This window comes from Oreochromis aureus, linkage group 3 (genome assembly GCF_013358895.1).
Source record: "Oreochromis aureus strain Israel breed Guangdong linkage group 3, ZZ_aureus, whole genome shotgun sequence".
Lineage (NCBI taxonomy): Eukaryota > Metazoa > Chordata > Actinopteri > Cichliformes > Cichlidae > Oreochromis > Oreochromis aureus.
The window spans coordinates 5823693-5881121 of NC_052944.1; the positions used below are offsets into that span (position 1 = coordinate 5823693).

At 40.7% G+C, this 57429-nt stretch overlaps 1 protein-coding gene across 4 annotated transcripts; it reads right to left on the minus strand.

The window, feature by feature from the left end:
* Positions 1-10752: 10752 nt before the first annotated feature.
* nat16 (N-acetyltransferase 16) lies at positions 10753-45406 on the minus strand. 4 transcript variants are annotated; one of them, XM_039603906.1, is made up of 7 exons: positions 26694-27725; positions 26520-26570; positions 19808-19983; positions 14264-14489; positions 13695-13919; positions 13242-13585; positions 10753-12624 (listed from the first exon to the last, which is right to left on the minus strand). In XM_039603906.1, the coding sequence occupies exons 4-7, from the start codon at positions 14477-14479 to the stop codon at positions 12396-12398; spliced, it is 1014 nt and encodes a 337-aa protein (XP_039459840.1). In that variant the 5' UTR covers positions 14480-14489; positions 19808-19983; positions 26520-26570; positions 26694-27725; the 3' UTR covers positions 10753-12395. The 4 variants fall into 4 exon arrangements, with proteins under 4 accessions (XP_039459840.1, XP_039459829.1, XP_039459836.1 ...); XM_039603895.1 differs by lacking the exons at positions 26520-26570; positions 26694-27725 and adding an exon at positions 45186-45406; XM_039603902.1 differs by lacking the exon at positions 26520-26570.
* Between the last annotated feature and the right edge of the window lie 12023 nt (positions 45407-57429).

A 57429-nucleotide genomic window follows, 5' to 3' on the forward strand; every position in this document is an offset into this window, starting at 1 on the left:
CTAATCTAACTTCTTAAAAATGTATCTTATTTCTATTTTGCATGTAACATTGTTAGTTTTCAAGGTTTCTAATGACAACACAGCTGTTAATGTACGGGAGTAAAAAGAATAATATTTTCCTCTGAAATGAAAACTTATTGGGTTTCACAAAATGGAATCACACACACATAAAGTACCTACAAGACTAAATGTACGGGTATATTTTGTTATCTCCTGGTTTTATAATAAACCCAAACCTGCATCATAGTTTCAGCACACGTTAAACAATGTTTGTTCTGTTAATCTGTTAGTCTGTTTAGAGAATAAAATATATGATTTCATTTTTAATGTGTAACTGCTCTAAATGTCTTCTGTGACATGGTTCACGTTCCAAGGAACAGACTGACAGAGTTTTGACGTTTTACATTATGACGCTGTATCATTGTTTTTGCACATTGAGATGTGTGACAAGAACGTGAGGTTGAGACTGCTTTACATATGATGGGAGCTTAGCTATTATTGCCAAAGACAATTAAAGTGCATGTTGCTTACCCACTAACTTAATGGCATATACAGTAATTCATAAAACATACATTAATATAATACTTTGCCCTATAATGCCTTTGTCTTTGTTTATTTACTCGTATACTAGTAAATAATCCTCACATCTTTAAGACAAAGTGATATAACTAACCTCAAATTAAATAGGTTATTATAGGTTATTTAACAAAACAGGCAAAGTTTAAATGAATTTTCAAACAAGTCTTGCATTGAAAACAACAACAACAACAACAACAACAAAAATTGCCGCTCTTTCATAAATTCATTCAGATAACCAGTTCAGCATGAAATTTGGCACTTCTTCCAGCTTTCCTTTTGCACACACGGTTCAGTCATGAGCACGAAATCGCCTGAACATATTCTATGTTTTTGTGTGTTATTTACTGTGTAAATGAGTCTAAGCAAAGGAAAGGCATGAAAACTATGAAAACCTGCCTGATCTATGACTTAGTAGTTTAATATACTGTCGCTAATTAATATCCTCAGGCTTGAAAGCAGCACAGGTGCTGAAGCCAATCTTAAGCTGATTGAATTGATATTAAAATATTTTGTTCCTATTGTCCGAACAATTAAATATGTCATTTGATTTGTGCTTCCTGGTGATTTGTGCCAGTGTCAGCTGTAAAGTTTAATTCTTAAACTGACAAACGGCTTTTTAAATATCTAATTGTCCAAAAGTAGTAATGAACCACTGGAACATGGTATTTTTCTAACCTCCAAGCACAGGATCCTTGTGCAAATGACTAAATACAAAATCGTATGTACTGACTGTGCAACCACTGTCTTTTACAGGCCAAAGAAGCTCGCATACGGAACAATCATGGTTGTTTTCTTAACAGCAAACCAAATTGTTGTGATTATGTCAATTTAGTTTGTTAATAAGGAAATAAGTTTTAGGTGGAGATCTACAATCTTTGCCCAACACTACGCAGCTTTTTGTGTAAGTTTAAATGAAATACAAAGCACTGATAAAACTGCTTCATTTGCATTTCCTATATGTGCAGTTTGAAGTTATGTGTGAGGACCACAAAATGGAAAACATGTTAATGTTATGCCCAAATCTGTACATGTATCAATAAATTAACACCCAAAAACCTTTGCATTTAAACAAATTGTGAGTTTGAGTGTATAACAAATTTATTAGACCACCACTCAATGTCACGTTCATACCACAGCTGCTCTTAAATCTTGGTAATTACCAGATTTGTTTTCTGTGTTTCTGTACTGGTTAGTCCACCAGTATGCACAAGCTGTGTAATCAAAATTCTATTTTAAGTGTTAAAATATAATTAATGTTGTTACCCATGGGTTATCAAATTTACTGGTTAACACAAAAACAAAATAATAATAATGATGGTAATAATTGTTATGCACTTTTTTTATTTAGTTGCCAAATTACATTTTTTTTCTTGCATTTCTGAACAGAAGTTTTAGTGGTTGAATATTATGATTCATTCATTTTAGACTTTTTAGAAAAGTCCAATGTGCCGGCTGAATTTTGGGTATAAAAATGTTAATTTAGTTTATTATTATAAATAACATTATGATTTTATTTGTAAACAGGTTTTGACAGATTTCTAAAATATTTGTTCCTATTCTGACAGCAGGTCTAATAAACTTGTTAACCAACATAGAGAGGAACATGTTGCAAAGCTGAGCAGTTTGCTAATGAATGTGGTCACATTCTCTCCAGTCGCTTTCCCATAAATACATGATCAGGTTTTTTTCAGAGCCAAATACCTTGTTTTTATATATATATATTATATTTTTATGACAAAAAAGTAACTAAGCATGATCCATTTATTTGCCTAAGCTAGCCCTAGTTGCTATTAAAAGATAAATTTAAGCTTATCAAAATGTTTATTTGATTGTGATGAAAATACATAGCAATCTATTTAATACATGATTCAAAGATTTGAATGTCTCAGTGTGTATTTAGGATTATAAAATGAACTTATTGTTGTTTTTTTCAGTTGTTCCCTGCAATTACTTTTTTTTCTTGTGATTACAAAAATCAACCTAACAAACTTCTCATTACACAACAGCAGTAGAAAGTTATGGTACATTATGAAAACTAGTGGTTGGTTGAGTCAGTTTCAGTTATCTTGACTTAAAAGTGGAGGAAATATGGAATGCGGGATTAACCGGCAGTCAGCAGTCACATTGTAACAAAGTATTTTGTTCGCCAGTAAAAAACAAAGTGTCTTGTTCATGAGTAAGAATGAGAAGCAGCGGAAGAGGCAGAAGTTTATAGGGTTGGCCAGGCTGAAAGCATCGCTTACAGCAGTGTGGGACAGAGGGATACTGTCAGTGTTTTGTTCGAGGACAAAAATAGTCAACGTTACTTTCTTCTGGCACACTGGCTTAGCTGAGGATATACTTTCTTTGAGAGTGAAAAGCTGACTGCCTATTTTGTTAGAAATGTGCTGAGGATGTGACGACTCAAAAAGCAGGATGAATTTTACTGTGTAAAACTAAAGATTTATCTTTCTTAAAAAACAGACACAGTCATCCTTTCACGTATATTTGCATACCAGAAGAAGAAGGTAGTCAGAGTCAAGATTAAAGCTTGCCAAAGCAAGTAAACTAGTTTTTTACAAATGAAAGTGTATTTCTAAAAAGATACACACTATTTACCTTGTCTCACTCTCTCTGTGTATTTGGTCATTTAAATAGAGAAATAGAGATATATTATGTGGAGATGCAGATGTAATTTCAATTCTATTCAGTGAAGAATTATAAAGAACAGTTAGGCCATAAAGCTTCCTAGTAAAAATTAAATATGCTGTGGATAAAGCACTAATGCACTACAGACAGGTGAGACTGTAGTCACGTACCGAATGTAACACATTTGTGCTGGAATTTGGTGGTAAAGTAACGTTTTAGACAAAATAGAAGATGATGATGATGGCGCTGATTTAAAAAGCCAAAGATTTTTCCTTAGAACACTTTTCAGGACAATCATGCAAACACTTCCAGCAGAGCACACTTAAATAGCCTATAAAAACGTAGCACTAAAGCTGTTTCTCATTGTGGATCGAAACATTTTGCATTAAAAAGCAGTCGAGTTTGTGTTTGAAGTGTTGTGATTTTATTGGGCGAGGTCTAGTTGTACACAAACTAATATTATCTTTGAAAACAATCCTTGACATTAAAAATGTAACAATATACTAAATAATTTGTTAATGCAAACTTTTCCTTTCATAACGTTCCTCTCTGTTTGATGCAAAGCCAGTAAGCTGCACAGTCATCAGCAAAGTATTTCTGAAACATTAGCATTTTTGTTTGGCATTGTTGTAAGAAAGTACTCAAGTAAGCCTAAATTTCTCTTACGTTTTAAGAAGTTAATAAAGGTATTGCAGCAATTACATATGAACTCAGTAACATGTGTTTAAAAGAAAAAGCATAAACCTGTCCATATTTGATGATAAACTGTCAGGGTTTTACCTGCTGTTGACATTCCTAAGGTAATGCTGGTTAAAGATGATCTTACCCAAAATTAGTAAATTATTTAAGCGCCCTTCATAATGTTTGGGACGAAGTTTTGCCTTTGTACAGCTTCACTGTGGATTGTAAATTTTAAAAAACTATCTGTGATTAATGAGCTGACTGTCAGCTCTAATTTAAAGGGTTTAACAAAAAAATTCAATGAGTTGTTTTGCAAAGCCCCATTTTCAGAGGTTCAAAATTTCTGGGATAACATAAATTTATGTCTTTACATAAATTTTAAGACACTTTAAAAAATGAAGGACAGCATTTTTCAACCAATGTCTGCTTGAAGTCTAGAAACAATGGACATCACCAAATGTTGTTTCCTGTGAGTTGCTCGGCTCGATCTTTACTCAAGACAAAAATAGATTTCCCTCTATGTGCTGATATACCACTTTGGATTTAATCCTTAGTTATTATTAAACTGTGGCCCTCTTCCACAGTGTGTCCTTAGCTCTGGCTCTCTCTCCTCACCCCCTGCTGGTTGCGACAGATGGCTGTCAGTCCCTGAGCCTTGTTATGTGTGCCTATGACAAGAGGCACACATATTACTATTCGTCGGATTTATTATTATTATTATTATTCTTCAGTTTCCGCCTGAAATTTTGCAGCGAAACTCGCCCCGCAGTTTTGAGACAAGCTTCATATATGTTACCTCATTTTGTGCGGCTGGATCAGGAATGGTGTGCTATGACTTTTGGTGTTTATAACTATTATAGTTTTTTAAATATTAATATTTTAGTGAAAATTTTCCCGCGCTTCTCTGCCAAACAGTTTTGAAAATAGGGTTACATATGTTAGATCATTTTGTGCGGCTGGAGCTGGACTAGTATGGTATACACTTTTGGTGTTTATGACTTTTATAGTTTTTGAAATATTTAGATTTTAGTGCAAATTTAGGCCAATTTCCATAGAAACAGACTTTATTTGTGGTGGGTTGGCTCTCTCTAGTGGTATACCGGGAGTAGTACGGCTGAAAATCTGTATGCTTGTTACAAAACTCCATATCCCATAATTCATAGCACCCTCTGCCGAGTTAAACAATGGCGGACACCACTTCGTTTTATATGTCTTTTATTCGTGTTTCTAGGTCACAAAATACACTTTTAAGATATTTTCAGGCGAGAATGTAGGTGTGTAAACTTCAAATATCTGCTCGTTTATCAAGACATCCCATATTAGCGACAATTCTCTTAAGTGTTGCTGATAGCCGGCTAGTTAGCTAGCACCGCTAGCTTAGCTAGCTAGCGCCTTCGTGAAAAACCACCCAGGCTTGGCTGATAGTGAGGTGGCTAAAATTTGTTTAATCGCCTGATCGCCGGCAAGGGGTCTGTCTTAGCTGGACTTATTTTTCGTTTATATGGGCCGATGATGCTGGTCGATGTGGAAAAATAACTGAGTTGTTTGGTGGTGGAGCTACAACAGAGGGCAGCTATCCACCGGTGTGTGACAGAAAGGACATGCCGCGAACGAGACATACAAGGCGGTGAGGCTACCGCCGATCGTCCGGTGTTTGCTAACGCGGAGGTCAATCGTGGATCAGGGAAAGCGAAGGCAGGAGCGTGAGGTGAACTGAATTTCAGGTAAGAAGTTATGACCTGCACTCTATTTGGGTCAGATATAAACCGAGTTTAGGTGTAGTTTATTTAGCAACAGTTCTCTTACGTGTTGCTGATAGCCGGCTGGCTAGCTAGCTAGCGCCGCTAGCTTAGCTAGCTAGCGCGACTAGCGACCCTTTTCGTGAAAAACCACCCAGGCTTGGCTGATAGTGAGGTGGCTAAAATTTGTTTAATCGCCCGATCGCTCGGCAAGGGTCTGTGTCTTAGCTGGACTTATTTTTCGTTTATATGGGCCGATGATGCTGGTCGATGTGGAAAAATAACTGAGTTGTTTGGTGGTGGAGCTACAACAGAGGGCAGCTATCCACCGGTGTGTGACAGAAAGGACATGCCGCCAACGAGACATATGAGGCCGGGCAGGCGATTGCTAACGTGGTGGTCAATCATGGATCAGGAAAGCGAAGGCAGGAGCGTGAGGTGAACTGAATTTCAGGTAAGAAGTTATGAACTGCACTCTATTTGGGTCAGATATAAACAGAGTTTAGGTGTAGTTTATTTTCGTTGTGCTGACTTTTTACAATCGTACTGCGTGCTAGCTAGCGCGACGGGAGTTTATATACAGCTGTGTGCGCTAAGTTACTGACGTTGGACTTTATTTTATTCATAATGGTTAGTTCGTAGAGTTGCCGTACAAACGGAATCGTGCCACATTCAGAGAAAATATTACGATTTATTCTGTCGTTACTGAAGCCTCCCCTGTCATTCTCTCGCCTGTTGAAACTTCAGTCATGAAACTGATCAATGATCGGCTTTTCTCTCTTGTTTGTTTATCGCGCTAAACAACAGCAGCACGTTTAAGCTTGATCAGCTGTTGTTAGAATTCATTTGCTTTTAATTTCTAGTATCAGCTGATGTTTGCTGCAGCCACAGCTGTAAAACGGCTGTTCCAAACCAGATATCCTTACTGAATCATCAGAGCTGAACAGGTGATGGAGAAACAGGTTTACCCTTAGGTGACATGAATGAGTTGAAGGAAGTTATGAACTGTTTCTGAGACAAACACCAAGCTCATTTTTTTGTGTAGCTGACAGCTGGTAACTGTGCAGGGGCGGATCTAGCAAAGCTTTTGCCAGGGGCCAGGTAGGGCATTAACAGAGAAAGGTGGACACAAAGATATACTTTTCTTTCTTACTCTCATACAGGGAGTGCAGAATTATTAGGCAAGTTGTATTTTTGAGGAATAATTTTATTATTGAACAACAACCATGTTCTCAATGAACCCAAAAACTCATTAATATCAAAGCTGAAAGTTTTTGGAAGTAGTTTATAGTTTTAGCTATTTTAGGGGATATCTGTGTGTGCAGGTGACTATTACTGTGCATAATTATTAGGCAACTTAACAAAAACAAATATATACCCATTTCAATTATTTATTTTACCAGTGAAACCAATATAACATCTCCACATTCACAAATATACATTTCTGACATTCAAAAACAAAAACAAAACAAATCAGCGACCAATATAGCCACCTTTCTTTGCAAGGACACTCAAAAGCCTGCCATCCATGGATCCTGTCAGTGTTTTGATCTGTTCACCATCAACATTGCGTGCAGCAGCAACCACAGCCTCCCAGACACTGTTCAGAGAGGTGTACTGTTTTCCCTCCTTGTAAATCTCACATTTGATGATGGACCACAGGTTCTCAATGGGGTTCAGATCAGGTGAACAAGGAGGCCATGTCATTAGTTTTTCTTCTTTTATACCCTTTCTTGCCAGCCACGCTGTGGAGTACTTGGACGTGTGTGATGGAGCATTGTCCTGCATGAAAATCATGTTTTTCTTGAAGGATGCAGACTTCTTCCTGTACCACTGCTTGAAGAAGGTGTCTTCCAGAAACTGGCAGTAGGACTGGGAGTTGAGCTTGACTCCATCCTCAACCCGAAAAGGCCCCACAAGCTCATCTTTGATGATACCAGCCCAAACCAGTACTCCACCTCCACCTTGCTGGCGTCTGAGTGGGACTGGAGCTCTCTGCCCTTTTACCAATCCAGCCACGGGCCCATCCATCTGGCCCATCAAGACTCACTCTCATTTCATCAGTCCATAAAACCTTAGAAAAATCAGTCTTGAGATATTTCTTGGCCCAGTCTTGACGTTTCAGCTTGTGTGTCTTGTTCAGTGGTGGTCGTCTTTCAGCCTTTCTTACCTTGGCCATGTCTCTGAGTATTGCACACCTTGTGCTTTTGGGCACTCCAGTGATGTTGCAGCTCTGAAATATGGCCAAACTGGTGGCAAGTGGCATCTTGGCAGCTGCACGCTTGACTTTTCTCAGTTCATGGGCAGTTATTTTGCGCCTTGGTTTTTCCACACGCTTCTTGCGACCCTGTTGACTATTTTGAATGAAACGCTTGATTGTTCGATGATCACGCTTCAGAAGCTTTGCAATTTTAAGACTGCTGCATCCCTCTGCAAGATATCTCACTATTTTTGACTTTTCTGAGCCTGTCAAGTCCTTCTTTTGACCCATTTTGCCAAAGGAAAGGAAGTTGCCTAATAATTATGCACACCTGATATAGGGTGTTGATGTCATTAGACCACACCCTTCTCATTACAGAGATGCACATCACCTAATATGCTTAATTGGTAGTAGGCTTTCGAGCCTATACAGCTTGGAGTAAGACAACATGCATGGAGAGGATGATGTGGACAAAATACTCATTTGCCTAATAATTCTGCACTCCTCTGTAAACAGCAAGCTCCTTTTTTTGTGTAGCTGACAGCTGGTAACTGTGCAGGGCCGGATCTAGCAAAGCTTTTGCCAGGGGGCCAGGTAGGCCATTAACAGAGAAAGGTGGACACAAAGATATACTTTTCTTTCTTACTCTCATATAAAATATTTAGCTTTTATTAAATAGTTATCTGAATCTTACAACCAAAGTTTGTATAATAATACACAAGATTGGCTGTAGACCATTGCTCATCATTCAGAACACTGTGTAAAAATAACAAAAGACAAAAAGTGAATGCGAAAGTGCATAAATATTTATTTTACGTGTTTGATGTGTGTGGCGGGGCTTGGTCTGCAGTGCCGCTGCAGGGGAGGTGGACCCACCTGAGCGGCATCTGCAGTCACGCCTCTCGGGCGTTGTCTGTGCTCTCTCGGCTGTTTTTTGGGTGTGTGTAAGTTGAAAAGCTACAGCCGGTTGTGTGGGTACACCAACCATGTGTGAAAAGTGGTCCATAACGTAATGCTTCAAAGCGTGTTCATGCAAACATTGTCGGGTCTGCCGTGCTACAATGGGGACTTCTGCTCATGAACCTGTGTGCACAGCGTCTGCAAATCGGGGCTGTACAAAGCAACTTCATCTTTACACAAAACTGTAAGCTGTCATCTGTGAAGTGTGAGCGGTGTTTGTTTTTACCATAGTTCATGGTGGAGAATGGCTGCTCTTCTGAGTTTTGCCCTAAGCAGCCGTAAGAATGGCAAACTACACAGATTAGCAGCGGCATAGGCACACATAAAATTTCTTCAGAAATTTTCGCTTTCTAGTTCTCCTCGTCGGCTGACTGTGGGGCTTTCTCTCTATATTATTTGGCTGTTGTGATTTGGTGCTTGCTGGGTTAAGATCATGTGACAGACTTGGGCATGGACAAATGTCCCGTTTCTTTTACCTTGAGAAACTCTTGGGTTGCTTTTTCAGTATGATTTGGGTCATAATCTGTTTGCACTGTTAGTGCTGTCGGATCATTTTCTGTCTGAGCATCATTTGGTTAAATCTGAGCAGAGAATAAAGCGCTGCACACTTCACAATGAATTCTGCTGCTTCTATCAGCAGTCACATTGTCAGTGACCCAGTTTCACTGGCATGATGCTGCCTCCACCATGTTAGGCAGATGCTGTGTGTAACAGCCACAATTGTGTGGTGTCTCTTTAAGACAACTTAAGTTAATGTTAATGATGTCACAAGTGTGCGCCACTGCTCTCTGTAGAGTGTGGGAGAAGTGTGCTTCCACATGGACGTATGGACTGAGATGGACCTCAGTTCTTTACCTCCTAACTCAACAACTCGCCTTGTAAGTGTGTTTATTAAAGGATGAGCACTGTGGAAATCCCAGTACCAGTGTGGTCGTGAGTTTTTGAGTGTCCTGCTGAGTGTTTCTGCCTTCTCCTCTCAACCACCGAATACAACCCACGTTACATGTGGCATGCTTTGGATCAGCTGTTTCTCTCCTTATCTACACTTTTCTTTCTCCGTCTTTATGGTTCAAGTTAATCTTGGTTTTTCTTCATTTGTTTTTACATCGTGTCTTTTGTCCTGTCTTCCTCCCCTCACCCCAACCAAGGCAGATGGCTTCCTGAGCCTGGTTCTGCTGGAGGTTTCTTCCTGTTAAAAGGGAGTTTTTCCTTCCCACTGTTGCCAAAACGCTTTCTCATAGGGGGTAGCATGATTGTTTCTCTATATGTATTATTATAGGGTCTATATTACAATATAAAGCACCTTGAGGTGACTGTTGTTGTGACTGTACGCTGTGTAAATAAAACTGAATTGAATTGAACTGTTTTTTGTTTTTAAACGTGTTTTCTGGCCTAATTTAACTTTCCTTATCTTTAGTGTAATCATTGGTTTGCAGCTTGTTATAAACCATTTGTGGATGTTGACAGTGTGACCTGCCTCTTCAAGTGTGTTTTTGACTTGGTTAGATGCACTTTGCTGGATGATCAGGGGATTCATTCTTTTTAACAATGCATGAGCCACTTCTGGAATTAGGTTTACTTGGATTTTTCAGCCTAATGTCGACCTTCGTCTTGACGAATTCTCAATCATCCAGGTAAGTAAATCTCCAAAAGTTGATTCTGTTCATCTGGACGTTTTCAGTGGGAGAAACGTTTCATCACTCATCCAGGTGACTTCTTCAGACTCAGCTGACTGCAGGTTTCCTCAATCTTATAAACAGCACATTTGCACAATGACTACAAACCAGCGTTCCTCCCTGTCCAGGATGTTACATCCTCATCATTGAAAGAGTGTCCACTGGCCTGTAGGTGTAAATAGACTGCAGAGTCCTGGCCTGACGAGGTAGCTCTTCTGTGTTGTGCCATCCTCTCAGCCTGAGGTTGTTTGGTTTCCCCGATGTATAAATCCTGGCAATCCTCCTGGCACTGAACACCGTACACTATGTTACTCTGTTTGTGATGGGGGACCCGATTGTTGGGGTGGACCAATTTTTGGCGCAGCGTGTTTTGGGGTTTAAAAGCCACAGAGATGCGGTGTATAGAAATAACGCGTCTCAACTCTTCCAATACTCCTGACACATACGGGATCACTACAGGTTTTCTCTTAGTCAGCGGTTGCCCTTCTCTCCTGGATTGGCTGGAGCTTTCCAGCCTATTTCCTGCTGTTTATAAGATTGGGGAAACCTGCAGTCAGCTGAGACTGAAGAAGCCACCTGGATGAGTGACGAAACTTTTCTCCCACTGAAAACGTCCAGATGAACAGAATCAACCTTTGGTAATGTCGACCTTCCTCACTTGCAAAATTTCGTTTTAAAATTACATTAAATTTACAGTGAAACGCTATAAAAGTCAACACTTTGAATTCTGATTAACCTTCAAATATTATGTCTGCTTTCTTTTTCACTAAATAACAACGAAGCAGGCCTCACCTGGCCACAAAAGCATTTCTCAGTCAATTGTTCCATTCATTTTTGAACATCTGAAGGTAGTGGGACTACGCCATTTTATACTATACAGCTCAAGCATAATTTTTGTAAAACCCCTTAAATTAAACCTGAAAGCTTGCACTTCAGTAGCATATTGATTTATAGATTGATTTCCACTGTGGTGCTGTTTAAAGACAAACTGCAAAAATGTGCTGTCTTTGCCCCAAACATTCTGGAGGGCGCTGTTTTTGATCCCAAACGATTGATTCTCATTATAATGTAGACACAACCTTCAAGGGTAGTTTTAATAAAGTGCCTTTAGAAATGTGCAGATTTGACAACCCAATTCAGCATTACACATATTTAGAATTTCCATATTTACACAGAGAACAGAATTGAAAATGAGCTTTTGCATGTTGTTTGCACAATTTTACTTTGCAACAGTGTTTGGGAAAAGTATCCTCACGTTCATCACTTTTTAAATTTTTTTTACATCTTTGTAGCTCAACTGCAATAGGGTCCGCTCAAGACTTATAGCAATGACAAAAACAGTTTGTTTTTTCAGTGAAATTAAAGAACTTTTTTAACTTCTGATTGACTTCACGACCTCTTGGCAGGACCAATAATCCTCAAGTGTATTCACATTCTATGTGACTCTGTTGGACTCTATCAGATTTGATCATTCTTTGAAAATCATTTAAAAAACAACAGGGTGTTTTAGTGTTTTTCCAGAAGTCCATTTTAGATCCATGGAAAGAGGTATTTGTGTTATTTTGTTCCTTCTCTTGTTTTTTGAGGAAACAACATGTTAAATACACCTCAGTAGCAAAATCAACGCGTCCAGTGTACCAGTTAATTATTATAAACTTTATAAATTCAGCATTAATCATAGACCTATTGTAGTTGATTACATGATGTAGATGATTTTAAGTTCCCATCATGTACCTGTGTATTGTTAATTCTTCAAGGTTTTGTTTTGTATCTAAAACTACATTTTGTTTACTTGATTTTCCTCCTCAGTACAGAGTGTTGTGTTTATTTGTATTTGTAACTGATTTGTGTTACTTCCTTGTTGTTTAAACCCTTGTCTTCCTTCCTCTCATGCCTCGACAACTTCTCCTTATTTCCATCCACCTTCTGCAACTAGATGAGATCACACTCCACCACGCATTGCTCAGTATACTCTTTCACCAGCTCCACACTCAGGGTGTTGTGGCAGAATTCAGCCATGGCCTTCCAAAGCGGTGGGTCCAGGAACATCTGGCACATCACATGACCCTTCAAGGTGGCAGTATGGCGCTGCAAGTGGTACAAGAACTGCTGTCGAGCCAGGGCGAGGTCTTTACCAAACATGTCAATGTTCAGGTAATACCTGGTTAAAGAAAACATCATGACTGTGTGAAAACAGTTTCCCATTCTTAGCAGTAAGGATGATTGTAAATGTAATGTGCATATTATAGAAACAACACGTTCTCATCCCAAAACGTAACATTCGACGCCATGTGACAAGTCGTCGGTATGTGACGCGGTCGGAACCATTTGGAATGAAACGTACCTTTATTTTACTTTCTCATCATTACTCGCTTTGGAAACACTATCTAATACGATTAAGACTGTGGTTAAGGTTAGTGATAAGACTACGGTTAGGGTCAGGATTAAGGTTAGGGTTAGGGCTGGAATACACGGCTGGAACGTGTGTTATCGCCGGGAGCGTCATTCCATCCACAGTCCGGTGCATATCATAGGTTACCTTTTGCGTTGCTATGGGACGCCTCAGGACGTGACAAATCGTCAGTATGTTACGCGTTGGGAATGAGAACGGTCTCCATAGAAACTATCTGTACCATGTAGAAAAAAGTGAAGTTCTTGTGCTCCCTAGTGATACTATCGAAAGATGCTATTATAGACAATGGTTCGTGTTACTGTGCAGTACACTTGCTTCAGCAACATCCATTTAGTCTTATTAATAAATGAAGAAGGAACATTTACCAGTCATCTCCAATGGGGACCCTGAAAGGGAAGGTACAGAGGCTGGCCACAGTAGGATTGGACATATCATCCACCATCCAGTCAATCTCCTTCTTTAGTAGGATGGCCATGTTACTGGGCAAAAGCTTGAATGGCTGCCAGTCTTGAATGATGGTTGCATTAGGGAGGACCCCGTGCAGCAGGTCACTGTTTAAGTAGAGCTGCTGGATTGCTGTGTGGTCCAGACGCACTGGAGGAGGACTGGAGCAAAAGGTGGACAAAGTGGATTCATTGTCTCCTTCTAGACCAAATTCAGAGAGATGCAGCTTGAGGTCTTCAGCTCTAAAGCGCATCAGCAGGATTCCCTGGAGAGAGAAAAGGCAGCATTAGAAGCATGCAAACAGCCCAAAAAGGCTCATGATGACTAACACGCCATTTAACATCAGGACAGATCAAAACATTCATTTACTCTACCTGCTTAGTTATGATGCGGTACTTTTCAAAGTCCTTTGGTCCGAGCTGATCGTCACGGGTCAAGCGGCATACTTTGACCTCTGGATACCTGGATTTAACCAGCTCAGCACAAAAGCGTAGCAGAACACCTGCCACGCCCTTGCCCCTTTCCTGGGGGGCAACACGGAGACCTTCCACCAGCATGGTCTCCCCATCATCGATGACACAGACAGACTCCAGAGCAATCTACCAAGCAATCAAACAAAGGAAGATAACAGACAAAAAATTATAAGCCATCACGCTGATATGGATACTTTTAATTACTTATTTATCTAAGGAGCTAACTCTGCTAGTTTGTGAAGAAGTCATATCTAGTTGCAGGGTGTTAATAGGAGAGATAATTTACTGAATTATGTGCTTGAGTCAACAAACAGCATTCAGATATATGTTTTGTTATGTTTTATATGTATAGTAGATGTATATGTAGAATGTAGCCTGCTGAGGTTTCAGGCTGGCTGGGTCATTTATCAGGGTGATGCTTTACAGCCATTTAGCCTATGAACTGAACTTTTACTACTGAGTGAACTTACCACTTTTCCATGTTTGCGTGCCAGTATAACTGTGCGGTTGGTATCCTGCAGCCAGCTAGTGTATCTAGTAGGTAGATAGTCAAGGCCTCCATAGATGTCCTGGCTCATAGCCATGATTTCATCAAAGTCCTCCTCAGTTGCCACAGAAAACTGAAGGCCTGCCTGGGACAGGGCCTCTGGGAGCTGGGGCATATTCAGGCTGGTATCAATCTTCATCTTGGAACAACTGATAAGATAAAAAATGGAAGAGATATTATTGTGGACTATATTAAATCGTACTTTGTGCTTCAGAGCGGGATGTCATTCTCGTGTAATCAAAAATAATTAGCCACAGATAAGTAAATCATTTTACCATTTTCTGAAAGCAGAATATAACAGACCTCGAGGTGTATGGCTGGTGAACCAAGTTCACCGATTCCATCCTTAGCAAAGGGGACAAAACATTAACCACTTTAGTATTAACCACACCAAGAGGCACACATTCATTATTCAAAGGCACTAACCAACAGGGACTCAAACATACATGAGAAGAAGAATTAAGAGCTGATTGCTTCTGCAAATTGGATTGCAGATTTTTGCATTAGTGGAGAGGCCGTGCATGTAAAATAAGAGGTTCTATCTTGGACAGCAGCCAGAAGAGTCCTTGTTCATTAACCAAATTATTTAACAGCACATGTTTTCTTTCTCACAACACTGTTGGAAAGCCCCCAGTTTGGACTGGGTCTATCTTTGGTTCCATTCAAATACAATCAGTGCTCAAATGCTTTATGGATCACGTCTCTGATGTAAAGTAACGCATTTTTAAATTCAATCCAATTTTACTTAAATTGCAATAGTTCACAAAAACAGCCACTATAAGGTACTTTATATTAGAGAGAGAACCCAGAAATCAGCTGAGCAAGATTTTGGTATCGATCAGGAGAAAGAACTCGATTCGAAGAAAGGTTCAAGGAAGAGCCTGCATAGCATCAAATTATTATAAAGAAACCTAAAAAGTGCAGATTTTGGGATGAAAGGTTTGGGCCATTGCAGCACAGAATCCAAGATGAACGTGTCCTACTATGCATAGTAGAAAAATTCACCTTAAAGACAATAAAGCCTTTCTCTTCAAATTACAGCCCCACTTCATAGACTGAAATATCCCTCTTTCACTACCAATGACACATCAAGGAATGTGAAGAACAATAGCTGCACATCACTTTGAGAGGTGATCATGAATTGGGACATTTACCTTACATCAACCTAACATCAGCCACCTTGGTAGACAAACCATTGCATGTCAATTTGTGTAGCAATGGGTGGCAAATACAAGACTGTGGCAACAGCAAACCACAAGGCCTCAAACAGCGAAGCACAAAGGAAAAAAGAAGGATTTTGCCACGTGTTTAGAAGCCATAGATTGTGCAACCTCTGAAAGAACATGATTGGAGCAACTTGGTCAACAATCTGCCAGTGGTTGCCATGGAAGAAGTGTTAACGGGGTTTTAGAGTTTACTTTCAGCTGGAAAAGATGATTCACAGTAAAAAAGTACAAAAACATACTAGCAGCAGAGTAAAGCCCAAGGCATAGACTGCACATCAAACCGCTAGCAACTACACTGAAGAAAATGAAAAGCTCGTTGCCACAGAGTTATGACCCCAACTACAGACACAGAAGTAGTGAAATCCTGTGGTTCTGAAAACTCAACTCAGAAGAGTCCAATTCAACCGCAGTTGTAGCGTTGTGGCTGAATCGTGTTGTAAGTGCCACACAAGTAAATGCAAAGGTGGCCTAAGTGGTGGAATCAGCTATTCCAGTTACTGTGTATGTGTTCTTGCATGAGCATCATAGAGATGAATGAGAAGCCAGCAGTTATTTGACATTATCGAGAGAGCCGATAATGCTTGCTACCATTCTCTCATTTCTACAGCATGTCAGGGGCTTGCATTGATTTTTACAGAAGGGCAAGAAGAGAAGATGGCTCATTTTTAATACTGTTTAATGTCCAGCATCATATTCTAAACATCATAAGTTTGTAGTGGCTGTCCTCTGTGGACCACATTACTACAACTTTTTCAAGCTTCATCTTATCTGCATCGCACACGTTGGCCAAGGAAACTCGTCTGTTATGATTCTAAATTAGCAAAGATGATTTACTGGCTAATGCTCTCTGTGTTTCCATCTGAAGCATAGATCCTAACTGACCTCAGAGCAGTGAAAGCAGATTCAGCAGCAGCTTGCCAGGCATGCTGGTCTCTCATTAGTTTACCATCATGTGCCACCAGGAAAAAAGCTGCTGGCCTCTCAGCTTGCACAGCTCCAGTCATTGATAACGGGAGATGGACAAAACTGTCAAAACACAGAGAGCTGCAGTTTTCTATGAGATTGAAAGAAGCACAGTTTTCAGTGGCAACAACCAACTTTGGCCACAACATGGCAGTAATGTTAACTGACAGGTTAATATTACTGCCAGCGCTGTCTGAGATGAAAGGAGATAGATCGCTTTACTTTGGTATGTTTTAATTTATGTCTATTTTTAAACATTAGACTTTTGTACGACAGAGTATTAGGGCCACATTAAGAAAAACAATATTATTGATCATTCTGAGAATAAAGTCAAAGTGTGGAGATTATACAGTTGTTCCCAGGCAAACTGCAACATCTGCCATACCCTCTCAGTTAGTGAAATTGTACTTCAGAATCAGTTTTAGTAACAAGGAAGGACGTCATTTCTCTTTTAGCACATAAACTGTGTGCCGAAAAGTATAAAGATGCTGAAAAGATGGTGGAGAAAGCTACATGTGGTCGGACGGAGAAACCACACAAACTTGGTCGAGTGGCTGATTTGTTTCACTCACTCATGTAAACAAGTCATTTTGTATAATGATTGTGACAGTCTGTGTTGGAACAACTGTAATCTGCATGTTTCAACTTTTTTCTCAAAATATTTCAACTTTTTTTTTCAAAATAAAACATTTTGAATACATTTCGACTTTATTCTCAAAATGATCAATAACATGTTTTTTCTTAATGTGGCCCTAATACTCTGTTGTACTATTGTCTTGCAATATCACAAATTCTGAAATGTACAGTTTACAAATGAAGAACAGTTGCAAACGTTGCATAACAAACCATTGTAGACTACAGCTTTTGCACAGTAAGTTTTAACTCAACCTCAAAGTGACAAAATCACACAAAAAAGAAAAAAAATGACATTTGATTCAATATCTACCATTACAAAAATAGATATTTATTGTTCAATGTGAATACATAAGAATGCCTTAAGGGCACTAAGGAGAAGCAACAACCTGTCCACATATTTCAGCAATCTGCCAAACACAAAGCTGCTATTTTAAGCCATACATTTGTCTTCAGCCTCCACACACCTGCAGTACATAATTCTGTACTACAAGAATTGCTCACACTGAACACTTGTAATTATAAAATGTCAAAAATGTACAAAAATGGCCCAAGAGAATCAGATAACCTTATTTAATAAACTTTGATGAAAATTTAAAGAAAAGTAAAATATATGGATGAAATGTATAAAGACGCAACTCTGAGGGAATCCTGGAAAGTAAAGAAATGCTTAATTTGTACGCTAACAATAAATAGTGCCTGTAGTAAAACGTTGCACCATCATTAGGTCGTATCTCTGTGTAACAACTGGATGTTTGTTTGTGGTGCCGTGGTTAGCACTTGTGGCTCACAGGATTAATGTTCTAGATTTGAACCCTTCAGAACTTTGTGTACTCTGGTTTCTTCCATTAATCCAAACACATTCATGTTGTTGGTGACATTTTTAATTGAGGTTGATGCAAAATAAATATTTCTTTAATGGAAGGCAGACTAGAGAGACTGAGACTAGAAAAGCATGATATACATATCAAGCCAGATTAAACATTGTAACCTTTAAAACCCAATTTATTGTTTTTGTTATTTTTGGCTTATTATAAGTCTGCTTGTCTGGGTTTGTGACGTGCTGAAGCTCTGGAGTGTGGACAGTTCAAAGGGGAATTCCAGGCTAACACAGAAATGCTAAACATGTTCCGACAATCTATTAATCGGCCATGTGAGCTGCAAGGGCATTTGCAGTGAAAACACTGTCTGGTCACAACAGATTGAAATGTACACATTGGGGACGCTGGTATTTTTCCACCGTGGCTTTGGAGCTGTGAGATGAGCTGCCATGCTTGGCTGAGTATCCTGGTCCTACCAGTGAGAGTAATGCTATTTTATTTTTGTCTTTCTGTCTCTCAAACACTCCTCTCATGTTCCTAATGGTTCTCGCTCAATGGCTGGCAGTGTTCTCCAGACAAAGTGGAATTGGGCAACACTGACTGACCATCTAATGTGCAACTATCTGTCACTGTCAGTGCAGACCTACGTCTAGTTTTCGTCCGAGCTGCCCAAAGGAGCTTTAGAACTGGTGGTATGAAAACACAGCGGGAAAAAATGTAACCAAAAGATTCACAAAAACAAGGACCAGACCATGATGTGACTTTATTGGTGAGTCATGAAGAACACGCATTATTGTCAGTAAATTCAGTTCAGAAAAAAAAGCCTGCTGTTGGAAAATGTAGGCAGTGTGCCTTTCACTCACAGAGCAGTAGTAGTGGTTATAATTAAACATACACAGCATTTTAACCAAGGTGACAATAAGCTGAAAAGACTATTCCTGGTATTAAATTTCTTACACTGGTCATCTTTGGTGTGAACCATAATGTGAACAAACTTTATGCTTTTATACTCCAATAATGCTTAACAGTGAAGTGTGTACAACTACAGCTGTTTACCCACTGTTGGGAGTCTCTATGTGTTATTCACTCACTGCACGAATGAAAAGCACGTATAGGCTGTCACATGCACGGGTGGCAAAAACTGGAAAATGCTAAAAGCTGAAATGCCACCGAAGCACATCGCCCTCCATAAAGGCGAGGACAGCAATAGCTATCATTCATTTTTATTAGTGCTGTCAGCGTTAATCTTGTTAAAATGATGTTAACACCATAACCGCAACCGTCATAACCTCCGTTAGCGAGTTACCGTGGATCGCCCCGTGCGTGGAGCTGCACAGCGTCAACGCATTAGCGTGGTTAGCTCGTTGTACATTTGACAAATGAAGAACAGTTTCAAACTGCGGTTATGGTGTTAAAGTCATTTTAACAAGCTTAACGCTTTATACATTTTCTTTGCGTGAACATATTCAGCTCTTTACAAGCAGAGAATGAGCCATGTGCTCAGCACACATTGTTGTTATATGAAGTGTGTAAACATGCAGCCTCCTCATTGCAATCAACTGAAAAAGTACACTGACATTCTTTAACAACCTATGAAAAATGTTAGTTCTCCATTCATGGTCAGTACACTCTGGTGATCAAAGTCAGATGTCACATACATTCATAATGAACATACCAGGTTTTTTCTCTGCTAAGAAGCAAAAAAATTAATTGGAATTTGTTTCCAGCTTTTTTTTTTTGGTTTTTGCACCAGTTAAACACATAATTGTTTGGTCCATCACACTGAAAAGAACCCCAAATAGTACAAAACTCAAAGGAACACACCATGGATTCAGTAGGTTGGTCAAGTGATGACAACACGGACACCAAAATGATTCATGTCTCCTGGGTGCATCTGTGGCTCCAGTGCTTCATGCCAGTAGCCTCCATGTTGATGCAAAGACATTAGCATATCACTCTGTTGCATGATAGCAGGATCCGTTTCTCCCACGCAGCCCCGCCTATACATGAAACACACCATTGACACAAAGGCACCAGAAAATCATTAGTTTGTAAATCTGTCAATAATCACTCTGTGCTTGTTGTGATGACATTAAGACAACTGTGTACTGTACTCAAACTATGTCACCTACACTGGCTGGTTCTGTGTAGGATTAATAACAATTTGAGTAAATGTATAAAGTAACTGCACATTTCTATGAATCATAGCCACAGTTAGACTGATTGTTGTGTAACTGTGGAGAGCCTCGTAATCTGGTCTATTTGTAATTTGTAAAGATTACAGAGATTAATGTATTTTAATACAACTTATTAACAAAGGCAGTTGCATATTGACACTGAAGTTCCTGTCCCTCAACAGACAAATGACTAGCGCTCTCATTTTTGTGGTTGTGGGGTGACTGCATAAAGAAAAAACATTCCAACAGCACAGCCAGTGACCAAGCAGTCTGAGAGATCAATAGTGACTTCTACTGTAAAACTATGAGATGTGATGACCTGAAACTTCACCATCACAAATTCTATTAAATGCAACATTTTTCTAAATAAAGATGAAATGATCAAAAAGCTTTTTAAATACTAAAATGAGCCAAACTGAATTCCAAAATGTATCAAAGAGCCTTCTGGGGGCAGTTTTACAGTTCTTTATGATAAATGAATTACAGGGGAATAAAGATGGATCCATACGTGGGATTATGGGAATTCTTAGATTTTTATTTTTTATTTTTTGGAGATGAAGGAGTCTTTGTAAAACTCTCAGTATTTTTCACTAACTATTAATTATGTTATTTGTGTGTTGAAGGCATGAAAACTTTTGCTTTTTCTTACTGTGAGCTGTTTGAAAGTGTTTGGATGTTTACTAGAATTCCTGGTGATGAAGAGAAGTCTGATGAACTTACCCACTAAGTAGGTGGTAAGTTGGTGAGGTAGATGTAGACAGAAAATCTCCTCTGCTATATTTAAGAGCATACCTTGTCTATTAATTAATGTTTCATTTTCATTTAGATATTTAGTATATAATATAATACATTGATGCTGAAGGCATCAAAACTATGAATGAACACATGTGGAATTCTGTATCAAACAAAAAAGTGTGAAATAACTCAAAACATGTTTTATATTTCAGATCCTTTGCTTTGATTCCTGCTTTGCTCACTCTTGGCCTTCTCTCCATGAGCTTCATGAGGTCGTCACCTGAAATGGTTTCCAACAGTCTTGAAGGAGTTCCCAGAGATGCTGAGCGCTTGTTGGTCCTTTGCCTTCACTCTGCGCTCCATCTCATCCCAAACCATCTCCACTGGGTTTGGGTCAGGTGACTGTGGAGGCCAGGCCATCAGGTCAGCCCTCCATCACTCTCCTTCTTGGTCAAACAGCCCTCACACAGCCTGGAGGTGTGTTTGGGGTCATTGTGCTGTTGGGAAATAAATGATGGTCCAACTAAACACAAACTGGATGGGATGATGCTGCAGGATGCTGTGGCAGCCATGATGGTTCAGTGTGCCATGCTTCACAGTGGGAACCATGTAGAGACCATCGTTCACCTTTTCTCCATCACACAAAAACTCAGCAGGTGGAACCAAAGATCTCAGATGTGGACTCATCAGACCAAAGCACAGATGGTCTAATGTCCATCCTTGTGTTTCTTGGCCCAAACAAATCTCTTCTGCTTGTTGCTTTTCCTTAGTCATGGTTTCTCAGCAGCTATGTGACCATAAAGGCCTGATTCACACAGTCTCCTCTGAACATGCAGAGATGCTACTGGAGCTCTGTGTGGCATCTATCTGGGCTCTGATCTGAGCTGCTGTTAACTTGTGATTTCTGAGGCTGGTGACTCGGATGAATGTATCCTCAGCAGCAGAGGGGACTCCTGGTCCTCATGTGAGACAGTTTCATCGTAGTCTTGATGATTTTTGTGTCTGCACTTGGACACATTCAAAGTTGTAGCAGTTTTCCAGACTGACTGAGCTTCAGTTCTTAAAGTAATGATGGGCTGTTGTTGCTCTTTACTGAGCTGATTGGTTCTTGCCATAATATGAATTCTAACAGTTGTCAAATAGGGCTGTCAGCTGTGCACCAGCCTGACTGCTGCACAACACAGGCACAGGCCCTGACAGGCTCACCTGTGAGGGGAAACATGTCAGGTGACTACATCATGAAGCTCACTGAGAGAAGGCCGAGGGTTTGCAGCACTGTCAACAAAGCAAAGGGTGGAATCTAAAATATAAAACATATTTATCAATTTTGTCTTTGCTACATAATTCCATATATCTTGATTCATATATGTGAGGTCTTCAGTTTGTATCTACATGTGGCAGATGTGGGGGTGTGATCTCTGGCTCTGTTGCTGCTGTTGCACAGAGGATCACCTGGCCACTCAGTCAGAGTGAGCGGGGGCCCAGCGGAACAGACCATGGCGGACGACTAACCCACTTCTGTCCTATCTGGTTTCTCAGGGTCCAGAAACAGCCGGCACTGTTCCTGAGCCACAGAGCGCATCACAGGTGCCGGGGCAGGAGTGCTAGAAGTGTGGGCGGCCGGGACACCTGAGGCCTGACTGTCTGCTGATGGAAGTGGGATAGGTGTTCCGCATCGCTGGGGCTCCGGCACACTCCCCCTGTCCCAGACGGACTACCGCATGTAGTCCGTCTGTCAAGTGGGTATAGGCCAGCCTTTGGTAGACACAGGCTGCACGCAGACTCTGGTCAACCAAACCCTGGTTTGCCCCAGGGTATTGTTAGAGGCTGAGTGGGTGGAGGTTAGATGTGTGCATGGGGACGTCCACAAATATCTCATGGTGCCGCTGCGGATTAAATTTAAGGGCAGAATGCAGTTATATCGCATCCCTGATTTTGGGAACCTTTTGGGGCAGTATGTGGGGATGCGATCATGACCGTTAGTAGCGTGTAGTGTGATGCGGGGTCGAGCGACACTGACTCTGGAGTCAGGGTCGGGCTGAGCTCAGGGCTCAGGGCTTTCCAGGGTCTATGGTTCACCCCACGGGAGATTTCCCATTGGAGCAGTAATGTGACCAGTGTTGGTCAAGTTACTTGAAAATAGTAATTAGTTACTGATTACTTCTCCAAGAAAGTAATCCCGTAATTCCATTCTTCATATTCCAGCATATAAAATAAAATGGAGGTCCCATTTGAGCGCATTGGCATGGACCTCATTGGGCCATTTCACCAGAGTGTACGTGGCTATCGCTTTGTACTAGTTCTGGTGGACTATGCAATGCAATACCCAGAAGCAGTGCCGCTGTGCACCATTTCTGCAAAGAGTGTGGTGCAGGCGCTGGTTCAGGTATCCCAAAAGAGATACTGACAGACCAGGGCACGTCGTTCATGTCTCGCGCACTAACAGAGCTGGACGAATGATTGGGTGTTAAATCAGCGTCTACCATCCTCAGACTGATGGGCTGATGAAGCGGCTGAATAAGACTTGAATAAGACCATGATTCAGAAGTTTGGATGTTGCTGCATTGCAACAGCATTTTGCAGATGTGTTCTCCGCCTTTACGATGCTCACAGAGCACCATTTGGAAATGCAGCCTGGCGTCACGGTGAGTTCACGGCCCTTCAGGTTACCTGAACATAAGCAACAAATTGTTCAGAAAGAATTGGCTGAAATGCTAAAAATGGGAGTGATAGAAGTGTCACACAGCGCTTGGTGTAGCCCCATAGTTCTGGTCATGAAGTAAGATGGGTCTATACGGTTCTGTGTCACTACCACAGGATGAAAAAAGTGTCACGGTTTGATGCCTAAACCCATTCCCCGGGTCAAAGAGCTCCTGGACCAATTAGGCCCTGCTTGATTTTTCACAACACTGGATTTAACCAGCCAAGTCCAAGGAAAAGACGGTCTTCTCCACTCCGTACGGTTTGTTCCAATTTGTCACACTTCCATTCGGCTTGTTCGGAGCCCCGGCCACTTTCCAGTGCCTCATGGAGCGGGTGGGTCTCCATGCCCGGTGGTATCTAATTGTAAAGCCAGACACCCCCGGGTTCGGCTCGATGTAGCTCTGACGTCAGTCGGCAGTGGGGGGGGGGTGTTCTCTGGCTCTGCTGCAGTGGTGCAGCGGGCTGCAGTGCCAAGGAGGCTGAGGACCAGGTAGAGGGGATTCAATTAATTAATGCTCCTCTTTTTGTAGTGACACAGAGGACCACTGTGTGTGTGCAGAGACTGAGCAGTCAAGGTGCCGACCAGGAGAGAGACAGAGAAGTTTACATGCAGTTATCATTGGCATGAATATCATAGCATTAGGACTTTTAATTATTTATTTGAACTGTTCTTTTTGTTTGGATGAAATGGTACAGCGTGCATCTTTAATGAGTTAGTGTACATACATACAGGCTCATATATATACATAAACACCTACTAATATTTGGTTAAATGTCCCTTAGCTCAACCAGATGTTTTTGGTAGTCATCAAGAAGCTCCTGGCATAATTCTGGCTGGATATTTGATGACTCTTCATGGGAGAATTGGAAGAGTTTGTTTCAGTTTATTTCAGTGGACTAGCTCATGAAGTTTGTTGGTTGGTTTCCTAGCACTGGTTTGGCTTTTAAGAATGTCCCACAAATTTTCAACAGGGCTGAGGTCAGGGCTTTCCAGTTATTCCATAAGCTTAATGTTAGTCTGTTTTATCCATTCATTGTCCTGTTGGAACTCTCAGCTGTGTCCGAGTTCCCACCAGCTAGCTGTTGACTGATGCTGATGCTCCTTCCGTTTCGTGCTGCAGATCGATCCCTCGAGCACCTGGGGTGGCATTTTCTCCCAGCAGGTGAGGGGGGTTTCACCCAGAAACTGTCATAATGGGAAACACAGTACAGTCACAGACAATCCAGTGGGCAGTTGACTTCCTTTGCTATCACCTCCTCAGACGCTCACTCATCATTCCCACACTGGCGATGGGGTTTGTGGCAAGGTGTGGTGGTGCAGGTGGTTCCAAGGCAGTGCCAGGGGAGACTGGTTGACACAGCTGGTAAAGTAGCAGTCTGAAGTAGCTGGCACCGTGTAAAAAACCAAACTTGTATCCAAGTGTGTGTGTCGTGCTGGGTCCCATAGTAACTAGAAAGCATGTACGTAAGTTGTTACAGTGTCACTAGGTTTGAAAACCTCCGCTTTACTCCAGCAAGTAAATTTCTTGTGGTATTTGGCCCTTTAGCTCACTATTTGTCTAGTATGATGATAAAACTGTTCCCCAGAAGTCATTTGGCTTGTCCATATGGGCAGCTTCATTTTAATCAGCTTCTTTTTAATCAAGTTAGAAGGTGTCGATGTCTTTTGGAGCAGGATCTTCTTCCTTGGTTGGCACCCTCTCAGTCTCTGGGAATCTAAAACCTGCTTCTCTATACAATGACACTGGTGGTCCAGCAGCTTCCAGTTAATAGCAGTGTTGAGCCCTGGTTTTTCCTGGATTGTTCCTAACCATCCAAGCATTTCTTCACATCTTATGGTGGCAGTCTGGGTCTTCATCCAGACCCAGCAAAGTGGCGACACACCTGAATAACTACTTACATACAGTTTTTTATTTTAACTTTGGGATTATGATCTTGGAATCTTCAGTTGTTTAGAAATGTCTCCAAGAGATCTTCTTAGCTTGTGTAAATCTACAATTGTGCTTCTTACATCTTTACTGAATTATTTCGAGTTTCCCATTGTTCTGAGCATTGATCAATCCAGTAAGTACCGTCAAAAAAATCCTTTTTTATGTTGGCAAAGAGAAGCAGTAGTTAATTTACCAGTAGAAGTTAATCATGATCACTAATGAGAAGTTAACTGGCCTTGTCTAGTTCAAAGAAAGTTGCAGCACGGTGGCACGGTGGTATGACTGTTGCTTCACAGCACTGTAGCTTCACAGCACTGTAGCTTCACAGCACTGTTGCTTCACAGCACTGTTGCCCTGGACAGCGCCTTTCTGTGTGGAGTATGCGTGTTCTCCATGTTGGTTGCATGTTCTCCCCATGTTTGTGTGGGTTCTCTCCAGGTATTCCGGCTTCCCCTCACAGTCCAAAGACATGCAGTTAGTGGGGTTGGGTTAACTGGTAATTCTAAAACACCCTGTCCAAGGTGCACCCTGCCTCTCACCCTATAGTGGCTGGGATAGGCTCGAGCCCCCCCGCCACCCTGACAAGGATAAGCGAAAGAGAATGGATGGATGGAAAGACATTGTAAAACCTTTAGCACAATTTCTTCAGAGCTTTGAGTAATATATATATATATACTAAAAAAATTTATATAACTTTTGCCACAATTAATTTTTTAAAATTATTTTTTAATTTAGCTTTTAAGGGTGTATGCTATAATCATTCCAGTGAGGAAATATAAAAGTTCAAAGAAATCATTAAAAGCACAACTACTATGACATTCATGCCCATGATAATTGTATGTAAAATTCATAACTGTATATAATGCACAAATTAAGTACACTGAAATATATCGGTCTGTTGACATTTCAGTATATGGACAAACTGTAATTAACCAGAATGTGCTGAGTGTCTTTTTTTAATATAGTTCTCTTGATTAAACACGTACTCACACTGCCTGTGCCTTTGTTCATGTTAACCACACAGAGGTTGAACTTAAGCAACTGTAACAAGAAAAAAAAAGTTTACTCCAATCCTAAAAAAATTGCTTTTTAATTTGGAAATTTCCTCAAATAACTAACTATATGAACATAATATCAAAACCAAATTGCAGTTCTTACACTTACCCAATAAATTATTCTTTTGAAAAAGATTGCATCTGATGAATTTAAGCTATTTGTTCCAATAAAATTTGGAGAGTTTAAAAACCATATGTCGGTCATGCAGGCTCTGTAGGCTTGACTGTAAACAAGCCCCAAATTTGCAAAGCGTATTTAAATATTCAGCAACCTCATGCAAAAGGATCAAGAAAACAGTTTGATATGAACGCATGCAAAAACTCTGAACATTCTCCGTCCTTCAGTCTACTCAGATATGTCTGTGTGTGTGCTCCATGTCACAAGCATCGCTGAACCTCTCTTTCCATGCAGTGGTTTGGAGTTATACAATCTAGCCACAATATTAAAACCACTGACAGGTAAAGTAAAAAATAATTGAACATCTCACCGTAATGTTGTTATGTTCTGCTAAAAACCTTGGTTTCTGGCAGTGTTGTGGATGTAACTTTGACATGTACAATGAACCTTAAGACTTTTGCAGATCAAGCACACCTCCACATAGCAACAGTGCCCCCTGTTGGCAGCTGTCTCATTCAGCTTATTCACAATGCACCTCCGCTGGAAGAAAATGCAACAAAGACTCCCCCAAAGATCAAGGATGTGCAGGCTACAGCAGATGACGTTCCAGACAGAACAAACGCCCCCAAGATCTGTGGCACCCATGCTCTGACTGCTTTGACAACACAAGCAGGTCTGTGCAATTTTAAGCAGGTGGTTTTAATGTTGTGGCTGATGATCATTATTAAAATTGATTATTCATAGGCTCTAATACAATTCATGACACATAAATGCAATTAATTATCTGCTTTTAGTCCTTCCTAACAAGCTTGTTATCTGCTAATAAGCAAACTCTTAGTTTAGCAAACTTAATTTTTTTGCTGATGTGACAAAAGTTAGGGCTTCACTTCCAGCTGGGCAACTTGTTTTAATGTTTATGTGGAAATATATCACTAATGGTCAGTGGTAAGAACAAATAGACACATCTTTTGCTCTTTCTTCCTCACCCAACTGGTTCAGGCAGATGGCCCCGCCCCTCCCTGAGCCTGGCTCTGCCGAAGGTTTCTTCCTGTTAAAAGGGAGTTTTTCCTCCCCACTGTTGCCAAGTGTTTGCTCATAGGGGTCATATGATTCTTAATATTTGTCCATATTATTGTAGGGTCTACCTTACAATATATAATATACCTTGAGGCGATTTTTATTGTGATTTTTTTTTATAAATAAAACAGAATTGAAAAGAAACCTCAAAAATGTTAAAATAAATGTAATTTTTTCTAACAGATTCAACTTGGTCTCCAAGCAAATTTAAGAAACTGTTGCTGTAACTGGAAACAAACATATTTTGTCACATTGTTTAAAATGCTGGTGGACTATATCTTGGAGTTCCAGTGGCAGTAGCTCCTTACTCTATCACAGGACCAAAGCTTGGCGCCTGTTAGCAGAGAGACAGTAAATTACAGTGTAGTAGTTGACTCATATTTATTCCTTTAAAATCAGAGTAAATGACTCTGAGGGCTCCTGGCTATGAACGAAATGTTGAATTAATATTATGTATGTTTTTTGAATTGTTTAAATAAATGTAAGAAAAATATAAAAGACTCCAAAACATTTTGTGTTTAAAAGTTTTTTTTATTGATTTTGGTAACAGAAAATAGAACAGCAGCTTCTATTATGTGTAAGGTTTCAGGGGCTCATTAACAATGCATCCGTGCTGTCTCTGTCATCTGGATCCATTCTTGAATGGTAAAGCAGTTGCCCCCGTTTTTTCCTGGAAATATAGAAACACATATTATGCTACGAATTTTGACTTTTGTGATCTATTAGTTACCACATATAAAAGTACAACATGCACTTTACTGATTGTTCCCTTACCTGGACAAGAACTGTAGAAGCCTCTAACCAGCATCAGAGAAAACATCATTCCTCTAAGCATTCACTGAATCCATCTAGCATGTGCGATTAATGGTTTAAGCCCACTACCTGTACAACAAAGCACTGGTTATGAATAATGGGATATTTAAGACAGTATCTATAATTCAGAAAAGGTTTTCTTGGGATCTACAACCTGATTAGTTTAGATGAAACATCACTTATTTTTCTGAGTTACAAAACACAACAGTAAAGAATATTTTTTCTACTTCTTGTTTCTGTGCTTCATAACTTCACTTTTATTAAATGATTTGTTCAAGTGCTGATAAATTGACAATTGGTGTTCTAGTGTTAACTAATTTAATTAGACCACTGGGTAAGAAGTCAGAATAAGTAGGGTTTTACTTTTTTTATCTCTCATCAAACAGAAAAAATAGAATCGAATAAAATAACTTTATTATCCACATCAGTGGAAAATTGTCTTCAGTTCACGAAGCCATAAACAAATCAAGCAAATAACTTCACATCAACCCACATTCACACTTTCACACATGCACACATACAAAACTTCAATACAACAACAATAAAAACACATCACAGCATCTCATTATTCAGTATACCAGTTGCTCTTTGCACAATTGACCCCTTAGAGTCGTCCTATAAGGTCATCCTGAGAGCGCTAATTCAAAGTCAGAATAAAGAGGGTGTTCACAGTCAGCAACAATAGACCGAGCTTTCCTAAAAACAGCCTTATGATACAGTTTATCCAGCGAAGTTTGTTGTCCACCAGTAACTTTTCCAGCGGTTCTGACAATCCTGTTTAGTTCTTACTTGCCACAGTTGGGTTACCATACCAGACTGAAATACTCAACATAAGGATGCTTCTAATCTAGCTCACTTAAACTCTTTCCAACACGTTGTGGTTCCAAAGCTTCTTAACATCCTAATAAGAAAGAATCTGTGATTAGCTTTCTTGTAATAAATTGTGTCAGAGACCGGTTAACGTGATCGCCACGTGCCAAAAATGAGAGGATTCATCATGACAAGAATACAGAATAATCTTCAAATTGCTAATAAAAAACAGTGCATAAAAAACACACAATTAAACCTGCATAAGAAAACATAAGACTCGCTATGGTGAGCACTGCGTCAGCAGCATACAGCCACGCCCCCTCCCCTTACATGTCCCATTTTGTGAATGCAAAACTCTCCAAAACTGCAGCTCTCATGGGATGTTCCTGGTTTGGAATCCAAAGTAGTCCAAAGAAGGCCAGTGGTGAACTATTAAAGGTGTCATGGGTGCATAAGGCTTAATCATTCACGTGGGGAACAAAGACTGGCCTGTGTTGTCCATTTCAACAGATGTGCTACTGTGGTTCAAACTCCTGTTTCTGACAGAAAGGTATCAGAAAGCACAGTAACCCCGGGACATGTTGGAGAGATCATCTCAGGAGTAGGTGGTGAGAGGGAGGTCTGAGCTTCTCTGCTGCTGCCCCCGTGACCTGACGTGGCTGCATGACTTTTTGTTTTGCTATTTTAAATTTCAACTTTTATTGAACACGTTGCAGTAACATGCTTTCAAATTATATTTGACACGATGCGAGGTGCCACACAATTAATTGGAAAGATTAATTTTTGAAGAATGTGATAAATGGGATAAAATGCCTTTGTTATTAATTTTTGACATTTTCCATTTAACTGTTCTTAAATTTAACTTAATATCTGAGTGTTTCTTAGCTTTAGATTAGTCAGTTAGTCTAATTGTTTATATGCACATTATTTTTTCCTTTCTGTTGGTAGGTGGCACAGTGCACTTGCGGCAGGATAGTGCTAACATGTAAGCAAGCTAGAAGACTGGCAATCTTGCTGAGTATCCAGTTAGGGAAACAACACATTAACAAGAGAATTCTGAGTAAAACCAAAGTTACTTTCTCTAGTAACTAGTTACTTTGAAAGTAACGACTCACTTGACGTAACTGAGTTACCTTTGATAGAAGTAACTATTAATGTAACTGAGTTACTAATTTAAAGTAACTTACCCAACACTGGTTACTACAGCTGGGAACCTGTAAATACATCAGTGTTTTATCAGTATGTTTGATTTTTTAAACTGATTTATTGTAAGCAACATGAATGTTAACAGAGGGAGGATGTTGCTGAAGCACACTGTTGTTTTCGTTAACAAGCTCAGTATTTTTCTTGCTTTGTTTGTGCGGCGATTTCTCCAACATTTGTGTTGATCACCATTACTGACAGTCTGGTATATTCGGTAGCTTTGTTAGGAATTGTTCCCGCTTGTCTACGCCTCTGTTTCACAGAATAGCAAGATGTGGTGATAGCAGATTTGGTCAGCAGGTGTCACTGTGGAGATGGGTTTCAGACTGTTTCAGAAAATGCGTCACGAAGCCTCACTTTGCCCATCAAATAAATATGTAAACACTGTAAATGGACGGATTCTTATCTAGCACTTTTCTACTCCCCCAGAGCTCTCAGAGCACTCCAATTCATCCTTCAGGTGATACAAAATACTACAGCAGGAGGGAGAATATTTCATTGGCTCCCTGTAAACTCCAGAATTGAATTTAAAATCCTTCCCATCACATACAAGGTTTGAATAGTCAGACCCCATCTTATCTAAAAGACCTTATAGTACCATACATACAGTTAATTGCTTTTGAGTTAATTGCTGATTAGGTTTTACATTTTTTGACTTTGGATAGTATAGAGTAGGGGCGTCCAACTCCAGGCCTCGAGGGCCGGTGTCCTGCAGGTTTTAGATCTCACCCTGGGTCAACACGCCTGAATCAGATGATTAGTTCATTACCAGGCCTCTGGAGAACTTCAAGACATGCTGAGGAGGTAATTTATAGGGGTGGGTTTCAATAATCGATTTTCCGATTAAAATCGGTTTTAGCTTGAATAAAGCAAAATCGATTCATTAAAATCCTGAATCGTTATTTAAATATAAATGTATTTTGCCAGAAACATCAGAATCTCAGGTTAAACAACACAAAACTATTTCAACAACCAAAAGCCAATGTTGGCTTTCTCACCCGACAGCACGTACACGGACACGCCGTCGGGCTGAAAGACGACACCTCGCTGATTCTGAAGCTGCAAGTTTCATCACTCTCTAACCAAAACTGACTGAACCAGCAGCAAAAGAAGATCCAAACTACGCTTCACATTTCGCTTCACATAAACATCGTGAAGCGAAATGACTTTTGCTGTTTTGCTTCCACCACAATAAAATCGCACTTCCTGCACAGCTGTCTCTCTCTCTCTCCCCCCCCCCTCTCTCTCAGTGTACTTCAAGAACAGTTTCCCATCTCAAATCTCTGTTTTCTGCATTATTACCCACCAGGTCTACCGGTGTGTTCAGTGCTGTCAGCCTCCGACAGCAAAGCCTCATTTCTGCTGTTCAATACTGAAGAAATGTAAACTTTTTAAAATGATGCCAAATTGTAAAACTCTCAACTGTGTCTCTAATCAAACCTCTGTAACTTTGCTCTGCTTCACTTCAGCAGCATCAGGTAATGTTCATATACTGAGTCATGGTTTTCTTCTCTCTTTGATCGACTGCAGAATATTTTTAAGGTTATCTGCTATAAAAAGCCAGAACAGGAAAATCTCCTTCGTGTTTCTGTGTTTTATCCTCAGTTACTTTGACACAAAGGCATCTGCCTTGATGCTCACACCTCTGACGAAGTCTCACAACTGTCAGTACTGATAAATGATCAGAATTATAATATTTCTGACTGTCTGTCAAAATGGAATCAAATCGTGGATTGAATCGAATCGGGACCTTATGAATCGGAATCGAAAAGATTCTAGAAATCAGTGACGATACCCAGCCCTAGTAGTTTAGCCATTTAAATCGGCTGTGTTGGATCAAGGACACATCTAAAACCTGCAGGACATAGGCCCTTGAGGCCTGGAGTTCCCCCCACCCCTGGTATAGAAGATAAGAAAGCTAGATCCACAATGGAGAAGAATTTGAAGAAGAGATGGGATCACTGGAAAAAGGAAGGGTATGTATCATCTTCTCTTGGGAGGCCAATACCCAGGAGTGCAGCCATATTCCAAATAGAGAATCAAGCTAAAGAAGAATATGAGCAAGAACACACAGAAGTGGGAAGGGGAAAAGATCCCCTCAGGGACGGCAGGACCGGCTGTGTCGTTTCCCAGGAGAACATAGTCATAATAATACTTGGTTTTTTTGTGGTATAAAACTGTATTACCTGCCCGCGGAGTCATCCTGTTTGTGAAGCAGACCGTAGGGATACACTGAGGTCCAGCGTGCTTTACTTTTTATTAACTATCTCCTACTCTTAGGTAATATTCTCAAGAAATATAACATCCAATTTCACTGCTATGCAGATGACACCCAGCTCTACTTATCTTCCAAACCGACAGCTACTCTTGTGCATAGACCACAGGAAACTCAACTTTCAGACAATAAAGGATGCTTACATGCTTCCTACACTGGAAGACACCTTCGCGGCTCTCTCTGGGTCCCAGTGGTTTGCTGTGCTTGACCTAAAGTCTGGATATTATCGGATCGCTGTAGAAGAAGCAGATAAACCCAAGACAGACTTTGTCTCCCCTTCGGGCTTCTGGGAATTTAACCGCATATCTCTGTTTGGGAGGTCTGTAGGGTTGCCACGATTAGTCGACTAGTCACGATTACGCCGACGATTTGACTAAGTTAATAGTCGATGCATCGTTTGAAGCTTTGTAAGATCATAAAAGACACAGGAATAAGTAATAGGCGGTCTTTCGCTACTCAGGTTAAATATGATATATAAGTGACTTAGATAACTTAAACATGTTGTTGTTTGGCTTTTTTTCAGTGTTCTATTTGTTCCTGAGTAAACCAGTTTGGCTGAGATTAAAGTTATAGTTTTCACACAGCTGAATAAACGTCAAACAGAAAACTGATTAAACAGATGGTCGAGAGTTTGCTCCAGTGTCTTGTTATATTTTAGATAGCAAGGAGCAGACGGCTGAGTTTATTAAACTCCACCGAGACAATCCACAAATTTTATTAACGGTTTAATTAACCATCATCTTGTCTTTATTTTTAGTTAGCACATATCTTAAACACTTCAAGCTGTAAGCTAATGATAGTTATATAAGAGCAGATGCATGCTGGTGCAACAAGCTGTACGTTTTACGTCCAATGGATGCATGATCTGATTAGTTGACTAATCGCAAAAATAATCGGTGACTAGTCGATGGAGCTGGAAAATGGAGCTGACACATTCAGAGAAAATCTCTGCCCTTTGTACTTGGCCAATCCCTCGGGATCTCAGAGAATTGTGATCTTTTCTTGGGTTTGCTGGATATTATCGAAGGTCTCTAAAAGACTATTCCAGCATTGTAAAGCCCCTCAATGACCTGACTCGGCTATCCTCAATCTACCTAAAGGTTTAGATCAAGAGACAGCCAAGACCAATATCACCCTCCCAAAGAGCTTTTTGGGAACCACTGGACATTAGCTTGCCAGCAGGCATTTGAGTTTCCAAAATGGCCTTTGAAGTAGAGAGGAAAATAAAGGCCTGTGGTAGATGTGTGCGCAGAAAGGCGTTCCCTGACAGAGCCACACCGTTAGGCAACATCAGTACTACAAGGCCACTTGAACTCTCTGTATGGATTTCATCAAACCAGATGAAAGTGGAACCAAAGACATCATTTTAATCGCTGATCACTTTATTAAGTATGTGATTGCCATAGCGACATGCAATCAAAAACCCAGCACAGTGGCCAAGTGTTTATGGGACATTTTCATTGTGCATTACAGGTAATGCACAATGAAAAGTTGCACAGTAATCAGGCACTTGACTTCAAATTCTGCACAATAAAAAAGCTCTGTCAGATGGCTGGAATACGTAAGGTTTGAATTACTTCCTATCATCCCAGAGGAAATCCAGTGGAGTGATTCAACTGCACATTGCTGGACATGCTAGGTACTCTCCAAAACAAACAACACGTCTCACTGGCATGATTTTGTAAAGCCCCCTGTTTACACATACAATTCCACCAAGACTGAAATGACTGGGTTTGCAAACTTATCTTTGGTTGTCAGCCTCCACTCCACTCCAAACACTGCATCAGGACTACTCCCTTGAGGCTATCTCTGCACAGACAGTAGTGACAAGCCTGTGAGGCAGACACAAAGACGTAGGCCAGCACATGTCTCAGTCCAATTGCAGACTCTGATCAATTCTCAGAGGATGAGGATGAGATTTTCCCCAATTACTGGTTTAGAGACACTCCCAGCTCTGAGACACGGCAAAGAAATGCAACCTGATTTACCAGTGTCTTCTGGGGTAGATGCACAACATGCCAGAATTTTGTCCTCCTGTTAAATGTTCTATTTTTCAATATCCAGACCAAATCTCACAGACTGACCTGTCATGTAACTTCCCTGTTGACAGTCCAGATTCAGTGACTCTTCCGGTGTCTGATAGTCATCGTCATGACACAGAAATCGTGATTACCGACCAAAATCCACCACCAGAGCTGGAGACTGAAAGAGTTGCATCTTAAAGTGATTGTCATGGCTTGTATTCCGGTTTATCTTCTGTTGCTCCAAACCTGTCTACGGATGTTGAAGGGACAGATTGAACCGAAATGGGGTTATCAAATGAGTTCCCAACAGATGAATCTCCCGATGAAACTTAAGTAGACCAGAAACGGGCTGGAAGTCTGTGGGTTACCTTCAACAACACCAGCCTAATGCCAAATCGGCAGAAGGTGCCCCCTGCTGCCCTCTTTGGCACCCAGAAGTGTTCTGTCTCTGTACCTCAGTACCACAGACAGCAATCTAAGGAGCTCAGAAAGAAAAGCATCTGGACTTCTTTAAGTTTCCTTGAAGACGTTTCGATCAGCCAAGGTTTTGGGTGAGCCCACTGTGAGACCGAGCCCCACCCTATCATGTGATTTACTGAGGTCAAATGGCCCAGGATGTGAGGGGGCGTTGAGGCGTCTGGGAAGGATCTCAGAACTGGATTATAGATGGCAGACAGTTGGTGTTGTAAGCCCCGCCCTCTGTTCAAAGATGGCCGTTCACAGTGGACATAGATGGCTTCTTTCACTCCTCTTTCAAACCATCTGTCTTCTCTGTCCAAAATGTGAACATTGGCATCCTTGAAAGAGTGACATTTGACCTTTAGATGCAGATGAACAGCTGAGTGTTGCTGTCACACACTGAGGTTAATTATGGCATTCCAGTGCTGAGACCCATTTTATTTACATTATATGCATCTTGAAGAATGTTTAATCATCCAGGTAAGAAGAAATGTTCGTCTGGACATTTTCAGTGGAAGAAACATTTTATGACTCATGACTCGAATGAATCAAATGTAATAGAAGGAGAGTATATTTCCCCATATTGACCTCTCTTCACTGCTACCTGCACCCCAATAGAGCACGTGGCTCTCAGACTGCAGGCTCACTTGTGGTTCCCAGGATATTTAAAAGTAGAATAAGAGGAAGACCAGCTCTCTTCTGTAAGACCAGTTTCCAGTTTCGATTTGGGACACAGACAGACTCTCTACTTTTAAGATTAGGCTTAAAATATTCACTGTTCAACTCTGGCTCTCTTCCACAGTCTATCTTTTGTCCTATATTCCTCTGCTTTCTTCTTCTCACCCCACCCCTAACTAACCCCTTCAGTTTATTACATGCCTGCAGAATCAGCCAGCAACAAAATCCACTCATGAACAATTTTATAAAATGAGAAAGTTTTTTGGCACAAGACCTGCACCACCATTAATTATTTATTAATAATTACACAGAGTTACAGTAATTAGCTACATTTGAATTATTTTCTGTTTTCTGAAGTATGCATGGATATTTTGGCATAACATATAGGAAACAGCAATATCACTAATATTGCTAACAAATGTATTATTCTTTCCCTCTGTCACTTCCTATTCTTGGCCTTGAGGGTGATCATAACCTCTCCATAACCTCACATTAGGAAAACCTTCAAAGCAATCAGAAAACCTCGTGAACAAAATGAATCCTTTTGACTAATAATGAATAACAGCTTGTCTATAAAATGAATGAGGGTAAAGGGGAGGCAGCGATTGGTGTGGGGGGATGGGCTTGGATTATCTGTGTCATTACTGCCGCAGCGTTCAGTGGGTGTTATAAATACGATGAAACACTAGAAGGTGAGAAAACTGCAGGAATGACAGCTTTGTGATTTGTATTTTTGGTCTGCTCTGTCCAATTTCAGGTAAGAGTAAAGCCGTGAGTTAAGCAGTTTGCTCAGTTACAAACACAGTTTTAATAAGCACTATTTCACAGTAGTACATCTGGACTGAGGGATATCTGCAAGCAATGAAAAACTATTTTCTTTCTATTTAAGTCTTAATGCTTATCTGAAGTTCATACTCTGTCAAACCTCAGCCTTCCCTGAACCATCTGTTTAGCTTCTTTAAAAAAAACCTCCACTCCTCTTCCTTCTTGCAATCCTACTCCCCCCCTCTCTTTTTTTTACTTCTCTCCTCTTTCACGCCCTCTCGTCTTTCCTCTCTGTTTGACCAAGCTGCACTGCACCACATGTACAGTCATTAATTTCCAAGGACAACGCTGCGTGCGCGTGAGTGCGTGTGCGATGGCCCTGTCAGGTATAGTAGGGAACACAGAGAGCTAAGAAATAGTATGCACAGGCATACACAGGGGAGGCTGAGAAGAACAGGGGAAAAGAACCACAGAAACAAGATCAGAAAACAACGGAAAAGGTAGGTATAAGTACACATAAGATAATGCAGGAAGAGGAAACAGGTGGGAGCACAGCTGGAAACTATAGACATAATGAGGTGGAGGGAAAGTAACAACACAAGACGCAGAAAACAGCAGTTACAACAATAAAACAGGAAGAAACAACTGAACAGGAAAAATACCTAACTTAGGGATGAGAATCGAGAACTGGTTCGTGTAAAAGGTGGTTCCTGGTAGTCCAATTCCTTGGAATTATGGGTCTGCCTGCCTATCAATCCCGCTTATCGTGTCAGAGGAGGAAAATAGCGACGCAGTCTGGAGCATGGATATGGGCATTTATTTTTATCCATCCATCCATCCATTCACTTCCGCTTATCCTTTTCAGGGTCGCGGGGGGTGCTGGAGCCTATCCCAGCTGTCTCAGGGTGAGGGCAGGGTGCACCCTGGACAGGTCCCCAGGCTGTCGCAGGACATTTATTTTTATTGCATAAAACAAATGAGATACATGGTAAAGGACAAAACTGCATCCGTGGCAGGAACAGCTGCATTATGCTGCTAACACAACTTTGGTTCTTTGCAAGCATCTGCCAAGACAGCATGCTAACGCTAAGCTAGCCAAGAACCCAGAGTGAAAGCTGAGTGAAAGCTGACCCCAGCAGCCAGGACCTTACCCAGTCGGGCTGCAGCCTCCCTTTCTACCTGTTCACCTTTCTAAAGCAGAATCACCATGGCGACAGCTTTTATCCTTGCTTTGTCTCATCTTATCTCAGCTTTGTATTCTACTAAGAAAAATATCTTTGAGTCCTCATTAGGGATTTGTGTTGTTGTTTGGGGTTGTAGCCTCAGGTTTATATTGTTAAATGGTGATTATGAGACAGAGTCTGTAAGTAATTAAGTAAAGTACTGCATTACATTTAAGGTGTTCTGTGTAATACGTGTAATAATTTTGAGTAATGACTCCAACAGTGATCACAACAAAGAGGGGAAACACCTCAACAATCATGCACAAACATTTGACCCACAGCATGCATTTAATTTGCATGAATGTAATGTCTTTATTGCTGCTTAGTGACGGTGGTGATAAGAGAATCGATAAGGAATCAGAATCACTAAATTCGAATCAATTCCCGGCGTAACACTAATATCTAACCCAACTCATAGGCTCTGCATAGCTTATGACTCTAGACAGAAATGTGCTGACTTCTTGTCACCTCTTCATCCTACTTTCTCCTGCCAATTCAACAACTTTCATCCAGCTGTTCGACTGTTCTAAACCTGCCAGAGGTGTAGCCTTATGCAATTGTCCAAGTGGCTACTTTTGTGTCTTTTGCAGTTTTCTGTTAACTGCTTTAAGTCCCATACACCTGTAGTGGTCCAAAACAATTTGGCACCAGGACAAATCAACAGCAGACACATAATGCAAAAGAAGCCATTGCTCACACCACATCCAGCTAACCAACTTCACTTCCTGGAGCACTTGAAGTCGCCATCCTCAGGCAAGCGGTAGTGAACGAGTGAGTGCCCGTGCTTCTTCAAGTGCCTCTGCTGTGACGATGTGTGAATGTGTGGATAACATTGAATTGTCCAATCAAATTCTTAAACAAGATAGGCAGTCCATGCCAACTGGTCAGGGATGCACAAAATTGCAGCCTGAGGGGCAAATTCAAAGCTCCAACAGACACTCAGGCTCAGACCCCCATGCCTGGAAAAAACTGCAGTCTGTCCAGAGACTGCCATTTGGCTGTTACATAATCATATTATTTGCAAGAACTTAACACAGAATGTAATCATGTTTGGCCAACAGGGCAGGCAACATGATGTACAAGCAAACTCATTCATTGCAAACTTATTTGCAATGAATGTCATATTTTTATAGTTGTTAGTAATGGATTTTTTTCTTGCGATATTTTTATGGGAGTGGCGTCCTAGCGCCCTCTATTGACAAGCCAACATTGCTAGACAGGGGAACATGGAAAAACAATGAACAAACGCAGACAAGACTAGGACACCAAGTAACACAAAGGGAACTAATGATTACCAAAACAAACCAGGAAGAGAGCCAATAGAACACAGCAGGCAAAATACAACAGTCGGATGTGTTGGTCGTGTGATGTTCCCACACGTTCTCTCTCCCAAAGCGTAACATTTACATATGCTAGGTGACAAATCATCGATATCTTACGCTTCTGGGTACCCAACACGTCCCTAGATTACGAGGTCGGAAAAACGAGGAAACATGAGAACTGTTTGGAATGAATCTAAACATGTACGTTCATTTTACTTAGAAGTATATGGAAAACACTATCTAACATCAGTAAAGTGCTGGTTAAGGTTAAGGTTAGGGCTGGAATACATGGCTGGAACCTGTATTACCGTGAGAGCATCAGTCAACTAGATTTCATCCATAACCCAGCGCGTAGCATAAGAACGCGGAAGGTCACCTTTCGCGTTTCTCCGGAACGCCTCGGGACGTGACGAATCGTCGGGATGTTACACCTCGGGAGTGAGAACAGGCTGGATGTTCTGTGCTGGGTTTTTGTTTGTTTATTTGTTTGTTTTCCTGGGCTGTCTTTCTCCTTAAACACCTGCACCAGGACAATGATCCAAAACCCAACAGTAAGTCTACTCAAAACCATTAAAAAGAAAAAAAAAACAAAGGGACAAAGGTTTGGGAGTGTCCTACTCAAATCCGAAAACCAGAAAAATCTGACTGAGATGCTCTGACATCACCTTACACTGGATGTAGGATCCACTGTAGCTGGATTAAAATAACTGTGATAACTATAGTGGGACAAAATTCACTCAGACACGTGAGATATCAATTACCAGTTATAGCAACTGCTTGACTGCCAAGAGTAATGCAACCAGTTTATAGGTTTAGTTTATGACTTTTCACACGAGAGTTCAGTTTTTAGCTTTTTCAATTAATAAACTGCATTTTGTATTTGCTCTGATTATCTTTGTCTAAAATTACAAATTATTTGATGATCTGAAAAATGCAAGTGAGGAGGAAAATACTTTTCACAGGACTGTATATTGCAGCCTCCACCTGCACGTTTTAGTTGCATCGTTGTGAGCTGATCAGCACAGAATAGACATGACTTTAAACTCTAAAGACTGAACATCAATAATGTGTAAAAACTGTTAAGCATGAGGTCTCTGTCGGCTAATTGATATTACAGAGGTCTGAAAGTCCTTTAAAACAAGCACAAATCCATTAGCCCACTTATGCAAGAGCCATGTAAATAGTCACATGATTAGTTATGAAACATACAACAAGCACACAATCAGACACTAGAGTGGAATCATTGGTGATGAGTTGGTGAGGAAGCAGCACAAGCACGAAGTATAAAGCCTATCACTGTAACGAGCTGTGCACACTGACTTAATCACTTTAACCTGTTAGGCTCACGCATGATGACACGCTTAACTAACTGAACCCAGGGTAGTAGACTATGAGCAGATCTCTGTCCACATAACCGTCCTGTGTTGACGTCCACTGCCTTTGTCAGAGACACAGAGTGTTAAAAAGAGTGTTGACAAAAGTGGACAGAAAAGGATGTCCATGTTGTGTTTTCTCTCACTTGCACGATTAATACAATAATGCCTCCTCTCTTTCAACTCCAAATACCAAACTGTCAAAAGAGATCAGCTCATATCAGAACCTCTCTCTCTATTTAAATCAGCTGGAGGCGCCGTGTTGTCACTGATCCTTTTATGCTGCCTGTGTTAAGTGGAACATGTCATCGCTGATGGTATGTTTTATATGTACGAGTGTTGAGCCATACCTTACTAAAACCACTGAATAACATGCAGACTCTGTTGATTTGTCACAGCGTGTGTTTGTATTTGTTGATGCAGAAAATGTAAAAGTGTTTTTATAGATGTCTTGATGCATTCTCAATCATCCAGGAAAGTAAATCTCCAAAAGTTGAATCTGTTCATCTGGACGTAGCGTTTTGTGGGAGAAACGTTTCGTCACTCATCCAAGTGACTTCTTCAGTCACTTGATGTTTCTAACCTTCTGTCTCTTTGACGCCTGTGCAGCCTCTAGAGCTCAGAACACACACCGAGAGGAATCGTTAATTTTTAAAGCATGCATTTTAAAGTTAAAGTAGAGCCTCCCTCATTAGAAATAAACAGCAACACTGAGAGTGCATGCAATATTAAAATAATTAATTTAATTAAAATATTATTTTACCACTCGTGCTAGTAAACGATTTTCTGCAACATTAATCTCATGTGCAGCAGTTTGCATTTTACCATTTTATTTTTAATGTTTTTAAATAGTTATTACAACTTTATTATTATTATCTTTGACTGAAGTGGGGAACATTAGCATTAGTGATCATGGATGTTTTAGTATTTAATACCATGTAAATTCAGGGTCAATATACTGATGATGATACCAATACTTTCAACTTGTTAAGCCATCTTGTGTGTCATGATAGGAGATGAATCATCATCAAGTCTGAACCCATTTTAATGACCATTGTGTGATTTTTACTGTCCAGAATAATTACTTAAAACAATAAAATATACCTTTCAGCTTGCTTGTATTTTTGGAGACCTGGAATGTATTCAGTTCAATTTAATTCAATTCTCTTTATATAGCAACAAATCACAACAACAGTCACCTCAGGACACTTTCTATTGTAATGTGAAGACCCTACAATAATGCAGAGAAAACCAACAATACAGGACTTGGCAACAGTGGGAAGGAAAAACTCCCTTTTTAACTGGAAGAAAACTTTGGTGGACAAACTGCAGAACAGAGTCAAAGATGATTAAACACTAACGATTAAATGCAGAGTGGTGTGTAAGCTCATAGAGAGTCAGCAGGGTCATGAAAGCTGAAAACTCAGTAGCAAGGAGCCACAAGTAAGCCTGTAGTCTTAGAGTAACCTAGCTCCACTAGGGTGATCCAAACACGACTCCAGGATTCCTCAGTGTTATTGGCACTGAAGGTAATTCCAGCCACAATAAGCATCTGGTTAGACGCAATAACCTCAGTTTATCTAAATGTAGAAGCAGGAAATTAGAGGTCATCCAGTTCTTTATGTCTTTAAGACATTTCTGCAGTTTAACTCATTGTTGTGTGTCCTCTGGCTTTCATCGTCTTCTAATGCTGCTTCCTAAGGGATCCATGCATAATGTAATCAGAACTGGTCCCATCACGGGATCCTGTGGAATTTAGCTTAGTGTGTGACTTTACTTGGAAAAATAAAAAGGAATCTATTACATATGATTCAAACCACTGCACCTTTACTTCCTATGGCATGCTCTACTTTTTATAATAACATACTTTGGTCGACAGTATCAAACGCTGCACTGAAGTCTAGCAGGACAAGCACAGAGATGAGTCCAATGTCAGAGGCCGAGATCATTTGTAACCTTCACTAAAGCTGAATCCTGATGAAACTCTTCAAATAAACTATTCCTCTGCAGATGATCTGTTAGCTGTTTAACAATTAACTACTCTTTGGAGAATTTTTGGGATGAAAGGAAGGTTGGAGATTGGCCTATAACAGGCTGAGACTGCTGGGTGAAGTGATGGCTGTTTGTACTAGTCTCTGAATGTTTTTCATGTTAACTCAAGAATTTCAACTAATTTATAGTTAAGCATTAGAAAATTGTTTGAATACCAAGACAGTCAATGAATGGTAAACGTATCATTCTCGAATGATGTTTTTAAATATTTAATAAGGAAAAAAGAATGTTTCTTAATGTGCACTTTGGTGGTTTGGTTTGCCGTTATCACATCAACAGCTACTCTTGCTTTACTCCTGAAAGAATAGAAAAAGCAAGAAAACAAACCATTTGAAAGATGACCAAAACCTGGTGACAAATCAATACTACATAACTGAGTCATCAAGTAACTGTGCTGCTATATATTACTCAGTAATGAAAGGCCACACCTTTTCAGTGGAAGCCTTAATTTGAGTAGAAGAAAAACTTACAGATCCCCAAAACTAGGCATAGATCCCTCTCTGAGATGTGTGACGGTAGATGAGCTGGGCTGAAAATATACCTGATCTATATGCTGTTTACTAAGGTCCTTCTGTTATAATTATTAAAACCTCTCCTCCTTTTGGCTTCTCTCTTTAGGAGTTCCCAGAGCAGATCATCTGCATCTCCATCTCATCCTATTGCTACCATCCTCTTCTGTTGCACCAGCCCTCTGCATATTCTCTTTACTGCATCCATGAATCATGAACTTCTCTTTCTTCTGCCTGGCAGCTCCATATTCAGCATCCTTCCTACATGTCCACTGTGTCTCTGCACATGTCCAAACCACCTCAGCCTTGTCTCTCCAAAATGCTTGACCTGAGATGTCCCTCTGATATACTCATTTCTAATCCTGTCCATGCTGGTCATTCCCATTGGTCATACCCCCGACAGCTCCAGTTCAGCCTCCAGTTTATGGTAGTCCCACCATCTCTAAAAACCATCATAGTCCACAGAGAGTCCAGCCTGACCTCTTCTGTGTCACCACTGTGAACCAGAAGGGGCTCAGAGCAGATCCTTGATGTAATCCCACCTCCGCCTTGAACCCTTCTACACACATCACTCTCTCCTTGTCCTAATATACGTGTCTTGCACCAGCCAGACATATGTCTCTGCCACTCCTCGTTCCCACATACCTCTCTTGGAATGATTTCTCTAGAGCCACAAAGACACCGTGCAACTCCTTCGGACCATCTCTACACTTCAACACTCAAAGCAATTATCACATTTGCGGGGCTCTGTCTGGGCATAAAGCCACACTGCTAATTACTGCTCATCACCTCTCTTCTTAACATAGCCTCAACAACTTTTTCCTCGATGCGATGAGTCATAAGCTTTATCCCACGGTACATCATCCTTGTTTTTGAAAATTGGTGCCAGTAAAGGTATTCTCCATTCCTCCGGCATCCTGTCCCTCTCTAAGACTATGTTTAACAATGTGGTCAAAGGGTCCACTGCCCACTCTCCCAGGCATCACGATCTGGATCAACCACCTTTCCATCCTTCATCCTTTTCATAGGATGAAGGATGGAAAGGCTTTCACCTTTTATGAATGTTGAATTGATTCAGTTTGAATCAATCATCTATTAAACCACAGAAGAATTAGACTAAACTAGACCTTAATGAGCTGGTAGGTAATAAAACAAAAAATGTTCAAGAATATTAGCAAGAAAAGCCCAAAAGGTCTACATAAAGTCACTCACTGTCATTTTTAAGGACGCGGATTGTGTTACTGTCACAACTTCTCTGTTCCTCGCTGTGAAAAACTTGAATAGGTCGTCTAAAAGATGTGAGTAGAGATAGCAGGTTGACACTAACGAACTCCTGAAGCTCATTTTATGTTTAAAATGTGACAATTTCTCAAAATCAGATGAATTTTCTAAAATTAACTAAGGGCTTTTATTTTGAAATGTTCAGCGCGTTACAGCATTATACATTTTTCTGCTTATGTGACGCTGTGGATTAATAAGTATACCCTGGCCTTAGATTATGCGGACAAATTATTACGAAATTACAAAAGAGAAAAACGTAATCACAGTAATAACAATGGTATTACCGATTCGGTATAACGGGAGGACATATGCGTCGAGGAACAACAATAACAACAATAATAATAATTATTATTATTATTATAATAACGCAGAACACGATGCAGTTGTCTGTTTTGCAACAATACTACCAAGAATAGAATACTGCAATACTGCCCATTAAAATAACTCGCATCCATCCAAAACGTCATCATGAAGCGAGCCGGCCTGCTGAGCACCGCGCGCCCCGCAGCCCATATAGGATGGGAGTATAAGCTGGTAATTTTCCTTTAGACAACATATAGGACAGCGCTGAGCCAGCATCTGCTGCCGAGCCTCCAGCCCTACGCTGTTCGGGTCTTACCACAGAGGATGGCCAGCAGTAGCGTCCTTAGAGTCGGTGTTCGGAGGAGTCAGGATGGCTGATGGTGGAACGGCTAATTTAGGAGCTGAATAATTCCACCGATGAATGAACGACACAGACCAGCCGGTGTCGGTGATCCCCGGAGATTCAATACGAACCCCAAGCTCCGCCCATCCCAGTTTCCTACGTCATCATCCATACTGGGTTCACTGGAGCGGCTCAGCATCCCCCTCCCCCTCCGCTATTTCTGTGTGTCCGTTTGCGTGAGTTTGACACCATCAGGGACGTGCAGAGAATTCCAAGCAGGAGCAGCAGTGAGCCATTTTGCATCAGTGTAGCGGACATGTTTGTCCTTTGGTGGCTCAAAAATGAACTAAAGTCAAGATGCACTGCAGATAATCAGGTGCGAGCTGTGGTTTCTCTTCTCACGCTGCACAAATGCACGCATTCCCCAGTGTATGACAATTACAGGATTGTTCAACAGTGTATCACTACAGATCCCCTTAAATGTTTAAGTCTGTCATATTCAGACCTTTCGAGGTCTGAAGGGTCCTCACTAAATGACCCGGAAGGATCCGGTTGGCGGCCATAATAAGAACTGTTTAGTTTCTCGGAAAGGACATCCAGTCATGTTTGCCTCCCGTAGCATGGAATAAAACACCGTTTCAGAATTCATTCATTCAATTTATGAAAACAGTCGATATCAAAGCGTCAATAAAGTCACACAGATGATGTAAATGTTAACAAATAAAATTAGATTTTCCGTTTCAGTTTTTATAACTTGCTGATTTATTTTGAGTTTTTATTTTCTGGAGTTTAATTCATCATAAAAAAAATTCATTGTGGTTATTTAACAATTAATGATACTTTTTTATAGTATTTTTAGCATTTTTTTGAGTTTTTTTGAGTAATTTTTGAGTACTAGAGTGTTTTTAATAATTACTTTATTAAAAATACCCTATCAACAAAACTAAAAGAAAACACATTTCAGCGCTCCAATATATCGTTTTATTTCTAACAGTGTATTACCGAAATGTGTTATTGAAAAATAAACATAAACAAACACACAATAAAAACAAGTAAAAACAGAAATTATATCCTTGAGAACTGACACATTAATACTGGATTAAAATAAAAGCGAGTCCTGTGTCCTGTGTGTGTTTACCTGCTAGCTATGAAGAAAAATGCACATATGAATGAAATATAACTTACAAGCAGCCAAGATATTCTCTCTTTATGTTTGATATGTATTTTTATTCAGTTTATTATTATTATTTTTCTGACACAAGTGTCATAAGTACTGGTTCATAAAAATGTGATTCCCGTTGCCTCGCCCTAACCCTAGAAGCAGCATCTATATACCATAATATGACTGAGTGGAGATACAAGTGTTTCTATATATCAGTTGTGTAGCTTTTACTTCTCAGTATTTTCTTTAAAACTCTGAATGGCCTCATGAGAAAAAGAAAACAAAAAGCAGCAGCTTCTGTGCCTCTGTCCCATCAGAGAGGAGGAGTCTGAAACCTGAGCTAAAGACTACTGACCTCTTCTTTTAGAAAGTTTGTCAAGTTACTGCTGTTAAAGCAACAAATCACTCATGTGTGACCTTAAAAACACAGTTTGGATCTCTAAGTAAGCATCTTCCAACAGTTATAAGAGTGTGTTAGCTAGCCTCACAAGCACAGCCACTGTTTAACTAACTTTGTGTGTTTTGTAATACATTTTCCCAAAAAGATATCACACTTACCTTTACTCTTGGTGTAAAGCTTCTTTCTGAGAGCTTTTGGGATGACAGCCAAGCAGACACATATAAACGAGCCCATGTTTGAACTCAAACCACTTCAAACTTGTTTCTTGGCAAGATGTGAAATAAACTCTGCTCCTTCCTTACTGAATCTTGAATAGCCAGTTATGGCCACTTAGCTGAGTTGAAACAACTAATTTGATTTGAGAACTAATGACCGTTGGTAAAGTTTAATGAAAACCAAATGTGGATTTACATTGTAAAGATGACCGTGCTGTTGTCCATCTTTTGACAACACAGGCGCATCTGGCATCACACGGTTAAGCAGACTAGTGTCGCGTCATTCAAAGTCTTTTTTCCCACTGATGCTCATTTCCTAAGTCCTCTTTTTCTTCATTCAGTTCTCCTACCCACCTTTCCTTCACCTTAATGGTCAAGAAGAAAAACAGAAAGAAAGGACTAAATATAATATAGCCCTATGAGCTCTGAGGTTACGTGAATGTTGCTTAAAGCTACATTGTATAAAATCTCACCATTAGATCACTTTAAGTAGATTTTTATTTTTTTATTTTATTTAATCTTTATTTAACCAGGAAGAAAATATCCATTGAGACTATAAAATCTCTTTTACATGGATGTTCTGATGAGAAGCAGCACAGAATCAAACCAAACAAACTGGGTGCGTTTAGTTAAGTAGCTTTTAATCCAATTAGTCTGATCTGTACTAAAACCAAGCTTTTGTATAATACTGATAATATAACAGTGATCCATGGTGTCAAACACCTTTGTTAGGTCAATAAACAATGCCAAGCAAAAATGTTTATTTTCAAGTGCTACGGAGAATCAGAAGGACAAACAGAACAACATCACTCGTGTAGCAGGTTTATCAGAGAAACATCAGAGAAACATCCCAGTGTACTTCAGACCCAGCAGCACACTCAGACACAAGCTGGTTCATCCCAACGACAAAACTCCTAAACACAAACTTAACAATGTGGTGTATGCAGTGCAGTGTAGAGGAATGCTCAGACCTCTACCAAAGAGCCACTTCATAAACGCACAACATAGAAGAGCCACCTCCACGGGACAAGATTCAGCTGTTCATCTACATCTAAAGGTCAAAGGTCACTCTTTGAGGATGCCAATGTTCACATTTTGGACAGAGAAGACAGATGGTTTGAAAGAGGAGTGAAAGAAGCCATTTAGGATCACTGTGAGCGACCATCTTTGAACAGAGGGCGGGGCTTACGACACCAACTGTCTGCCATCTATAATCCATGTTTTGAGATCCCTTCCAAGACGCCTTAACGCCCACTCACATCCTGGGCCATGTGACCTCAGTAAGTCACATGATAGGGTGGGGCTCGGTCTCACAGTGGGTTCACCCGAATGCTTTGCTGATTGGGACGCACACCTGTTTTCACACCTTGGCTCATGTGATTAGGCAGAGGGTCAACAGGAGGTCCATGACCCTCTTGGGGGGACACTCCCACAGGGCTTTAATCTGGGACTCTCCACCAGTTGATCCTAGAACTGAAAAAGCTTCTTCAAGGAATCTTAAAGTAGTCCAGATGCTTTTCTACCAAGCTCCTTAGACACTAAGTAGAGTCGACATATCCTTTATATCAACAATAAAAGTGTTGCCATATTTCAGTTTGTGAGGAAGACTGAAAGCAGACTGATTTTGTAGCCTTTTAACTGACTTCCAAACCTTAAAATGAGCGTTGTAGGTGTCTGTGGTTAGAAAATACTTGTCAGAAAATCAAAGTCCAGTTATTATTTAAATCCAAGTTCATGACAGTGCTGCCAATCAGAGGGAGACTTGGTATTTGTATTGCAGACTGCAGTTAACTGAATTCTGTTTTCTTACTCGTCCCAGTTCATAATGGTGGCTGCTGTAGGACAAACATAGTTTAGTCAACCAAGATACAAAGACATTCAGTCCTGCCATGGACGGTGCCTTCTAGCACTGCTTATGTATAAAAACATTTTTGTACACACTTTATTTTAAAATATTTTATTATTGTCAACATTTAACAATCAATTTAGCAATAAAAATGGAAACATGTAAATGAAATATGTTGCAATTAAATTTTTACCCCTGAGTCACCTCAGAAACTGTGATCATCATTCATCTGTGATGAGTGTAGGCTCAGCTGTCAGTGTGCAGGGTGTCCAAGTCCATTTACTCTGGATGAGGCTGTCAAACTTAGTGAGCATTAGTACGACTTTCTTTGAATGGTATTTAAAATTGTTGAATTGCAAATAAACTGTCATATTATGTGAGAATGTAAACAAACTGTTTGTCAGAAGGAAACTGTTTTTAGGACACTCTAGCCTCACATTAGCTGACATCATGTTATATCCATCTGTTGTTGTTCTTTAGCTGGTTTGTCGCTGGCTGTCCAAAGACAGGAGGGTCGTAAGTAACTGCATCGATATTCGGAGTAAATAAGCATGTTTATAGATATTTCTGTGTGACAGAGCCATGTTTGCCTTGTTTCAAGTGCTGGTGGGTTGTTCAGGCGTGACTTTACAAACCTAAGCCATGTGACCACGCTCTTCTTAGAGAGAAAAGGCTTTCTTTGATAGGCATTTTAAACAAGCCATACTTTTTCAGCCTTTTTCTAATTGTACTGTCATTAATTTTCACATTTAATATGCTTCATGAGGTCTGTGATGTCTGAGCTTTAACTCTTGGGAGTCTTTTTTTCTGAGGCTGATTGACTGGGGCATTGTGTTAACACACAACAGAATAATTCAGACCAACAAACTGCTACAACCTATTTTTATAGATGTGGTCTCGCGCAACACTTGCAGATGTTCAGATAGAGCTGGGCGATATAAGACTTTTTCATATCACGATATGCTTTTTTCATTTCAGGCGATAACGATATATATCACGATATAAGCCAAATAACTATATATGTAAGATTTAAATGTGATGTTGCTCACAAATAAAATGTGAAATAATCAGCAGCTTGTTTTGATTTAAATATTCATTTTCCATAATAAGTTCAACAGGGCAGATGTACTTAAAATGAGGCTTCAGTTTTATGGTAAAAATGGTAAATGGCCTGCATTTGTATAGCGCTTTACTCAGTCCCTAAGGACCCCAAAGCGCTTTACACTACATTCAGTCATTCACCCATTCACGCACACATTCACACACTGGCAATGGCAAGCTACGTTGTAGCCACAGCTGCCCTGGGGCGCACTGACAGAGGCGAGGCTGCGGACACTGGCGCCACCGGGCCTCTGACCACCACCAGTTTTATGCAAAATAAAGGCAAATATTACAAACTACACAAAAGGCAGCCGCTAAAGCGTTTAAGTTTCAAAATAGAACAAACAAAACAGACTACTAAATTGTCAGTTCCACTTAGAAACAAAATATTAATTCTAAAAATAAATCTTAGTTTATTTTACAGAAAAAGAGACAAAATTGACCAACTTACATAATATTGCTTTGGGCGCTGTCTGAGAGAAATGTTTATGTCCAGGGAGTCGGTAACGAGGATCCATTACCTTAATTAGCTGCTTGAATCCTTCATTTTTGACCGTGTTTATTGGTAGCATGTCTTTAGCAAGACAGTAAGCTATGGCATTCGTTATGTTGCTATGGCTCTTACCTTTTTTGTCATATGGTAAGACGCTGGCGAAAGCCGACTCACTGACTGTTGCTGCTTCACAGGGATTCCCCTGGTTGTTTTCGATGACGAATTAGCGCTTTCAGTCAGAGATTGAGCGTGCTCCAGTGGGTGGCACTGCTTCAGGTGATAACAAAGGTTTGTTGTATTTCCAGACTTTGTGGGAACATGCTTTCGGCACAATTTACAGTGCGCGTTACTCTGTTTTTTGTCAGACTTCAAATAGCCGAAATACCTCCACACTACGGAACTTCTCTGGCCTTTCCTTTCGACAATCTCTCCGACATTGGAACCGTCATCTGTGTTCCCTTCGGTATTCTGGTCACCAAAAACCCGGCACGGCGGCTGGCTGCTTCTCAAACAAATACACACGTGCGCCTTGGCACTTGAGCTGTACGTAACAAGTTACGTGACGTGACGCTGCGGCTGTGATTGGTTCGGCTCTGCGCTACTTAATTTTTATTGGCTATTGGTTTTTTTTATAAGACAGGAAGAGAGAGATGAGGTCTATCGCAATAGTTTCATTTTTCTATCGAGAAAAAGTTATTTCGCAATACATATCGTTATCGTTTTATCGCCCAGCTCTATGTTCAGATAATGAAGTGCATTTCATTAACAACACTTGGAGTTCACTGTAGTGATGATCACTGTTCTTTACATTCCTCTAATGCTAACTCGGGCCTTAGACACCTGTGCAGTAGCATTAACAACCAGCAGAACCACTATCCTGACGCCATGTTCATCATTGCAGGTGACTTTAATGACGCAAGAATTAAAAGCAGCGTTTCCTAAACTTCACCAGCACGCCAAGTATGCTAACAGAGGAGCTAACACACTGGATAAGGTGTATTCAAACATCAAGCTAGCATACAGAGCTAAACAACTAGCAACTAGATTTCGATTTCTAAAACCGTTCTTTCATATTTATATCCTGTTCATAGCCTGTACATAGCTTGTACTCACTACAGCCTGTACATACTTATAGTTATAGCATATTCATAACATACTTCATACCGTGTACATTATAACATACCATAATAGACCCATTTCTGTAATATACTTACATATCTATATTATTGCTAATATATATTGTAATATATCTATATCACGACTAAAGCACTTTCTGGATGGATGCAAACTGCATTTCGTTGCCCTGTACCTGTGCATGTGCAATGACAATAAAGTTGAATTCTATTCTATTCTATCTATCAGTACATATGCATATTTTTATATCTAGCCTGTATGTATGTATAAAAGCAATCAGCAAACATCAGAGGTGTGAGCATCACAGCAGATGCCTTCGTGTCAAAGTTCATTTTATGAGAGAGGAAAGACGAATATGCGCAAAGTGCATTTTCTTACATTTATTAAGCAGTTGAAGGTTCAAGTAAAAACACGGCTGCTGTGTCTCTCTGAGGAGAGAGCCCACACCCAGACAGTAAGTGCTTACTGTGCGATAAATTGTACACAGGTGATTGGTTAAAACAGTTTAGAGTGACCTCAAGTCTAATGTCAGCTCAGGTTTCTTCTTCTCCAGCTTTCTGGCCACTTCACCATGGCAACCACCTCTGACCCTCCTCAGACCTGCATAGAGACGGAGCTGGGGTGCATTCCATAAGAGCAGATTTATGACTGAGGCCCCATTCCTGTGAAGGCTCTCAGTCGTGTATCTGTTAGTGTCAGAGTAACAGTCTACTTCCAAAACTTCTCTACAATACACTGTGCACAGTAAAAAGTAAACCACACTTTGTGCTTTGTGTTTACATTTTTATCTTATCTTGTCCTATGTTACAATGCTGTCATTGCAGCCACCCCCCAACTCTCTGTGAATGGTACTCATGAGCATTGATCAGTGGTCTTTGATCAGTGGCTGTTGACCAATGGTCGTGACAATTTGCATATTAATGACCAAGGAACTGACCTACCAGCCCATTGTTCCTTCAGTGGGCTGGTTTCAGTCATTATGCAAATGAATTGTTTATAAGATTGGGGAAACCTGCAGTCAGCTGAGACTGAAGAAGTTTAGATGAGTGACGAAACGTTTCTCCCACTGAAAACGTCCAGATGAACAGAATCAACTTTTGGGATTTACTTACCTGGATGATTGAGAATGCATCAAGACAACTTAACAGCTTCCATCCATCCATCCATCCATCTTCATCCGCTTTATCCGAGGCCGGGTCGCGGGGGCAGCAGCCTAAGCAGAGAAGCCCAGACCTCCCTCTCCCCAGCCACCTCCTCCAGCTTTTCTGGGGGAATACCAAGGCGTTCCCAGGCCAGCCGAGAGATATAATCTCTCCAGCGTGTCCTGGGTCTGCCCCGGGGCCTCCTCCCGGTGGGACATGCCCGGAACACCTCACCCAGGAGGCGCCCAGGAGGCATCTTAACAGCTTGTGAAAAAAAATTAAAGAAACTCATACTCACAACCTGGAGAGGCCATCAGCCAGAACATTTTCAGTTCCCTTCTTATGTCGAATGTCTAGTATTCCTGCATCAGCAGAGTCCGTCGCATGAGGCGCTGAATGTGGTTGAACATACGTGAAAGGAATACAAGTGGGTTGTGATCAGTGTACACAGCAATAGGCAAAATACTGGACCCCAGGTAAACGTGAAGTGCTGAAGAGCCAACAACAAAGCCAGAGTTCCTTTTCAATAGCGGAATAATTGAGCTGATTCTTGCGGGAGAAATAGCAAATGGGGTGGTCCAACCCTGCAAGTCTTCCTGCAACAACATTGCTCCAGCCCCAACAGCACTGGCATCAACTTCCAATTTGAATGGTCGAGTTAAAATAGGTGCAGCTAGCACGGGGGTGTGGCAAAGGAAAAATGTGACACCTTCAAAAGCACTCTGACACTCATCTGAACAAACAAAATCTATCTAAGCAGATTAGTTAATGGTTGGACTACAAAGGAGAAATTTCTGTAGAAGTTCTTGTAATAACCCAACATACCCAGAAACCTTTGCAGCTCATGCCTTGTTTTAGGTTTGGGATACTCATTAATCACCACAATTTCGTCATCAATGAGCCGTACTTGACCATGTCTCACTTCCCTGCCCAAGTATGTCACAGTGGTCTTGGCAAATTCACACTTTGCCAGGTTGAGGGTCAGAGCAGCTTGGGCCAAACGGTGAAATACTTGGTGCAGGGTTTGCAAGTGATCTTGGCAAGTTCCAGTATAAACCACCAGATCATCCAAATACACACTGCAGTTGGAGAGGCCACTCAGAACTTTATTGATCAGCCTCTGAAAGGTAGCAGGAGCATTACACATACCAAATGCCATGACAGTATACTGTAACACGTTATGTGGTGTCACAAAGGCTGAAATGTTGGGGACTTGCCAATAACCTTTAAGGAGGTCCAACTTGGTTATATACCTTGCAGCTCCAATATTCTCCACACAATCCTCAATTACTGGGAGAGGATAGGAGTCAGTGATAAAGCGAGGCGAACCATCTGACTTGGTTTCTAACAAACAAGGTGAGCTCCAGGGAAACGTGACTGGGCTTAGCTAAACCAAAGCAGGTATTCAGTTTCCTGTTTCATTAGTGAGCCATTTATGAGATTAGCATGATAAGGGTGCTGCTTGATGGGCTCTGCATTTTGGACATTTACATCATGTTCCAGCACCATAGTGCGAGTTGGTACATCACCAAATAAGCAGGTGTACTCATTAATTAGAACAGTTATTTCCTCTTGGTGCAAGACTAGACTAGAACAGAGATAATTAATTCTTAAACCATCAGTATCGTCTGTACTCTCCACCTCTAGTCGACTTGAAGCTGTGGTGGGAGCACACGCACCGTTCGGTTCTAGTGCAGGTTGAGAGTGGTACAAGCATGGTTATGTAGCAGACATGTAACTTGCATCTACGATTAGGGGTACAGATTACATAATCATTTTCTCCTATTTTATTACAGACCTCAAATGGCCCATCATACTCTGCAGACAAGGCTGAGCCTGGAACAGGTAAGAGAGCAAGCACCTACTCTCCTACTTGAAAAGCTCTCTTAATAGAAGAGAAATAATTGAGTTTCATATTCCACTGTGAAACAGCCAGATGCTTTTTAGCCAGAGCGTTGGCCTGACTTAAACCTTCATGAAAGCTTTGCACACTTGTCTTGGAGCTCTCTTCAGGAATACTCGGAAAACCGAGTGACTTCTGAACGGCTTCACGAGCAGCAAATAACACAAATGTGATCCCCTGATCCAAACTCCTTTGACCCTCGAGGCAGTACTTGCCTGGCATTGGCTTTAGGGGCTGATGCCATTGTTCCAGTGCACCTTGGGACTCTGGATGGTAAGCAGAGGAAGAACATGTTTAATATTCAGGGATTTGGCTACTTGTTTGAACAACTTGTACTGGAAGTTTGAACCTTGATCAGTTTGTATGACCTTCAGCAGGCCAAACATAGAAAAGAACTTTGTCAACGCTGTAACAACTGACTTTGCTGTAAGCTTATGTAACGGAATGGCCACAGGGAAATGTGTAGCAGCACACATGATGGTGAGCAGATATTGATTTCCCGACTTTATTCTTGGTAGTGGTCCAACACAGTCTACTATGACATGGTCAAGCGGCTGATCCACTACAGGAATCAGACACAAAGGGGCAGTGGGTACCACCTGATTTGGTTTACCAGCAATCTGGTACACATGACTGCAACAGAACCTAGAAACATCACGCTTCATACCGGGCCACATAAATGCTTTAAAAAAGCCGGTATGTTTTTGTGACACCTAAGTGTCCAGACCTTTTAGGACCTTAGATCTATATATGGTTGGCATAATAATCTGATTAACTTTACTGCAGTCCTCACTTTCCGAACCTGATGAAGACCTCTGACACAATAAAGCATCCTGTTCTACTATGGGCTTGTTGTTCTTTACTGGCTTGATCAGCACTTACCACACGATGGAAAGAATTTCATAATGTTTCATCAGCTTGCTGGGCTGAAGTGTTTTCTGGTCAGGGAAAGCGTTCTTCAAGAATGGGTCAGGCTCCTCCGGCTCCACAGAGTGTGGGGGTAACAGAATATTGTTTTCTTCAGTTTGTACATTACCCTCCTCAGAAAATGGGGACATCAGCACAGAATCAGAGAGTGAAATTTCAGCATCTTCACCTGATTGTGCATGGGTAACCACACAGGCCAGACAAAGCGCAGGGGTCACAGAAAAGTCTGGGGACCTCTGCTTTAGGGGATTGTCTAAAACCTCCAGACTTGGAAGCACTAAACCTCCAGCTATATCCCCATTAACATGGACACACCATCTATTGGTAAGGCAGGGCAAACAGCAACAGCGAAAAGTCCTGTAACAAGTTCTGATTTTATGTAAACCCAGTGAGCTGGCCTGGGAGCGTAACCCCTCTCTATCCCAGGCAGAACAGAGGTGAAATCGCAGGTACTCTGAGTTGAGAAAGGTAAGACGCTAAAGAGGGTGACAGTCTGGGAGCCTCCAGCGTCCCTCAAAATACATACTGGTTTCAGACCAGGGGGATCAGCTGTCAGCGACTCCAAGCCATCAAAAATGACAGGTTCGAAACAACAACAAGTCACCGATCCTGGATACAGCAAACAGCCCCAGACCATCACACTTCCTCTTCCATGTTTGACAGTGAAACCATCCTTTCAGCAGCTCGACAGCGTATGAAGATGAACTGAAGATTTCAAATTTTGATTAATCAGTCCATAATACCTCTTTGTCTTATTCTGACATCTTAGCAATGGCTTTATACCTGCAGCTCGAAGTCTTCTCTCCACAGTTAAAACTTGTATTCTAAGAAACTTGTCCTCAGTCGTGTCTTTGGGTCTGCAGACCTCTTCCTGTCACAGTTTGTTTCTGAGTGCAGAAGGAAACTGTACTCACTGACACCCTGACTTTCTTTGTCATTTCTCTGTAGCACAGACCTACATTTACAAGTGTTATGATGGTCTGTCTCTCTTCCATTGCCTTTTTCTCACATCACACTACTTCCTGCAGTACAGTACTGTTCAGCTGATGCTGACGAGGGTATGGTACCACAGTGTCTCCAACACTGCTTTATGCAGACAGAGGGGGCTGGAAGTAACACCTGTAGGAATTAGTAGCACCAGGCTTGATCAGCCTCCACTGCTGCAGAGCAGCTTTGAACTGTTACCCCATGTTGTCCCTGAAAAAGGCCTTTTCGTGTCATTCTGAATGTGCATTATTTTTCGGTTTTGGGTAACCTTACCTTTGTTTAACCTCTGACAGTTCACCACATTTGTACCATTTCAACTATTCATTGGACTTGAACGACTTGATTTGCAATGAATAACTGGAAAAATTAGGATGTTCTAAAACGTTTGACCGGTAGTGTATTGATATAAAATTTCTATGTAAAGTTACATGTAAAACAACCCATTTGATTTGAAAAAATTAACAGTAGTCTTTTTAAAATTGTAAACCCTGTTACTAGTTTTGCAACAATACTTGGACTTTTTTATATGAGTGGTATTTTATTTTATGTCATTAAATTTACATGACATTTTGATCCCTGTTTCAATCCTTGGCTGCTTCAGTCTGCCACAGTATCTTTAGGCAACATACTGAACTTCAAGTTACTCTCTGAAGTGTTCATAAGAGTGTGAGATTACCCTAGAAAGCACGTAGGTAGAAAAAGCATTGAAAAGGGGATTTTATGAATGGGTGAATGAGGCATGTTGTATAAAGTGCTTTGAGTTCTCAAGTTGAGCAGAAAAGTGCAATAACTTAGATGGAAGCACAAGGAGGGATAACACGATAAGGAACAGAGTGAGATTCTGATGATATACATACACACACAAGGGAAAATGAAGGCACAGGCCACAGGTGGGAACACAGCTTCT

What these genes read in the sequence shown, in the direction of transcription:
- nat16 (XM_039603895.1), bottom strand. Translation starts at nt 14,479, where the DNA reads ATGAAGATTGATACCAGCCTGAATATGCCCCAGCTCCCAGAGGCCCTG. An exon ending in ACCGCATCATAACTAAGCAG is followed by an intron (nt 13,586 to 13,694) that starts GTAGAGTAAATG and finishes TTCTCTCTCCAG; the next exon opens with GGAATCCTGCTGATGCGCTT. An exon ending in GTCCCCATTGGAGATGACTG is followed by an intron (nt 12,625 to 13,241) that starts GTAAATGTTCCT and finishes TTCTTTAACCAG; the next exon opens with GTATTACCTGAACATTGACA.